This window comes from Thermobia domestica, chromosome 15 (assembly GCF_964235325.1).
Source record: "Thermobia domestica chromosome 15, izTheDome1.hap1.1, whole genome shotgun sequence".
Lineage (NCBI taxonomy): Eukaryota > Metazoa > Arthropoda > Insecta > Zygentoma > Lepismatidae > Thermobia > Thermobia domestica.
The window spans coordinates 190,185,876-190,257,964 of record NC_137468.1 but is presented as its reverse complement, the minus strand read 5'-3'; the positions used below and the strand labels follow the sequence as shown (position 1 = coordinate 190,257,964).

Here is a 72,089-nt window from a genome sequence, read left to right as displayed (position 1 = left end):
TTGGCCCAAAAAATGGTCGATTTACAGAAATTTAAGGACCTATATATCGGGAACTGTAAGTCATAGAGAGATCATATTGGTGTTGATTAATATCTAAAAGGATGGTAAACATTTTGCTACCAAATAGTAACTGATGGCCACTGTCCAACTGGCCACTGGTTTGGCCAATGGCCAGCTGGCCAGTGGCCACCAATTGATATCAGTACCAGAATGTTTACCTTCCTCTTAAGTATTGACTAACATACAATATCATCTCTCTTTGACTTCTCGTTCCCGTGATATTGGCCAAAGATAGCCAATTTACGAACCATAAGCTGTAGACAGATGATATTGATGTTGATCAATACTAAGAGGGTGGTAAATATTTTGGTACCAAATAGTAACCGGTGGCCCTTGGTTAACTGTCTACTGGCCAACTTGCCACCGTTTCTCAGATATTGTCGAGAAAAGTTCGAATTTCTAGATATTTAAGCAGTCATATCTCCAGAACTGTAAGTCATAGAGAGATGATATTTTGCTAATTTTTGCGAGAAAGAGAAGAAGGTGCGGATAAAAAGACCTACTTTTACTTCTAGGAACAATTATAGTTATACTTCCCACTCTATCCCACTCTATATCTCCATTCTTCTTAAGTTCGTTCTGGCAATACTCTTGGAGCATTCTCAACTGGTTTGTAATGTAAAAGCTACAAAAAATTACCAGGTAGAATAGTTTGAACCTAGTCATTTGGTCGGAAACGGTTGAGTAAATGGAAAACTCGGTGAACACGTATCCCATCATTTTCAAGAGCACACTTTTTTAGGTAAAAAAGTTTGTCCCAAGGTTCCCCGCAGCGTCCCAGACGGGGTCCAACTCAAAAGTTGCGGGTTAAGTAGCACATCGTTTGAAAGCTGTTGTAAAATGAAGGAAAATGGAGCAGGTCTCAACTCTCTACGACAACCCTTTGCAAAATGGCGGCGGGTCAAAATGTAAACAAAAACTTAATCGAAAAGTCCACGGACACCCCTATTAATCGAGTTGAGTTGAGTTGATTTTAGTTTAGCGTCCCGTTCAGCAGCGAGGCTATATGAGACGTGGACCTACTGATTAACGTGGAATCCGAACCACATGAGCTCCCGCCGGGAATCGAACCCGGGTCTCCCACGCCAAAGGCGAGTACGCTAACCGCTTAGCCACGAAGGAGCTCCCCCTATAAATCGAAAATGATGAGACAAATGTTAAAACAGGAAAGGACGTGTGGCATTACGAGATCGAGCTAAAGAGAATTTCACAGTGAATATCAAGCTCAAGCTCGAATTAGTGAGAATCTTGACTAGTGTGATCTTCATTGAGATTAGCGAACGCGAGCTCCAATGAGGATAGAGAGCATGAGCCCGAGTGAGTCACGGTTGCAAAATTACCAATTTTACTTCTTTCTTTCTTTTCTTTTTTTTTTTCCTACTCGAATGCGTAAGGTTTATGAACAGCAGAAGTGCTTGCTAGAAAGACCTTATTTAGCATGTGCTTGAATTATCCATAGGAACTGCTTAAATATCTAATGTAACTTCAATTCACATTTTAACAATTCAGGTTGTAATTAAAACCTTGAATACTGAGCAGATGAGCACGCAGAATTTTTTGTTGGAGTGTATTTCTAATACGCAGTTAATTCTTCGTAAACAAATACAACTATATACTATATAGTATATCGTATCTGAAGCGGCTTGAGTTGGATTCAATGAAGTGCGACTGATGAGACCAAATATCAAAATTTCACAAGGCGTGACCAAAGCTCACACCTCAAAACCCAGAAAAAAAGATTGCCCAATCAACTAACCGTTGTCTTGTCCAAGTCAGTTGCTTCTTGTCATTCTGAAATTTCCTGCAAGTTAATCAGAATGTTGAAAATTTCCTACATTTTAAATTTATTTACGTATTATGTACTGATCAGTCAGAACATTATGACTACCAACTTACTATCGATATAAACTCGTCCAGGCGATATCTTTGTCACCTGCCTACGAATGCCTGCTAGTCAGTCACACGTACGGGGCCGCGGTTGCTCAGTGGTAGATTTTTCACCCTGATGCTAGGGGTCTCGGGTTCAAACCCTGCTCCCGCCAAGTGAACTTTGTGGTGGACAAAAACCGTGTGCGTGGGTTTTCTCGGGGTTCTCCCGTTTCCTCCCACTCTCTTCATTCCACCATTTCATTCATCTCTCATCATCACCGTCTCCTTTACCCTAACCGGCATAACCATGGGACGTAAAACTCAAAAATTTGATTTCATTTCATTTTCAGTCACACGTACGGTGCATGTAGTATCAGTGAAAGTGCTGGCCGTGTGTAGAATGGGGAAGGCGCGCGATCTATCTGAGTTTGACCGAGAGCAGGTTGTATGGCCCCCGGTGACTCGGCAGGAGCATTTCGGAAACTGTAAGACTTGTCAGGTGTTCGAGGAGTGCTGTGATGAGTGTCTTCAACAAGTGGCGAAACCAAGGGGAAACGACGTCCAAACGTCGAGGAGTTGGGCGCCCCCACATCATTACAGATGTCGGACGTCATAGGCTGGGCAGACTGGTAAAACAAGACAGGAAGCGAACTGTGGCAGAACTAACATCATACTTTATTACTGGGCAAAGTACAAGTGTGTCTGAACACACAGTGCACCGAACGCCCCTAACGATGGGCCTCCAATGCCCATGTCCTATCTATGTGCGAATGTTAACACCACGACATCGGCAACTACAACTGAAAGGAACACATGACCATCGTCATTAAACCTTAGCACAGGGGCAGAGCGTTGCATTGTCTGATGAAACCCGATACCTTCTTCATTATGACGATGGGAGGGTGTGAATCCGTCGTGTTCCAAGGGAAAAGCTCCTTGACACCTGTACTGCGGGACGGAGACAAACTGGCGGCGGCTTAATTATGCTCCGGGGAACATTCACGTGAGCATCCATGTGTCTAGTAGAGCTCGAGCAAGGCACCATCACGGCCAAGGCGTATCGCACACTGCTTGCATACTACGTACATCCCTTCATGACGACCATGTTTCCCAACGGTAGTGGCATTTTTCGAAAAGATAATGCACCATATCACAAGGCCAGGATTGTGATGAAGTGGTTCGAGGAACACAGGGGCAAGTTCCAAGTGATGTGCTGGCCGCCCAACTCGCCGGATATGAACCTAATCGAACACTGACGGGATGTGGTGACTTCAGAGCACATCGCTCCCCTCCCCAGAATTTACGGGAATTAGGTGACCTGGGGGATCGAGGGGCCCGGGCTCCTCAAAGCTCATATGGGCCCCCGTATTGTATTTATGAATATACAATATTTGGCATAATTTGAATGCAATTTGTATTAAAATCACCATATATATGCCTTCTGCATCTGAATGCCCCCCCCCCAAACTTACAGAAAAATCGGCACCCTTGCCTGTGTATACCAACCAATCTTCTCCAGTGGCCTTTCAAGGATAATTGCGTCCATGCCAAGACGCGTCGCCATTGTTATCCGTGCCAAAGGTGGACACACTGACAATAAGGTAGGTAGTCATAATATTCTGGCTGATGTGTGCGTATATTTTAACTCATATATTTTGTCTCGACTCGAATTTCGAGACGTCTCGTCTCGAATTCGAGTCGAGTCAAGACAGAAACTGTCGAGTCGAGACAGAAACATATTTTCGAGTCGAGACAACATTTTCTCGAGTCGAGCCGAGACAAGCTTAAATCTCGACTCGACTCGACTCGTGGCATCCCTAGTAAGGGCAGTGCCTATGTAGCATACGCATAACATATGCTCCGTACAGATTTCTATAGTAACCAAGAGGATACCGTATATTTGTTCAATATACCGCTGTCCGGAGAACGGATTTTTCTCTGTGTACGCATAATTATATGGAAAATTTTACACTTTTTCCCCCTTTACATTGGTCTACTTACCTTGATTTGGAACTTTCAAATTTCATCCTTTTTTACACTGAAAAGTATCGATAATTGAACAAGGAAATATTTATACTATGATAATTTAATTGAAATTCATCGTAATTTGGCACATGACAAACATCAGTGTGGTAATTGAAGGGGAAGGAAGGAAATTCCCATTCACCTCTGAACATTCTACAGGAACCAGTTCCCTTTCGCTTTCTAGATGGCATCAAACCTTCATGTGTAATTACAAAAATAAATTTATAAACAAATAAGAAATTATCAGTTTATCAGGCTTTAATTGATAATTTATTCACAAGATTCCCTATCAAAGGCGTGGTAGATGAAGTTTCTGTTCTATAAGGGTCGACATTGCCAACTGACATGGTCGATATGGATAAGGTGTTGTATGGTGATAGAGAGATGATACTTCTTGCTGAGTATTTCAAACCTGACCAAGAAAAATCGTTATCAAACTTAAGTCTAACAAGTAGATTGTCGATGAGAAGTTGCAGAAATTGGGTAGAAGTATTATCAATTTCCACGACAGAGTGCAAACGGGTATTTCCCCTTATGAATTTACAGATGACTGACATTAGAAATAGGCTAAGTGTTCAAATATTGTCTAACTTGTTGCTCATCAATGTTAATGGTCTACCGCTAGACAAGCTCAAAGTAGACGAGCTAGTTATTTCTTGGCTGAAGGATGGACATCATTCCGCTGCAGATGATTTACCACGAAAAAGTTACCAAGAGGAAATAAACCCGATTTCAGATTTGTTTTAAGGTGGAAAATTACGAGTTATGGAAAATGTATACTTGTATTACTAATGGCTTATTTGTGTTATTCAACTTTGTACCTAATTTTCAGTAAGTCTCTTCTTTGCTTTAGGTAAACTACTTTGAATAAATATTGATAATAATTGCAATTATGCATATTTGTTGCTCCCAATCGGACCCCGCGCCTAAGGGGGCCCCGCGTTAGAGTAGTCTACTCTGCTGTCCAGTCTAATCTCCTCTCCAGTGCCATTTTAACAGAATATTAGGCCCAAAGCAAAGAAGTGTGTTGTAGTCCCCATGACTAAATTTTGCTCTTAATACATGTCATTCTACTCGCGAGGCCTCCAGTCAAGTGACTATGATACCGTTAAGATGGTTCTGCTACTCTCGGTTGTCAAGTACACACAATAGCATATTACTATACAGGTATATCCATGGACTCCACAAGGGAGGGTATGACCTCTCCCTAAGAAGTAAATGAATAGTTTGTATTAAGTTCCTTGCATAAGCAAATATTTTCTGAATTTAATGCTGCAGTAGTTTCTTTAGTTTTTTTTATGTTTACAACTTCTGTTGTAAAAATAGATATTATGTTCAGGGAGTATCCCAGACAACACGTACGTGTACGACACATGTGCACTTTCCATGCATAAGCCGTACATTTGCACATGTGCATTTGTGTGGATGATGAACACATACATAACCCGTGCTTAAGCCGTACACGTGAATTTGCGTGGATGAAGCACACATACATAACCCGTGTATGTGCACATGTGCATTTACGTGGGTTATGCACACGTACATAACCTGTGATTAAGTCGTGCATGTGCACATGTGCATATGCATGGATAAAGTACACATTTACCTAACCCATGCCTAAGCCGTTACATACACATGTGCATTTGCGTGGATGAAGCACAAGTACAGAACACGTGCTTAATGCCGCTATGTGCACATGTGCATTTGCATGGATGAAGTACACATTTATATAACCCGTGCTGTAGCCGTTATATACACATGTGCATTTGTGTGGATGCAGCGCACGCACGTAACCCGTGCTTAAGCCGTTATGTACACATGTGCATTTGCGTGGATGCAGCGCATGTACGGAACCCGTACTTAAGCCGTTATGTGCACATATGCATTTGCATGGATGAAGCACATATTTATATAACCCGTGCTTAAGCCGTTATGTACACATGTGCTTTTGCGAGGATGCAGCGCATGGGAATAACCCATGCTTGAGCAGTGGATGTGCACATGTGCATTTGCTTGGATGAAGCACATTTAAATTACCGGTGCTTAAGCCGTTATGTACACATGTGCATTTGCGTGGATACAGCGCACGTAAGGAACCCGCCCTTAAGCCGTTATGTGCACATGTGCATTTGCATGGATGAAGCACATATTTATATAACCCGTGCTGTAGCCGTTATGTACACATGTGCTTTTGCGAGGATGCAGCGCATGGGAATAACCCATGCTTGAGCAGTGGATGTGCACATGTGCATTTGCTTGGATGAAGCACATTTAAATTACCGGTGCTTAAGCCGTTGTGTGCACATGGGTATTTGCACGGCTACTGCACGTGTGTATGAGACGTCCATGATACCGTGCAAGTGTATACTTTTATTTTCATTCTTTTACTCTCATTTTCATCAACAGAAAGTAACCTCCATTTTTAGTAGGTGTCGTTTTTCCTCTAGGCGGTATTATAGAGACTTTTCGACGAATAACAGCTGAATGATTGTAAAAACTCCATAACGTCCACTGAGCTAGGATACAATATCAACAGGTGGCAGCATTGTACTGATGTAACTACTGTCAGACAGTTCGTAGGTTTACAAAATTATTTTCGTGACCGATTACTGTAGAATATGTTGCGTTATTTGTTACTTGGCAAACATATCAAAGATACTGCCTAAAGCGTTGCTCGTTGCAAATAATAAACTCCAAAACTAAAATTCTCACTGACAATTAGTAGTTACTTGTTATACACTTTGAAGGTGATGTCTTCGCAGTTATAGATTGTGTTACTGCGTAAAACACCAAATATATAAACTTCTTTTTTCCGTTGCATCTCGAATTTGCTTTTACATCACCTCTGTACTACGAGGAAATCACCTGTGCGCTACATGCAAGTCATCTGGGTACTGTTTCAAATCACCTCTATCGTACATGTAAATCATCTGGGTACTGCGTGTAAATCATCTCTGTCCTACATGTAAATCATCTGGGTACTGCGTGTAAATCACCTGTGTGTTACGTGTAAATAATCTCTGTCCTACATGTAAATCACCTGGTTACTGCGTGTAAATCACCTGTGTGCTACATGTAAATCGCCTATGTGCTACGTGTAAATCACCGCTGTCTTACATGTAAATCACCTGTGAACTACATTTAAATCGAATACGTGCTACTTGTAAATCACCTGCGCGGTAGATGTAAATCACTTGTGCAGGACGTGTACGTTGCACATGTTCTGTGCACGTGAAGATGTTGAATAGGACCTGGCATGTATATGTGCATCACATGTACAGGCGTGCATTTATACAGATGATGCACATGTTGCATCCGTGCAATTGTACATGTACTATACGGATACTGTACGTGCATTGTGCTGTCTGGGATCCTGCACACCCGAACACCCCTAACACTCCCTAAATTTTCTCACATACATCCCGGGGCGTAAAAATATTATTTTCTTTGATTTTGTGTAAAAATGTATACCATTATTCTGGGTGCACACCCTCTTCTATTTTGAACACCCACTAAGTAAAAGTTCCTGGCGTTTTTACTGATTACGTCATGTGATACTACCGAGATGGTATCAAATAACTGGCCTCAGTGCGACTTCTTTGCATATCCTTTCTCTTATAGCTATATTAAAAATGCAAAACCATAGAACAAACTTTGCTCTCTCCTGCAAAAAATCTTGTGGATTTTTTTAAAATGAAGTCAGTATACTAGTGCTATGAAGAATGTATACTAGTGCTTACTGGATTGGTGGCTGCTTATGAAGGTTTGTCTTCTAACTCGAAGAATCCAATGGAAAATATGTCATTCATCTGCTATCGGTCTCTTAAGTTTGTAATCATCTCATCACCATTTCATTTTGTCGGCAGTCGATGTCGATTTGAAGGTGATTATACCTTTCATAAGTAGCTACCTACGATGTTCTCACTAGCGTACATTAGGTTTTCCTCACTTGAATTCTTTTCAAAAAGACACAGCTGTTTAGAAATCTTTGAACCAACTAACTCATATCAATGTGCATTTCATTATGTCTTACAAATATACATTTATGGAAACATAGACTTCGCCATTGTATTTTCCGTAAAATTCTAGCACAATTTGATATATTTCATGATCCCTTTCCTATTTATATAACTCGAGCGAGATACAAAATGATCGACTTCAAGATGGCTGACATGATAAGCACACCCTCAAATAGATATCTGTTTCCTCCCGTGTCGGTTAATCTGTTATTGTTTTTCTTCCCTTTACCCGTTTTACAAATAAAATGAAATTTTCAAATTAAAGCACATTGTTATGTCTTATTATGATCAATCAGGTTTTCGATACTGCGATATGGACAGAAGCATTTTAAATTTTGCTTGCGCTCGTTTCTTGATATTCTATATTTCTCTTCCAAGTTGATCAAAAAAACTAGATTTCGACATCGATAAGTTTACTTGTAAGAAAAGAAAACAATGAAATACTGATACGGAACCTTCTTGGAAAAATTGCGAGGCTCAAGGGTGAAATATGTATTTTAAACTTCATTCGCCGTCTGTATTTCCATTTTACTTAAAAAAAAAAAAAAAAAAAAAGTAGCTGCTATAAGCAATGAACAGGGTGAGAATTTTCACCAGAATATTTTGCAGACAAAAAAACTTTATAAAGGGAAATGAGCATAACCACTAGGCCACAAAGCAGCGGGGAGAGCGCAATATATATATATATATATACTATGTGATCAAAAATATCCTGACACCCCCCAAACATACGTTTTTCATATTAGGTGCATTGTGCTGCCACCTATTGCCAGGAACTCATTAGCAGCGATCTCAGTAGTCATTAGACACCGTGACAAATCAGAATCGGGCGCTCTGCGGAACTCACGGACTTCGAACGTGGTTAGGTCATTGGGTGTCACTTGTGTCAGAAGTCTACGCGAGATCTCCACACTCCTAAACATCCCTAGGTCCACTGTGTCTGATGTGATAGTGAAGTGGAAACGCGAAGGGACACGTACGGCATTAAAGCGTACAGGCCGACATCGTCTACTGACTGACAGAGACCGCCGACAGTTGAAGAGGGTCGTAAAGTGTAATAGGCAGTCATCTATCCAGGCCATCACACAGGAATTCAAACTGCATCACTATCCACTCCAAGTACTATGACGTTTAAGCGTAAGGTGAGAAAACTTGGATTTCATGGTCGAGCGGCTGCTCATGAGCCACACATGACACAGGTTAATGCCAAACGACGCCTCGCTTGGTGTAAGGAGCTTAAATATTGGACGATTGAACGGTGGAAAAACGTTGTGTGGAGTGACGAATCACGGTACACAATGTGGCGATCGGATGGCAGGGTGTGGGTATGGCGAATGCTCAGTGAACGTCATCTGTCAGCGTGTAGTGCCAACAGTAAAATTCGCAGGTGGTGGTGTTATGGTGTGGTCGTGTTTTTCTTGGAGGGGGCTTGCACATCGTTTTGTTTTGTGTGGCACTCTCACAGCGCAGGTCTACATTGATGTTTTAAGCATCTTCTTGCTTCCCACTGTTGAAGAGCAATTCGGGGATGGCGATTGCATCTTCCAACACAATCGAGCACCTGTTCATACTGCACGGCCTGTAACGGAGTTGTTATACGATCATAACACCCCTGTAATGGACTGGCCTGCACAGAGTCCTGACTTGAATCCTATAGAACACCTTTCGGATGTTTGGGAACGCCGACTTCGTGCCAGGCCTCACCGACCTACATCGATACCTCTCCTCAGTTCAGCACTCTATGAAGAATGGGTTGCCATTCCCCAAGAAACCTTCCAGCACCTGATTCAAAGTATGCCTGCGAGAGTGGAAGCTATCATCAAGGCTATGAGTGGACCAACACCATATTGCATTCCAGCAGTACCGATGGAGGGCGCCACGAACTTGTAAATTATTTGAGCCAGGTGTCCGGATACAATTGATCACATAGTATATATATGTATGTATCTATGTAGGTTCTACAGACCTTGGTGAAAATTAGTTGTAAACGTGAGGCCCCGCACCACCTAAGGCCGGCCCTGCCACCTGCTAACTCCTTGTCCACAGTAATATGGAAATATGAGATCATCATCATTTCTATTATCATTGAGTTGCACAATATGTGAGTTTACACACAGTACATCAAGCAGAGTGGTTGCTACAACCTAGAAAGTAGTTAACAGATTTCTTGTTTACAACAAGCAACCTATAATACATGAGAAAAAACTTCAATCAATAAACCCACATATATTAGGCCAACATTTATTAATTAATTAGATACAGGAGTAAGAGTGCTGTACAAGCAGATGACTTAGAAGATACCATATACGAGTAGATAGCTACATGAATAACTAGATCGTGATGTACTCTTATCATCCTTTTTCTTTCTTATAGTAGAAGCAGTTAGCTTAGAAGAATCATTAGTAAATACATTCATCCGTACATAATTTCATCATCCGAGCAGTGGTAGTTACTAGATCGTTATATCTTTCTTGCAGTAGGAGCACTTGGCTTGGAAGAACACAACATTACTAAATAGATCCATCTGTATATAGATTTTATCATCCCAGGAGTCGTAGTAACTAGATCCTGATTTCTTCTTTCTTGCAGTAGGAGCAGTTGGCTTGGAAGAACACAACACTACTAAATAGATACATCTGTATATAGCTTTCATCACCCCAGCAGTGATAGTATCTAGATCGTGATTTTTTTCTTGCAGTAGGAGCACTTGGCTTCGAAGAACACAACATTAGTAAATAGATCCATCTATATATAGATTTCATCATCCCAGCAGTGGCAGTAACTAGATCCTGCTTGCAGTAGGAGCACTTGGCTTGGAAGAACACAACATTAGTAAATAGATCCATCTGTATATAGCTTTCATCACCCCAGCAGTGATAGTATCTAGATCGTGATTTTTTTCTTGCAGTAGGAGCACTTGGCTTCGAAGAACACAACATTAGTAAATAGATCCATCTATATATAGATTTCATCATCCCAGCAGTGGCAGTAACTAGATCCTGCTTGCAGTAGGAGCACTTGGCTTGGAAGAACACAACATTAGTAAATAGATCCATCTGTATATAGCTTTCATCACCCCAGCAGTGATAGTATCTAGATCGTGATTTCTTCTTGCAGGTAGGAGCACTTGGCTTGGAAGAACACAACATTAGTAAATAGATCCATCTGTATATAGATTTCATCATCCAACAGTGGTAGAACTAGATCTGATTACTTCTTTCTTGCAGTAGGAGCAATTGGCTTGGAAGAACACAACATTACTAAATAGATCCATCTGTATATAGCTTTCATCTACCCCAGCAGTGATAGTATCTAGATCGTGATTTCTTCTTGCAGTAGGAGCAATTGGCTTGGAAGAACACAACACTACTAAATAGATCCATCTGTATATAGCTTTCATCTACCCCAGCAGTGATAGTATCTAGATCGTGATTTCTTCTTGCAGGTAGGAGCACTTGGCTTGGAAGAACACAACATTAGTAAATAGAACCATCTGTATATAGATTTCATCATCCCAGCAGTGGCAGTAACTAGATCCTGCTTGCAGTAGGAGCACTTGGCTTGGAAGAACACAATATAAGTAAATAGATCCATCTGTATATAGCTTTCATCACCCCAGCAGTGATAGTATCTAGATCGTGATTTCTTCTTGCAGTAGGAGCACTTGGCTTGGAAGAACACAACATTAGTAAATAGATCCATCTGTATATAGATTTCATCATCCAACAGTGGTAGAACTAGATCTGATTACTTCTTTCTTGCAGTAGGAGCAATTGGCTTGGAAGAACACAACATTACTAAATAGATCCATCTGTATATAGCTTTCATCTACCCCAGCAGTGATAGTATCTAGATCGTGATTTCTTCTTGCAGTAGGAGCACTTGGCTTGGAAGAACACAACATTAGTAAATAGATCCATATGTATATAGATTTCATCATCCAACAGTGGTAGAACTAGATCTGATTACTTCTTTCTTGCAGTAGGAGCAATTGGCTTGGAAGAACACAACATTACTAAATAGATCCATCTGTATATAGCTTTCATCTACCCCAGCAGTGATAGTATCTAGATCGTGATTTCTTCTTGCAGGTAGGAGCACTTGGCTTGGAAGAACACAACATTAGTAAATAGAACCATCTGTATATAGCTTTCATCTACCCCAGCAGTGATAGTATCTAGATCGTGATTTCTTCTTGCAGTAGGAGCACTTGGCTTGGAAGAACACAACATTAGTAAATAGATCCATCTGTATATAGATTTCATCATCCAACAGTGGTAGAACTAGATCTGAATACTTCTTTCTTGCAGTAGGAGCAATTGGCTTGGAAGAACACAACATTACTAAATAGATCCATCTGTATATAGCTTTCATCTACCCCAGCAGTGATAGTATCTAGATCGTGATTTCTTCTTGCAGTAGGAGCAATTGGCTTGGAAGAACACAACACTACTAAATAGATCCATCTGTATATAGCTTTCATCTACCCCAGCAGTGATAGTATCTAGATCGTGATTTCTTCTTGCAGGTAGGAGCACTTGGCTTGGAAGAACACAACATTAGTAAATAGAACCATCTGTATATAGATTTCATCATCCCAGCAGTGGCAGTATCTAGATCCTGCTTGCAGTAGGAGCACTTGGCTTGGAAGAACACAATATAAGTAAATAGATCCATCTGTATATAGCTTTCATCACCCCAGCAGTGATAGTATCTAGATCGTGATTTCTTCTTGCAGTAGGAGCACTTGGCTTGGAAGAACACAACATTAGTAAATAGATCCATCTGTATATAGATTTCATCATCCAACAGTGGTAGAACTAGATCTGATTACTTCTTTCTTGCAGTAGGAGCAATTGGCTTGGAAGAACACAATATTACTAAATAGATCCATCTGTATATAGCTTTCATCTACCCCAGCAGTGATAGTATCTAGATCGTGATTTCTTCTTGCAGTAGGAGCACTTGGCTTGGAAGAACACAACATTAGTAAATAGATCCATCTGTATATAGATTTCATCATCCAACAGTGGTAGAACTAGATCTGATTACTTCTTTCTTGCAGTAGTAGCAATTGGCTTGGAAGAACACAACATTACTAAATAGATCCATCTGTATATAGCTTTCATCTACCCCAGCAGTGATAGTATCTAGATCGTGATTTTTTTCTTGCAGTAGGAGCACTTGGCTTGGAAGAACACAACATTACTAAATAGATCCATCTATATATAGCTTTCATCACCCCAGCAGTGATAGTATCTAGATCGTGATTTTTTTTCTTGCAGTAAGAGCACTTGGCTTGGAAGAACACAACATTAGTAAATAGAACCATCTGTATATAGCTTTCATCTACCCCAGCAGTGATAGTATCCAGATCGTGATTTCTTCTTGCAGTAGGAGCACTTGGCTTGGAAGAACACAACATTAGTAAATAGATCCATCTGTATATAGATTTCATCATCCAACAGTGGTAGAACTAGATCTGATTACTTCTTTCTTGCAGTAGGAGCAATTGGCTTGGAAGAACACAACATTACTAAATAGATCCATCTGTATATAGCTTTCATCTACCCCAGCAGTGATAGTATCTAGATCGTGATTTCTTCTTGCAGTAGGAGCAATTGGCTTGGAAGAACACAACATTACTAAATAGATCCATCTGTATATAGCTTTCATCTACCCCAGCAGTGATAGTATCTAGATCGTGATTTCTTGTTGCAGTAGTAGCAATTGGCTTGGAAGAACACAACATTACTAAATAGATCCATCTGTATATAGCTTTCATCTACCCCAGCAGTGATAGTATCTAGATCGTGATTTCTTCTTGCAGGTAGGAGCACTTGGCTTGGAAGAACACAACATTAGTAAATAGAACCATCTGTATATAGATTTCATCATCCCTGCAGTGGCAGTAACTAGATCCTGCTTGCAGTAGGAGCACTTGGCTTGGAAGAACACAATATCAGTAAATAGATCCATCTGTATATAGCTTTCATCACCCCAGCAGTGATAGTATCTAGATCGTGATTTCTTCTTGCAGTAGGAGCACCTGGCTTGGAAGAACACAACATTAGTAAATAGATCCATCTGTATATAGATTTCATCATCCAACAGTGGTAGAACTAGATCTGATTACTTCTTTCTTGCAGTAGGAGCAATTGGCTTGGAAGAACACAACATTACTAAATAGATCCATCTGTATATAGCTTTCATCTACCCCAGCAGTGATAGTATCTAGATCGTGATTTTTTTCTTGCAGTAGGAGCACTTGGCTTGGAAGAACACAACATTACTAAATAGATCCATTTGTATATTGCTTTCATCACCCCAGCAGTGATAGTATCTAGATCGTGATTTTTTTTCTTGCAGTAAGAGCACTTGGCTTGGAAGAACACAACATTAGTAAATAGATCCATCTGTATATAGCTTTCATCACCCCAGCAGCGATAGTACCTAGATCGTGATTTTTTCTTGCAGTAGGCGCACTTGACTTGGAAGAACACAACATTAGTAAATAGAACCATCTGTATATAGATTTCATCATCCCAGCATTGGCAGTAACTAGATCCTGCTTGCTGTAGGAGCACTTGGCTTGGAAGAACACAACATTAGTAAATAGATCCGTCTGTATATAGCTTTCATCATCCCAGCAGTGGCAGTAACTAGATCCTGCTTGCTGTAGGAGCACTTGGCTTGGAAGAACACAACATTGGTAAATAGATCCATCTGTATATAGATTTCATCACCACAGCAGTGATAGTAACTAGATCGTGATGTTTTTCTTGCAGTAGGAGCAATTGGCTTGGAAGAATACAACATTAGTAAATAGATCCATCTATATATAGATTTCATCATCCCAGCATTGGCAGTAACTAGATCCAGCTTGCAGTAGGAGCACTTGGCTTGGAAGAACACAACATTGGTAAATAGATCCATCTGTATATAGATTTCATCATCCCGGCAGTGATAGTAACTAGATCCTGATTTCTTCTCTCTTGCAGAAGGAGCAATTGGCTTGGAAGAACACAACATTAGTAAATAGAACCATCTGTATATAGATTTCATCATCCCAGCATTGGCAGTAACTAGATCCTGCTTGCTGTAGGAGCACTTGGCTTGGAAGAACACAATATTAGTAAATAGATTCATCTGTATATAGCTTTCATCACCCCAGCAGCGATAGTACCTAGATCGTGATTTTTTCTTGCAGTAGGCGCACTTGGCTTGGAAGAACACAACATTAGTAAATAGAACCATCTGTATATAGATTTCATCATCCCAGCATTGGCAGTAACTAGATCCTGCTTGCTGTAGGAGCACTTGGCTTGGAAGAACACAACATTAGTAAATAGATCCGTCTGTATATAGCTTTCATCATCCCAGCAGTGGCAGTAACTAGAACCTGCTTGCAGTAAGAACACTTGGCTTGGAAGAACACAACATTAGTAAATAGATCCATCTGTATATAGATTTCATCACCCCAGCAGTGATAGTAACTAGATCGTGATGTTTTTCTTGCAGTAGGAGGAATTGGCTTGGAAGAACACAACATTAGTAAATAGATCCATCTGTATATAGATTTCATCATCCCAGCATTGGCAGTAACTAGATCCAGCTTGCAGTAGGAGCACTTGGGTTGGAAGAACACAACATTGGTAAATAGATCCATATGTATATAGATTTCATCATCCCGGCAGTGATAGTAACTAGATCCTGATTTCTTCTCTCTTGCAGAAGGAGCAATTGGCTTGGAAGAACACAACATTAGTAAATAGATCCATCTGTATATAGATTTCATCATCCCAGCATTGGCAGTAACTAGATCCTGCTTGCAGTAGGAGCACTTGGCTTGGAAGAACACATCATTAGTAAATAGATCCATCCATCCATACATTTCATCATTCCAGCAGTGGTAGTTGCTAGATCGTGATTTTTGTTTCTTTCTTGCAGTAGGAGCACTTGGATTGTAAGAACGCATAATTAGTTAATGGATCCATCCATACATAGATTTCAAAATCCTGGCAGTGATAGTAACTAGATCGTGATTTCTTGTTTCTTGCAGTAGGAGCACTTAGTTTGGCAGAACACAACATTGGTAAATAGATCCATCGCTATACAGCTCTCATCACCCCAGCAGTGATAGTAACTACATCCTGATTTCTTCTTTCCTGTAGTAGGAACACTTGGTTTGGAAGAACACAACATTAGTAAATAGATCTATCTGTATATAGTTTTCATCATCCCAGGAGTGGCAGTAACTAGATCGTGATTTTTTTCTTGCAGTAAGAGCACTTGGCTTGGAAGAACACAACATTAGTAAATAGATTCATCTGTATATAGATTTCATCATCCCAGCATTGGCAGTAACTAGATCCTGCTTGCAGTAGGAGCACTTGGTTTGGAAGAACACAACATTAGTAAATAGATCCATCTGTATATAGCTTTCATCATTCCAGGAGTGGCTGTAACTAGATCGTGATTGTTTTCTTGCAGTAGATGCTGTTGGCTTGGAAGAACATATAATTAGTAAATGGATCTATACATACATAAATTTCATCATCCCATGACTGATAGTAACTAGATCCTGATTTCTTCTTTCCTGCAGTATGAGCAGTTAGCTTAGAAGAACACATCATTAGTAAATAGATCCATCCATCCATACATTTCATCACCCCAACAGTGGTAGTTACTAGATCGTGATTTTTGTTTCTTTCTTCCAGTAGGAGCAGTTGGATTGTAAGAACGCATAATTAGTTAATGGATCCATCCATACATAGATTTCAAAATCCTAGCAGCGATAGTAACTAGATGGTGATTTTTTTTTCAGTAGGAGCAGTTGGGTTGGGAGAACACATCATTAGTAAATGGATCTATTCATAGATAGATTTCAAAATCCCAGCAGTGGTAGTTACTAGATCGTGATTTTTTTCTTGCAGTAAGAGCACTTGGCTTGGAAGAACACAACATTAGTAAATAGATCCATCTGTATATAGATTTCATCATCCCAGGAGTCGTAGTAGCTAGATCCTGATTTCTTCTTTCTTGCAGTAGGAGCAGTTGGATTGTAAGAACGCATAATTAGTTAATGGATCCATCCATACATAAATTTCAAAATCTCAGAAGTGGTAGTAAGTAGATCGTGATGTTGCTTTTTTTTCTTTCTTGTAATAGGAGCATTAGGTTTGTAAGAGCACTTTTAAATGGTTGCATTCATCGATTCTGTTGTGGTTCCGTTAAGTTGTTGTTACTAAGTGGTTGATTATGATGAGTTTCTTTTTTTTATGTTATGCATTAAAAGTAGGAGTAGCTGTACTTGAACATGACACGGTTCGTCGACGCTCTCGAGCTCCAAACAATTTTCATATAGGTAAAATTTCATGGAGAAATTTTGAATGATATGTTAAACGGCAGAACCAGCCTGTAGTCAACCGGTTATTAAAATCAAGGTTCGTATATACACTACAGGTTGCGCCAACCCAATCGTTGGATGTGTGACGTCACCGGGTAAGCAGACACGAGTATTTTCTTGGCTCAGTGATGCCAGTCTTTTAACAGCAAAATTCCCGTCCAAAGCCACAAAATTTCCCGATGTGATGCAAAATTTCCCGCTAACCTAAATAGATATAATTTTCATCTAGTAGTAAACAATTTTAAAAAACACCGCTTTAGACGGACTATGATGTACAATGGAATTCATTCTCGTAGTATAAAAAGGTATTATTTATAGTTATGCATGATAAGGTAAAAAACATTTTTTTTTAAAAAAATACTTTGTACACTTTTTTGTAACGAACACTATGTCGTTCTTTATGGTTTGGAAGAGAATGCTATGTTCAGGAAAGCCAGGATGAATTCAGTTGTTTTGGCCTAACGATTTTTCTGTTGCAGCACATTGCCTGTTCCGTCACCAAAAAAGCAGCGAAAAGCAGGGTATTTTGGAATTGCTTTACATTAACTTGATTTTTCAAGTCTTTTTGTATTTTTGAGATTCATTTGTATCACAAAAGAGCTCAGTGTTAAGGGTCTTACACCTAAAGCCCATTATACATCGTCAAACTTTTCCATCAAATATTGTATCAAACTTTTCTTTGACGATAATTTGGTCAAATAAGATGGGTAAAACTTTCGCACCTATTATAAACGATCAAATATAAAAGTCAATATCATTGCTCAGTTGTTTATATTCCTTGATTCAGTTGTTAGATCACATGAACGTATATGTAGTGTAGTGAGTTTTATGGTGGCATCTGCTGGTGTAACTATAATGAATAAGGTTGTAGAAATGAATGGAATGATTATTCACAGTTACTTCTGTCTCATTTCCCTCCTTTATTGCTGTTCCCAAATAAATCTTATTTTGATGGTTCCTTTCTTGTTCAGTAAATACGTATGAATCTACATTCTATTTATTAGTCCGATGCTTAAATTTCTTCTAATTCAGTTAATTTTCGAGTAACGTTTGTAAGTTTGGGGCACTGATTAAGAATAAATAGTTCGTCATAAAAATGTTTGGCTATTGTTTAGCTTTGGGGGGCCAGGTTTTTAATTGACTTTTTTTGCGATTTTCTATTAACATTCGGTTAGATTAGCTTAATAACATTTAATTCACACAGTATTGCCGAGCGAGCGTTAGCGAGTAAAGGCGGGTTAGAGTCTCGCAGGGCACATTGTTTTCAGTCTTCGATAGTGTTGGCTCCCCATTACTAAAGAGTTACCAAATGTTAGGTTTTACAGTTAAAATGATAGAGTACATATTGACGAGGGTTCTGTAGGATATTAAATTCCCGAGGAATTTTTCAGTCTAGGAAACTTATAATTTATATTTAAAAATGCGAAAATATTACGCACTCTAACCTATTTTGGTTTTATGCAACATCAAGTGTTTTTCGCTACCCTCATTTTGGCTCTCACCTTCAGCTATTGATGCCTCTGCCTCTTGCGAACAAAACTCTGTGCTAACTTGTGGGTCCCATGCTGTGCTCCTGCTCTGAATCGGTTAAGTATCATCCTCGCTTTTAATGGCCACCTATCGTAAGATTTTTTTTCAGTCTCTTTTTAAATGATATTCGTTCGATGCGTAATTACACCTTAGAGGTCTTCACTACTGCGTAATTAAACTACCGCTAATTTTAGAGTTTTTCTGTAATATCCTCAAAATAAATAAAAATACCCGAAAAGTAGAAACGTAGTAAACTAAACAATACGATTTTGTGTGTGATACCGTTATCACAACTCATCTATCTGCTTTCGATTTGCAACTGTAGATAGATTTAACAGTTTTTGTGGGTTATGTAAATAGCGGCATACCAAAATCAGATAGGGAATTGTAGTAAAAGTATCACATGCACAATTGTATTATCTAGTTCACTACGTTTCTGCTTTTCGAATATTTTTATTAGTTTTGAAGATATTATAGAAAAACTAAAATTAGCGGTACTTTAATTTCGCTGAAGTGAAGACCCATAAAGAAAGTCCTCGTAAAGTGAATCTGCACTCGTGAATGCAACTTCTACAACGAGAAACAATTTTTAAGGCATTACGAATTAATTTCGTGAAGAAATAACTACATATAACAAGATAGCACATGATCGTTCCATACACTTCATATACAGGCATATTGTCAATCTGTACGCAATAATCTGAGCATGCGCCAAAGTAATAACATGCCAGAACGTCTTAAGAAATCTTTTAAATCAAGAAAAGTGAAAAAATGTTTGCTTTTTTTTTTTAAAAGAAAAAGTCACGGAATATTCTCAATCTACGCCAATTTTGGGAAGTCGCCTGTGGTATTTAGCCCTAATATTCTTTAATTTTATAGTTATACAAAACAGATTACTGCTAGTATGCATCAAAATAATGTCAATTGCTTTCCGTGTCCACATACTCAATTTTAGTGCCACTGCATAGCGATTTTCGTTTGTTTTCTTTGATATAATGTTGGATAGAAATAGAACAAGTTCTAATTTATAGCAGTTGTGTCAAATGTTGTAACCAATCCAAAAGTTGCATACAACTTGGTATCATAAATGTTCAAATTCCACTTTGATGAAATATTTGATACAATATATGATGGAATATTTGTTCGTCTATAGTGTATTTAAAGAAGTTGAGAATGTCTCCATTTCCCGTTTCCAGCCTATTTAAAAGAAAAATTCCCGCATTCCCGCCAGTGCTCAGAATTTCGCATTTTACGGGAAATTTCCCACAATCTGGCATTACTGGCTTGGCTGTGCTTACCTCATGACGTCACACGGTGTTCGGCATAGTTCGTAATCTCAGTTTGCGGCGCCCCCCTGATTAAAATTATATGGAATACTAGAATCAAAGTTTTATATGTAATAATCGCGGACGTCGTAGAAAAACGTTTAACATTATACTTCCAAATATTGTTGAAGAGATTTCTAATTTTTGCTCTGGTATTGTTACATTTTGTTGCTAGGAGAAAAAATATTTATGAAAGACTTAATAAATATCGAATGATTTACCCATATATTTAATGTCCCTTTAAGCAGAGAGGCTATATGAGACATGAACCTACTGATTAAAGTGGAATCCGAACCACATTGAACTCTCGTCGGGTTCGAACCCTTGCTTTCCACGCCAAAGGCACACACGGTAACCGCTTAACCACGAAGGAGCTCTTACTTGCTTGTGTTAATCATCCTTTAAACTATAGGTTGTAACCATGAACTTGAAATACAGATTCAATGTAGTTATCTGTATTTAGTGGCACATTGTGTCAAAAGTGCAAAATTTGATGTTCTGTTAAGGGTCTTCACTACAGCGAAATTAAACTACCGCTAATTTTAGAGTTTTTCTACAGTATCTTCAAAACAAATAAAAATATTCGAAAAGCAGAAACGTAGTAAACTAGACAATACGATTTTGCATGTGATACCGTTATTACAATTCATCTATCTGTTTTCGATTTGGAATTGAAGATAGATTTAGCATTTTTTGCGGGTTCTGTAAATAGCGGTATACCAAAAACAGATAGGTGAATTATGATGACGGTATCACATGAAAAATCGTATTGTCTAGTTCGCTACGTTTCTGCTTTTCCAATATTTTTATTTGTTTTGAAGATATTGCAGAAAAATTCTAAAATTAGCGGTAGTTTAATTTCGCTGTAGTGAAGATCCTTAACCCATTTGATAGCAGAAAATTAAAATGAAATGTATTTCTCAAAGTAGGGGAAATAAAACAATAACATTTTCCTGTAATCTACTTTATAGCTTAGCTAAATAAAATTATGCTGTACCTTGTTGATGTTAGAGGCAGCGTTGGTTCAGTGGTAGAGCGTTCACATAAGATGCGTGGCGTCCTTTGTTCGAATCTAGTTTGCGCCAAGTGGTCTTTATGGTGGCCAAACACTTTTTTTTTCTCTCGGGGCTGTTCCGCTTCCTCTCACTTTCTTCATTACACCATTTCATTCATTTCTCATCATCACCGTCTGCATTAGCCTACACTGGCATTAACGTGGGACGTAAAACTGAAATATTTTATTTCATTTTCTTGTTATATTATATATAGAAAGGAAATAATAATAATAATAATAATAATAATAATAATAATAATAATAATAATAATAATAATAATAGTAATAGTCATAATAGTAATAATAAAAGAGTCTATATTGACCTGTTAGGAAAAGTGCATAGTTTCAGATCTAAAACCGTGCAAAGAAAGAAAAAAAAAACGTATTTCAGCATATGTCAGCTGCACATTGTTCCAGTTCCGAAATTATGCAATTTTTTCTACCGGTCTATACGAACTTTTTTTCTCTCATTTTGATGTGAGGAACCATCTCTTACATTTGCACGCTCTAGTTCGTTAAAACTCTTTATATATGTATAAAACGGTGTTAGGAAAATTTATTTTTAAATGAAATATTTCAGTGGACGGGGGGGGGGGGGAGACATCTCAATTTGTACCTGAGAGATACTGGCCTCCATTATTTTTGGATTGGCAAGTGCGTCGGACTTTGAGATTTTGCACCCTCTTATAGTTCATTTGCAAGCCTACCGTGAAAATTTTAGGGGGCCAGTAAAGATTTAGAGGGGGGCCCGCCTCCCTAGACCCTATGGATACGGGCTTGTCACACTAATATGATGTAGACCTATCATTAATTTTTATGTCAATTATGTATTGTGGATCTCCAAATTTTTTTTTGGTGGCAACAAATCTTTCACGGAGCACATCATCAAATTTCGCGTGTGGAGATGCTATGTTTTCATACAAATATACAAATATCTCTTTAAGTATGTTACTTCATTAACAGATAATCATTTTTAAACATATTTTCTTCACCGATCTGTTACTCTAGTATAAAATTAATAAGTTGACACCAAATCAGTTGCAGACACTGCTCAACTTACTATCACATTTAGTCACGTCATTCTGTGTGGTGCTCTGGTTTTGTCAACCTAAGATCTCCCATTAAAACACGTTTTATACTGTAAATGAAATCTTAGTAGCAAATTTTTAAACTTCCAAAAGTAATTTAATTCCAGTTGCATATACTAGATGGTAAATACAAATATACACTAATTAAAATTAAAGTCCGTATATATATTATTGTTATATTAGTGCCGGACTGGCTACGTTGGCTACTTGGCGATTGCCAAGGGCCCGAGGCTCGAGGGGCCTCGCATGGATCACGAGGAGCAGGACCTATAGGAGTGAATTTTCGCGATCGCAAATACTTTCTTAAGTCTTCCTACCAAAAACGTTGCGAATCCTAAGTACGTCCTTCCGAAAGAAGTTTTATCAGGTCCTCCTTGCTCATATCAGTATGGCCCTGTGAGCCAGTAAAACTTCGTACTTACAAAGGCCTGTTCTAGTGCATAACTGCCCCTTGTGCTTATTCGCTTTCACCTGGTATTTCATGCGTATGCATATGCTGGTCAATATGATAGTTTGCAAATGACATGGAGAGAGCATAAGAGACCAAAGCCAGAACCTAACGAAAACCAGTGATAGCGAACCTGAGTCAGGGGCGGATCAAGGGGGTCGATCGTCCCCCCCAGAAGAGGAAACTTTCTTTTATTTTATATAAATAAAATCCATCCCAGAGTTTGGAGCTCTTTTAAAAGTAGCTCTAACTTCTAAGTAGCAGTATTACAACCCACCGCCCCCAGAAATCCGTACTGGATCCGCCCCCTGACCTGAGTCTGAAAGCGGAAATGAGTCCGACAAACAGAGTGTGAAAAAAAAAATGAAAATGTGAACAAGCAAAAGTACTATCATGTAAATTTTCTCTTCTGTTTCAGTTTTCGCAATAGAATGATTTGTTTAGTAATTTGTGCACTGCTTTCAAATTTCTTTTTACCCTACCATGTAGTCAAGTCACATATGAGAGGTCATTTTCTAAATTGAAAATTGTTAAAATTAGACTTAAGATCTACGATAAGTCAAAACCATTTGTCTCCTTTACGTTTTATGTTCACAGAAAGAGTAAAGGCGGATTTTCATGCTCGCGTTAGAACGGAAGCATCACATGTAGCGTATTCATCGTAAATTATTTTCTTTTTCATACATCCGTGCGTGTATTGCGCCAAATTACTACTCGCTAGCTACTGCGCATGCGTAAAATAGAAAGTTTGCGACTTTAGTTTGTGATAATGGATTCCCGAAGGAGAGCTATCGTTTTAGCTGGAATATATTTCAAAACGCCGCCGTCAGAAGTATGTTAGGAAAATGTGGTGGGTTCACCCCATTTTCCAGCTTCGACGAGAATACGGAATATACAGGAACCTTTTCTTTGAATTAAAATCCGATCCGGATAAATTTTATAAAACAAATAAAAATATTTATAAATCATACTAAAGCATGTTTCAAATTACATTGCTTTTATTTTATATAGGGATTGATAATTTGTACATACCAGTTATTGTATGGACTATCTATTGTTCCCGGTAATACAACTAATTAATTACACAAATATAAAAGTACTAACCATCGATACCAATATTTTCAGCAATTTGGTGGCATGTTTTTGTTCTTAATACTGAATCCTTGTATTTCGGATACTTAAGGTTGTCCAAATTTTGTTTTCTCTTACTTGTTCTACGAGCAGTTCTTCAAACGTTGTTCTTACCTCCGCCATGTTAGTCAGTGAATACAATAGTGTACGCGCGCTACTTCCGTCAGAATTGAACAAATTTCTACTCTGACGCGAGTGTAGCGCGCCATCTCCGATGCGTGATTTCATTGGCTGTTTAGCACAATCGCTCGCAACTCACGGAGGTAAAGGACACATGAAAATCCGCCTTTACTCCAGAATGTAGATAAAGAAAAAGTAATTGATTTGATTGCCTCATCAAGTGAAAAACTGTCAAAGTAACTGAAGTAACTTCACGATTACATTTGATTGTATTATTGTAACCTCTTTTAGCGATTTGTTTTATACTAGGTCTACATATTTAGTCAATACAGAAAATATGACATGATTTTATTACTTATGCAACTGACTGTTAAGTTATATATATGTGGGATTTTAATTACCGGCGCCAAGAGCCCTCAACTTAGCTAGTCCGACACTATATAGATTGTAGAATTGGTTTTGCCTATATCTATCTTTACGAGTTGTTGAAAACAAGAACATTCTTATTTGTTCTAAATATTGCATCGAATTCATGTACTGACGAGTTGTATACCATTTTGTACAAATGTACATGCAACATGGTCCAGAGAATGATTAATAAACCTAATCTAATCTAATCTAAACATTTTATAAACTTCTGTCCTGGCGTTTTATTATTATTTTTTTAAAAAAAAATTCTTCCTACCCCGAAAAATAAAAGTAGTTTAGTCAAGAATGAAAATTTAAGTTTTCAATTTTCTCGGAAACGGCTCGAACGATTTTGTTCACATTTCGTAAATTAATGTTCCTCTAGCAACCCTGTAATATGGTAGAAGTTTTTCTGAAGTCCACAAGGCATCGTTTTTTCTTGTGGAAAGCTTCTCCCGAGCGATTTTCTGAAACAAGACTCAGGCGATGTCTCTGGCATGTAAACTTTGGAGGTAGGGACATCAAAGAAAGTGATTTAAATTGTACTACCTAGCCCAACCTGTTTACAATCTTCGATTGCATTTGTGGCCTTTCTGCTTACCTTCACGGAACCCCTGAGATATATAAAGAACTCTGTTATAATCGTTTCACAGCCTGAATATTACATTCCAAATACATATTATTATTATTTACTATTCTGTCGTTAGTAAATAAATTAAATTAGAATAAAATATTGAATATTTTGTAATTCAAAATATTGGGGGTATGCGCCCCCCTCGTCCCCCCACAAGAGACGCCTGAGAACGATATTGTTCATATTTCATTAATAGATGTCTTATTAATAACCTAACAATGTGGCATAACTCATTTATCGTCAAAGAATTCACTGTGGGAGTTTTTTTTTTTCAAGTTATTAATTGGCTACTGCTCATATTGCTTCTCATCTGAAAAGCACTGTGTAGTGAACTTATATATGGATCTGTATTCACAATCTGAATCAAAATGGCGACTAAAGTCCGTGCAGTTTTACTATACGGATCCATAGTATAAGTAGTAGTAATAGTACAGGTAGTAGTAGGGGTAGAAGTAGCATTAGGAGTAGAAACGGGTTCTGTTGTCGACATAAAATGGGCGAATTAAAGACTTCTCCAAATTTTTTCGTACATTTTAGAATCTGTGGATCCGTATAGTAAAACTGCACCCTAAAGTCTTATTTTAAAAAAGAAAACACTTAGAAAAAGATACCGGTATTGACACGAAGGAAATTTATACTTAATTTGAGTGAAGTTGCACATTAAACGAAGAATGTAGTATTTGTTTAACCTATATGATGAATGGTTTCTGGTTTCTTTCATTGGTAATGACAGTAAACTGTCTGTTGATGTCTGTGATTTCAAATTAAAAGAAGAAGAAAATGGAAACGAAAGCGCTGTTCTGTCAAAAATGTCTGCGAAGCGAATGGTGAAGTGGACGTGGCTTGAATTTTTTCTATTTATTTTGTTTGTAACAAATGTTAGAGGTTGGGATAATGATGAACTTGAAATATTTGATCTTGTGGAAGAAGTAAATGCAAATTTTTATGAAGTACTGGGAGTGCGACAGGTAATCCTTGATGTCCATATACTGCTGATGTTGATATAGTATTAATGGTCAGAAGCAGATTTAAACTAGTAGGTAAAATGTATTGTAAATAAGGAACTTTATGTACAATGTTCTGTTCATACATTTCATGGATGTGAACGCGTCTGTCTGTAAGTATAATTATATGGAGAGAGCTACGAAATTAATCGTAAATTCAATGCAAATTTTTATTTCGATCGTTCCGGTGGTCAAGTTTAGGAGCACTACATAATACAGAATTTACGTAAAGGGATACTTCTTACTATTGCACTACGTAGAAAATTTGTGGTATTTCATGTAGAAGTGATAATAGAACACAGAAGAAACTCAGATCAGGGGGTTCTCATGTATACTATTACCGTATTTTTGTTTACAAAAGTATTGTTACTAGTGTAAAATCATTAGAAGTGCTTTACCATTGTTAAAACAAGTGAGTGTGTATGAAAGATAACGGATGGCATTTTGTATCTCCCCCAAATCCAACGACGACTTTGGATCCGGTACTGTGACTTATAGTGAGCCCTTGTAAACGACCTCCTTTATGCGTATACCCACCATCTTATGGATGTACTCCCTTGCTGCCACTCGCACCCCCTGCAGCGTTCCTGTCCTGACTCGCTTAGATAGCATTCGTGCTTTTTTGTTGCCACATAGAAGTAAAAAAGTTTGTAAACAGAACTCTGCAGCCTAGCTGTTGCGTACCTAATCGTAGATTTCCCCATTCCCTTCTCCGCGACGATTATGGTTTGCAGTGTTGCAATCTGCAGGGAGCGGAATGGTCTGAGGATTTTCTACGACATTTGAGTGTAAATGCTGTATATTGACTGTGCCAGTTCGTAGCAATGAAAAAATAATAAAAATAGAGAAATTTTCCTTTCAGAAGACGTGAAGGGATCGCCCCGTCGGAAAGCGTCACTGCTTACAGTGTATCCATGAGGTAGTCTGCACGGGTCCGGCCCGTGAATTAATAATATGAAGCCCGACCCAAGTTAGAAATATGTTTTAGCATTTAGGCCCGACCCCATGTGATAATCAAATGAGCCCGAAATAAGCCCGAATTACATAAACTTAACAATTAAGGCAAAATTGTATTTTTTATTTGCAACAATTAGATGTTTAATTTTGCAGTTTAAAAGCTTTCATGATTCAGAGACAACAAGGAAATAAAGGTTATCCTTTACATTTAGTTAACTATGAATTCTCTTAAAAAAAAAGTCATTATATAAATTCTCAGATAGTATAAAATGACATTGTCTTGAAGAAAAAACCAAGACACGTTGTTCCCAATGCTCTTGTTCCTTTAATTCAGTCTAAGAGGCAGTATTTTCACTCAGACAAGCTAAGCATATTTATTTCTGTTACTTTCAGTTTTTTTCTCTATTACACAGCTTTTCTCTCAATTGCACAGTGATTTTAAGTGTGGGCATCTTAAGTTACAAATTTAGGTGTGCGTTAAAAGTTCTCCAGAAAATATCGTTGTATTATGCCCGAAAAGGTCCCGAGAAATATGATTGTTTATTTAAAAATTTACGACCCGGGCCCGGCCCTAGGCCCGAGCTCGTGCAGACCTCTACCAAGAGGTTGCTTACCTACTAAAAAAAGTAAGATTCGGACTTTAAACATTTTAGCAGGTGATATTTGTTGTAACATAAGTTTGCTGAGTTAATATCACTGGAACTTTCAAAGCCAGACTAGTGGATGGAAGAGTAGTGGGGAGGATGGCGGAATACGAACTGCTCCGCAGCGATCTGCGCATCTTGGTTTGAAAAAAACCATATGCCATATTCATGGATCATATGCGCAATAAACTTGTCGAGTTATAGTACAAGTTGCTTCGTGTTTTGTGCAGTGTAGTTTTTATGCCATATGTCTACAGCATTTATACTGCCATATAGAGATGCAAGGGCTCGGAAAAAACCCGGCTTTTTTGAAAATTTTGCTTTAAATTGATAAAGCAGTCTCTGTTTCGCTTCTCTACAACACAAAAACTCATTTAATTAGTGGTTGATGCAGATAACAATGTGAAACCTCAAAAACAAACCATGCATTTCAAAAAGGTTTTTTTTTTTTTAATTTTTAACATCTTTACATTATGAATTCCAAAGGATGAACCAATATATGTAATAATTTTTAACCTCATATACAATAAGTACTTTGTTTAAAAGAAAAATGATACACAAGTAACTAGCAACATTGTATGTAGTGTTTTTACTTCAAAATATCACATATCCTTTCTTTGAAACAAAACTTAAGTAAAACATGGGAGAAATCTGCACATCAAGAGCTTCGTTTCGGGTGTTCTGTATATTTTTGATTTTTTTTTCAGTTAAGTTTTAACTTTCATATACATTGTATGAATATTTCGAACAAATTTTTCATTGATTAATCGCATACGTAATGATCTATTACCACCTATCAGGTGCTTCGGATCTTCAAAATCGGTAAAGCAACAAATTCTGTAATGCACTGACTGTTCCTTAAGCTTGTTCACAATCGGGAAAAATATCGATTTTTTTGTTCATGGATCATATGCGCAATAAACTGTTCATCTGAGCGTGTGGTTTTCTAGGCTTTGGAATACATAACCACTATCACGGTTTACTCAGTCCTGAAGATTTCTGAATTTTTAACAAGAGAAATTCACCATATCGTTGTGAAACTTACATATATATATATATATATATATATATATATATATATATATATATATATATATATATATATATATATATATATATATATATATATATATAAACTATGGAATATATTTAAGAAGAGTGGAAAGAATCAATCACTGTTCCAATTCACAAGAAAGGCGACAAAACTGATTGTAATAATTATCGAGGCATTTCTCTTAACATTCTATTAATAAGATTCATCCCATACGCAGATAAAATTATCAGTGGAGATTGGAGATTATTAGAGTGGATTTAGGCGAAATCGATTAACTATCGACCAGATATTTGCCATTCGACAAATACTCGAAAAGAAATGGGAATATATTACCCAGTACATCAACTGTTTATTGATTTTAGGTAGGCTTAAGACTCGGTTAGGAGGAAAACATTGTACAACATTCTTACAGAATTTGGAATACCGCAAAAGCTAGTTCGATTAATTAAAATATGTTTAAATGAATCCCAGAGTAAAGTCCGAGTAGAAAAATGCGAGCTTCCACGTCGAGATTGGCCTGAAGGAGATGCATTATTGCCATTATTATTCAGTTTTGTTCCGGAGTACGCTATAAGAAAAATCAAAGATAGCAACCAGGGCCTAGAGCTGAATGGTATTCACCAGGTTATGATGTATGCTGATGATGTAAATCTGATAGGAGAACAAACGAAAGAAATGCAGAGGTCTTATAAAACGCTTGCAGGAACATGGGTTTAGAAGTAAATGCAGAGAAAACTAAATACAAGGAAGTTCACCAGGATCGTAATACGGCAAATTATGAATGTGTTAAAATATCAATTAATACTTTCGACAAAGTGGATACTTTCAAATATCTAGGATCAATATTAACAGACCAAAATCATATCCACGAAGAAATTAAATTTCGACTGAAATCAGGAAATTCTTGTTATTATTCAGTTCAAAATATTTTGTCGTCGCGAATTCTGTCAAGGAATTTGAAGCTTAAAATATATAAAACGATAATCATGCCTGTTGTTCTGTATGGTTGCGAAAGATGGTTGCTTACTCGGAAGGAAGAACATAGATAGAAAGTATCTGAGAACAAGATCTTGAGACGAATATTCGGATCTAAGAGAAACAGGAATGGGCAATGGCGAAAATTTCATAACGAGGAACTACATAATTTATACGGTTTACCAAACATTGTTAGGGTCATCAAGTCTAGGAGGCTCAGGTGGACAGGTCATGTAGCCAGGATGGAAGAAGGTAGGAACGCTTTCAAAGTTTTAACTGGAAATCCAATCGAAAAATGACCATTAGGAAAACCTAGACGCAGATGGGAGGACAATATTAAGATGGATCTCGCAGAAATAGGAATACAGAGTAGAAGCTGGATCGAATTGGATAAGGACAGAAGTCAGTGGAGAGCTTTTGTGGACACACACACGGAGAATACATTTAATTTTAGCACAACTTCACAACAAACATGAGTGAGCGGTTAGCTTTTGCGCTTCTATCGGGAAGTCCCGAGATTCAACCCCGCACGCGACCATTCCGACAAAAGTTTTTCTTAATTCTATCTGTGAATGTAGATATAGTGCTTGTACTGTGAGTCCTGGCAGACTTGCTTTCTTATTGTTTTTAAATCGTTATTAGTACGAATCATTAGCAGTGATGGATTTGCGAAGGATGAGGATGTCTTTCGGATTGAAGCCTGTACCCCGAAATTACGGAATTTCTAAGACAATTTAATATTAGTTTTGCTTTTATTCATAAACTTCAATCTGTCCTCAAATAAAAAATTAGGGATTTATGGAAAAACTAAACATTAATAAGAAACTCCCCCTCACAAAATACTTTTATAAATCCGCCACTGATTATCAGTATAAAATGTCTTGAAGGTTGTATCCGGAAGATTATTGCTAAACCATTGCACAGCTAGAGTATAACGGAAATGTGGAAGTACGCTCTGAATGACATCTAACTGATATATTGAAATACATAAGTTTAAGTTATGTGCTGAAAGTTAGAGTACTAAGCTCTAAGAAATGAAACACGGATGACTAAAAAGAATTGATCTAGAGAAGAAAAAATGTCGATAATTCAGAAGTTAAAATCAAGTTAAATAGCTTCTAAAATTGCCCTCAAATACTACGTACTTTATTTTTACTTTAATTCATAAACCATGGGCTCCATCCATCATGATGGTGAATTCCGGAGCGAAATATGGCATTTAGGTCATGAAATTTTATTTAACTTTAGAGTGTACTATAAGAAAGCTATTTAAATAGAAAAAACATGAAAAAAAATTAAAAATTCTCGTTTTCCCAAAATAGCCGGCTTTTTTATGTCCTAAAAACCATCGATTCAAAAAAGCCGGCTTTTTTGCATCTCTACTGTCATATGCCATATGTCTACACTGTGAGCCAGAGTTACTACCAAGTGATTTCGGGGAGAAACTAAATAGTACCCAAAGATAACTCTTAGATATTATTTTCCACCGCTGAAATATTTCTGCACAGTAGTGTTATTAGTATAAAACCCTAAGTGCTATAGAAACTCGTATCACTGCGAAAACCCATGTGCTGTCGTAAGTTTTGGCATTACTCGAGCAGACGCTACTACCAATTTTTACAGATTTCTTACAAATTTTTATTAGGTTAGATTTCGTTGCGTTCTTACATCCATTATAAACGTACAAACCGAAAATTCCCGTTGTCTATTTCTACCCAATTTCCATTCCTGTATTCTGCCGCGAGCTCAGCTGAACGAAATAAGCAAAAGAACAAACTCATTGAATCGAATAATCAAATGAAATTACCAAAATAAGAAATTGACTCTGGTCGTCTCTCTAGATTTCATAATCGGGGGCGCGGTGGCTTAGTGGTAGAGCGTTCACCTCCAGTGCTTGGTGTCCCGGGTTCGATCCCAGCCCCCGCCAAGTGAACTTTGTGGTGGACACACACCGTGTGCGTGGGTTTCCTCGGGTTTTCCCGTTTCCTCCCACTTTCTTCATTCCACCATTTCATTCATTACACATTATCACCGTCTCCTTTAGCCTAACCGGCATAACCATGGGACATGAAACGAAAAGATTTCATTTCATATCATTTTATTTCTTGATTTTCCTTCTATATCTGTTATTATTATTATTATTATTATTATTATTATTATTATTATTATTATTATTATTAAAGTTGTTTCCACTTTCAATGATAATGATCTTATTTCTGACAAAGACAAGAGTAGCTTTCACACCAGAACTCTGATAACTAAATAAATGGAATAGGTGTTCGAGAATTGAGTTCTTGTACAGTATTTGACAACCATCAAGCAATTTGTGCTGGGATTTATTTGACCACTTGCTTTAGCAGTGTCCATCTAACCTTAAACTAATGCGACCTAAACATAATTTAGAAATGCAATATTCAAATAGAAGGTCAGCTTAGTAAATTTAACTACCATGTTTGAAGTATGTTTCCAATAAGAAATATGTAATTTAAATAATATACTTATGAGAGATATTGCCGGCCCGTGCAAATGCACGTGCTGCATATATAGTAGAGCCAGCCCTGCATATTATATATATCTAGTCGACAAATTATTTATATATGATATTTAGAAAAATACTAATAGGCAAATTAGTATTAGTTTTTACCTTTAGACAAGTCATTTGCATTTTATACTGTACGTGATATTATTTTCGTACTTATTGAAGGAATGCTTTCACGAAGAAACATTTTCATTTCTACTTTTATTTCTTAGTTGATATTGATGAAACACCGCTGAAACGCGAACTGTTAGTAGGTATGCTACTCATATATTGCAAAATATTTGTATCGTATTAGTATCTAGTGTTTAATTTATGTTGCATTTTACGGTAATTACATCTACATAAAAATAACTCATACTTAAATGGACGTAAGAAACTTTACAAATCACTGTTTGAAAAAAAAAATGAAATTTAGAAAAAAAAGGGGAAGCAATGTTTTTTCCTTTTAAAAAACGTACATTTCTGAAGAAACACGAACTTTTTTTTTCTATTTACAATACTCATAGAAGAAAATTGATACGCTCATTTCAATTAACAATAAAGAGGTAGAGAGTTGCGCAAATTAACAGGTTTTACTGTTATTTTGAGAAGTTACCACGTTTGCTGAGTTGCTCGATGTAAATATGAATTTATTTATTTTCTTTTAATAGGTTCGTTAGGAATTGAGCCTTTAGCTGAATTTATTCTATTATCTGATTTGTTACATTTGTATGCTCAGAATATAATAGTGATACACTCTTTAACTTGAACTAATCTCTGTAGTTGTGTAAAGGTGGTTTGTTTTTGTTCTTCCTTAGGACGCTGATGCAGGAGAAATCAAGAAAGCGTATCGAAGATTGTCGCTGATACTTCATCCTGATAAGAACGATGCCCCAGATGCAGAGATCAAGTTTCGTCAGGTAATTTAACTTGTGCTTCTATTATAAAATTAACTAACATGCTGATGCTTGGAGTGTGGTAGGTGGAAGATCTAGGTCAGGGAGGTTCCTTAAGTAAGTCCCGAAAGGTCTTTCTCAATGTTTTGTGTACTAATATGAGAATATAATGCATTTTATTATTCTGTTATCGCACATTTCAATCTCTAATGGTCCGGAGATCTTCGTCTGGGTTTATTGTTTCTAAGAAAACTCGAGCTGAAACTTACGATCACATACTTTAATATTCTTTTTGGACTAGCAAGTTGTAAGATTTCTAGGTCTTGTTCTGAATTTGGGGAAATTAAGAGTTGATTCAGTGATTAAAATAATAGATATGTTCCCACGAAACAACCATTTTTATCAAGTAAGCTTTCAATGTTTGTGTCAGTGTTACTAATGCCCAGGTCAGTCTAAACTTCTGTAATATGTAGAGAATTACCTGTGCGGAAACTTGAGGTAAATTTAGATGCCCATAAATCAATTTCTCTGTTAATTTTTTATTTTTACTTGTATCATTACTTTCTGTCCAATAGTTAATATGATCTCATTGTTTGTCGAAAGTGCCATCATCCAGATAGAGTAACACAGGGTGTCTATTGACCTGGAAAACCTGAAAAAAGCCTGGAATTGAACAAGAAACCTGGATTTTTCTCAAACTTACCTTTTTCACTGCATATAACGAAAAATCCTCACTTTTTAAAGACATTTGTGAGCATGTTGATGGCGACCACGGGGATACCTGAGCTGAGCTGAGCTCTGTCACTGCTTCCTCTTGCTTGTTACAGACGTTTTTACTTTTTTTATTTATTTTATTTTATTTATTTATTTATGTATTTATTTATTTATTTTTTGCTTCCTGTGGCCGAGTTCTCCTAGACCTAGAAAGTCTTTAGGTAGAATTTCTATCCATATTTTATGTGGCAGTTCGAAAATATTTTTTGCTACACTACAAATCTAGAAATCAGAGAAAAATTTTGGAAAAGAAAATTTTACGTGGAGGTAAGGGACTATTCAGGGAAAATGGTACTTAAACTGGAAATCAAGAAAAATTGGGGATTTTTGCTCAGGAACTTTTTTTGTAACGTTTTGCCTATTTGTTAAGATAAGCCGATAATGGAAACAGGAGAGGGATATTATCAAGGGATATGAATCGCTCGTTAATTAAAGGTGAGAACTCTGGTGATAGCTTTTTTCACTAACTGCACTTTTTTCTCAGCTGCCTTCCTGGTAAGGGATATTAACAGTAAGAACTTTTCTTTGCTTTGAAAAATGGACCTGGAAAATATTATAAATAGACCTGGAAAAAGCTTAGAATCTAAAATTAAACATCTAGTAGACACCCTGTAATAGAATAATAACACGAATTGAGATATAAATAAATAAAAGAAAAAAAAAGTTATGTTCATATTTCACATTAGGGCATGTACAATAAAAATTAAAAGCACGACGTTTATTCTGATTTTTAGTTTTTTCAGAATTACACTGTACTCTTCTTACATTCATAAACGTCAGATTAGGTTTAGCAAGTTAGGGAATTCAACCCTACGCATTAGGCAAGAAGTGAGGTTTTATTATGGAGTTAAGTATAAGATGCGTGTATTAACGTATTAGATGGGGTATGGTTTTATATCGTCTTTTCATTTTGAGGATTTTCTTGACTTTGTTTGAATGAGCGTCCTTAAAACTTAACACATATTAAAATTTGAAGAACGTAACTTTGTAGAATCTAGAAATGGTGAAGAGTTTTGGAAATGTTATTCAGAGTTTAGTAGCATTATTTGATTCTCTGTGAATGAGGATGCAAATAGTATACTCAATATCTTACCTAGGGGCCGCGGTGGCTCAGTGGTAGAGCGTTAATCTCTGGTGCATGGGGTCGCTGGTTCGATCCCAGCTCGCGCCAGATGAACTTTGTGGTGGACAAACTCCGTGTACGTGGGTTTTCTCGGGGTTCTCCCATTTCCTCCCAGTTTCTTCATTCCACTATTTGACTCATTTCTCATCATCGCCGTCTCCTTTAATCTAGCCGACATAATCGTGGGACGTAAAACTTAAAGATTTCATTTCAATATCTTACCACTTTCATTTGATTATAATTTCGGAAGTTTTAGAACGCTGGTATGACATTTCGTATAGGGTCAGTGAGGGTAAGTATGAGACACTGCCTATGGATTGTAATTATGAGCCACCTCTCACTGGTGTTCAACCACTGTAGGAGAAATACAAATTTAAGAGCACAGGCATTTAGTAACATCCTTCACAATGCTCTGTCTGCATTTTTAAGTTTCAGTTTACAGAAGTTTGGATGTACCAATTTCTTTAACAAACTCATTCAAAAAAGAAAAAAAAAAGTTTTGAAATTTTAAATCCTATCATTAACTTTTATATCTATTCGTGCAGTAATATCACTGTTGTAAAACTTATGGGTGTTGGTGGAAGTCTGGAAGGTCAGTAGTTATAGGTTAAGTTGAATTTGTCCTTTGGGCTTTTGTTTCAGTTACGCCATTTATTTGTTATATCTCATTTTGTGTATATGGAGGGTAATTGTGAGACACATGCTACATTAATGTATTTTAGAAATAACTGAAACCTGTCTCTGTATCCTAATATGTTGAAGTTTTGAAAAAACTGTATTTGCAGTTTAGGTAGTCCTATAATATTGTTTCGTAGCAACTTTGAAAATTGTAGACCTACATTATTTTGTTGAAAATAGGAGTACCCTAAGTTGTTTTTTAGTGGACAGCCTGGAACTTTGTTTCATAAAGTTGTCTAAATTTGTTTCATAAGCCTGTTTAGAAACCTGAAAGTATCTAATATAGGCTATTAGCCTATAGGCCTATTATAGTCAACTAGAAAGAGTTAGCAGAACATCAGTAGGTATTTCCACTTTATTTCTTAGTTATTTTCTTGTAACTTAACCAAATATTTGTATATCTTTACGTAATAAACACAAAATAACAAAGACTTCTTTGTTTCACAATAAGACTCATTCGTACCTCAATATCACATACAGAAAGCTGGGGCAACAGATGTCTCATAATTACCCTTTTGGAGGGAAATTATGAGACAGCACAAGTTTGACATTTACTCATGACAGGAAATTTGTTGCCAGCAAATTGTTACTTTATTGGAAAAGTTGTGAAATTTGTCTCATAATTACCCTCACTGACCCTACTATTATTTTAGAAAAGTGTGATGGTAAAGGTTTCATTTGAATAACTCTTAAAACATAGCAATCCATTTAAAACAATTCGTGTTGCTAGTTTATTGAAAATATTAAATTGAGGTGTTTTGCTTTTAATGTGAAGTATAATACCTGGCTTAGTGCTTGCTTTAATGCTGTGCCCAAACGAAGTTCTACTTTCAGCGTTCAACGACTTTTCTTCATTTCATCATCTTCCAACTTGGTTAGGAGCATCCAGCAACATTATTCAATGAAATTTGTCCCTTTCAGGCGTAAACTAATAAGTCAGTCCATGAAGACATTCAGCACCACCTTCCCTTGCGATTAGTGACCTGTGGTGCTTCTACTGCTTGCTTTGTGATCATCTTTGGGTCATATTGATATACCCAGGATTTATTCATATTAATTATCTTGAGAAAAAGTTCTGATGTGCGCTGCAGAGCTGAAACATTTGTACAGAAGCCGTCTCTAGTGCTGAACTTGGAATAGCGTCAGCGAGCGTGGGACTCAGGGAAAGGAGACTTCGTCATGTGCAGCTCGTTATATAGTATGCTAAATTCTGACCCCTTAATAATGGTGATGTTTCCCTCCCTTACGAAAGTAGCAGTGGTAATAGAATGATCTGCGAACACAAGATTCAGCTTCTTCGCATTTTCAGGTTGCTCCGAGAGAGAAGGCCGCGCACTGCGTTCCTGTTGAAGACTTGCTTCACCACAATGAAACTTTCTAGGCCACTTTATTACCATATAATCCTTAAGCTAAGCTGATCTTAAACTTGAGCTGGCTCAACGGGCTGTACAATCTTTGTTTTCTAGTTTTCTGGCAGTATGTAGCAGAACCACTATGCACGAATGTGTACCGATCAGCTAGCTTAAGGATCAAATTCTTCCCTGCAATGCAAATCTCAGGGTTGACAAAAACCATGGTTTTTATTGACAGAAACCAAAAAAACACTTTTTTTTTGTTTAAACCAGGTTTTGGTTTAAATAATTTACTCTATGTATTTATATTAGATATGAACAGAAATGAGTTTTTTTCGTCTTGGTGTTATTATGCAACAACAAGGTTATGCTGGAAGGGGTCACATAAGCTTAAAGCGGAATCCAAACCGCTTCTCGACTTATATCCAAGAGAAATTGTCCATTTGGATACGAACATTACACAAATCCGATTGCCGACTCACTCACGAAGGACTCCTGATAAAAATACGTTGTACTGATCTTTACATAGGCCTACTTGTTAATATAATTGTCAAGAGTCATTTCAGAAGGACAACAAGTAAAAACATACCAGAATTATATATAAATCGGGAAACTCGCGCCTGAGCCATTGGGAAAATCCTGTTATTACTTTAAATGTATTTGTATGTAAAATTTTAAGGTCGACGTATCATAATCACTACGCTAAAACTGAGGTATTAAATTACAAGTTTGGTATGTAGATATCATTCAATAAAATTAAAGTCAAATCCAAGTTGATGTTGGAAGCTACGTAGGCAATTCATAAATTTTTCCAATTTCTACCAATATATTTAAACAACCTTGCTTCTTTATAAAACAACAGTCATTGATTCAATAGAAATATATAATTTGTTTTCATTTCGTATGTTTAGGCTTAACATCCTTATGAAATACCAAGGTTACCACGGAGAAGACTTTCGTTTAAAGGGACACCTCGAATCGCTACTTGGTTTACATTTGAAAGATGGGTTGTGGTTCGATCGAGAATTGAACACGGGATCCCTTGATTAAAAGGTGAAAAGTAGATAAACGTAATGCGGATGGTTTGATATGTGGAAACGTCACCATGAAGTTCACACGATTTAAAGCATTTTTCGTTTTTTTTTTTTTTTTTTTTTTTTTTTTGATTAAACCAGTTGGTTTTTTTGTAAAAACCAGCTGGTTTAAACCAGCCAACCCTGGCAAATCTTGATACAAGCTTTCGAATAGAAAGAAGCAATTATTACTTTATGAATGTTCCTCGTATAATATGATTGTTCTATATATACTCATACATTGCAAAAGGTTTCTTCTGAAAGCACGTAGAGTAGAGCATTGTGTATATTAATCAATCCAAAATTCACCCAGTTTCTGTCTATTCCGGTGAAGATCGTAACGAAAACAGGACTTTACGTGATTCAATATTAGCCGCGAGGTTGGCTTTTGTAAACCAAGGTTAAAAATCCAACTGGAAAAAAATGAAATATTTAAGTTTTACGTTCCACGTTTATGCCGGTTAGGCTAAAGGAGACGGTGATGATGAGAAATGAGTGAAATGGTGGAATGAAGAAAGTGGGAGGAAACGGGAATACACCGAGAAAACCCACGAGCACGGTGTTTGTCCACCACAAAGTCCACACGGCGCGAGCTGGTATCGAACCAAGGACCCTAAACACCGGAGGTGAACGCTCTACCACTGAGCCACCGTGCCCCCCAAACTGAAAATACTTTAAAATGCTGCTTCTGCTCCACATCTGAACAAAATATATTTCGCTAAAATCGGCCCCTACTTCAGTAAAACAGTAACTCCGACCCTTTTAAGTAATAGTAATGTTTATTAAGATTTTAAATTCTAGGGGGTCCGGATTTCATATGTTTCTAGAGTGCCTTAAATACTAGTGCTTATACCCCTCTCACCTTCAAGAAAAGCACCCATTTACCATGCTATAACTGGAGAGATTATGTAAGTTACAGTTTTTTAACCCATTTTAAACTTTTAAAAGCTTCTGATGAGGTAAGTGTGCTCGAAAACATCTTCATAATCATTGCGGTGAGTATGAAGCATTTCTTGTTTTGCTATTATTTGTTCAACATTTATTGAACTTGTTTCTATTTTGCAGTTGGTTGCTATCTATGAGGTCCTTCGTGATAGTGCCAAGAGAGCCCGCTATGACGCTGTGTTGGAGAATGGATTGCCTGATTGGCGACAGCCTGTATACTATTATCGACGCGTTCGAAAGATGGGGCTATTCGAGATGACAGTTATTTTATTCCCCATTATTACCATTGGGCAGTATATTGTGTCTTGGGCGTCGTACTGGGAGAAAAAGTATACAGTAGTAAGTAGTGTTTAAACATTTTAAATTGTTAATAGAGAAAGTTAAATATTTACAAAAGCATCGAAAGAACAATTCTAAAATAGACTCTTCAGCAATAATTTTCCGCTTCCTTCAGTGCATATATTTTTTTAAAAAATTCCGTTGCTTTAAGTACTACATTACTGATAATTTTATTTCACTGTAGAAATAGTAATTATGATTTCAAAAGTAATTCTTTGAAAATTCCGTGCTTTTAACTTCTATATTTTATGAACTGTGAATGGACTACTTGCAGAAATAATGAATATGAACAAAAACACCAGAGGTGCAAAAAGTGCAGCCAAGTTCGTCAGCCTCAAAAATTGTTGAGATGAGGATGGATGAGCCAAGTTCCTTGGCCACTGCATCTGAAAGGAACACTGGAACTTGGCGCGAGGTGTCTAACATATTCGAATACATTAAGATGTCTGTTCCTAGTTTCACGGCCGGGACATTTCAGCCATAAGGCTAGTGGTGGCCCCCAAATCCACCACGCTCACAAACACCATCCCTAAGGCTCGTTAACATCATTTACTTTGACACTTCGTGGAGGAATATAAGTTTTCCTTGTCTGGGTTTCGAACCACCAACCTTGCTGCAGTATACCGTATATGTGCCGGTTGATGGTGGTTCCAAACTCACCACACCCACTACCACTATCCCTAAGGTTCCTTAACATCATTTTCCTTGACACCTAGCGCCAAGTTCCAGTGTTCCTTTCAGATGCAGTGGCCAAGGAACTTGGCTCATCCATCCTCATCTCAACACTTTTTGAGGCTGACGAACTTGGCTGCACTTTTTGCACCTCTGGTGTTTTTGTTCATATTTCACTTCTTTTTGTAGTTCACCATGTGAATATCGTATATTGGGATTCTCAATTGTAACATATTGCTGGATTTAAATTTAAAATTGTACATTTTTAGAGGAGTCATAATGTGTCACATACAACTTTAGTTCCCAAGGACTCTCCCACCGGGAATCGAACCCAAGACCCTGTACAAGAAAGGCGCACATGCTAGCCACTAGAACAGCGGGGAGGATTTATTCTATTAAATATCTGTCAGAGCGTTATGTCCAAACGAGATTCCAATTCATTTACCCGAACTACAAAATCACGATCGCTAACATCTCATTTTTCATTACCTAAATACGAAGAGTATCAACAGGGCCCAAAACCCTTGATGCTGAATCCTCGCTGCTACATCACTAGACATAGCTGGTGTTTCAATATACTTAGTTGTTCTCTACCTTTTCACGTTGCGAAATTACGGAGTTCATTACATGACGCGCATGTTGCGCAGTTTCACACTGACTCGGGTTTTCCTTCCAATGATATACACCTTTCAAATAGCTTGTAAACTTAATAATATTTGCCACCAACATATCCTAACTGTATATAAAACTACATGAACTGACATAAATTAAAGGGGTGCTTCCGGTTGACGTGGAAAGTTGAAATGATGAAGAGAGATGAAGAATTTTCTTATGCTATTTAAATGTTTTTTTTTTTTTTTTTACATATAATCTCATGTTTTAGGAACTTGGAATTGGAATAAAAAATTGAAATTCGGTACGCTTGTACGTTTTCATTAGTATTACCTAAGTAAATCAGTAAAAATAAACTATTACAACTTTAGAGTGGTTTTATGGGGAACTGAAAAATCTTTCCCATGGTACGTATTTATATGGGACACCTTTTACACCCCAAAATTATACGGCACTTCCTGTAGGGCTACAATGATTAAATTTGATATGATTGTAGTTTTTCGGAACTAACCGACAGGAAAATTGCCAAAAGTGAATATTTTTAATTTTAGGGAGTCTAAAGGGGAGATGAAGAAATTCCCATGCTCTTTAAATAGGCCTTTTTTTTTTTTTTTTGATTTATAATCTCATATTTTAGGTACTTGAAATTGGAATACAAGCGTGAAATTCGGCATGCTTCAACGTTTTCGTTAGTATTTCCTAAGTAAGTCAGTAAAAATGAAAATTTCCAAATTTAGAGTGGTTTTATGGGGTACAGCAAAACCTTTTCCATGTTATTTATATTGGACGTCTTCTACACCCCAAAATGTTTAGGCACTTCCGGCAGGGTTAGAATGATGAAATTTGGCACGGTTGTAGCCTCCCGGGACTAACCAACAGGAAAATTGCTAAAATTGAATATTTTTAATTTTTAAGGAGTCTAAAGGGAGATGAAGAAATCACCATGTTATTTAAATAGGTGTTTTCCTGGAATACAAAATCTTATCTTTTAGATAGTTGAAATAGGAAAAGAAACTTGAAATTCGGGAATTGTAAGCTTAAGAGATGTGAGGAAGTAGGCTGAGCAAAGGCGAGAGTGTGGGGGCCAACCCCCGGAGGGCAAAATCAGGAAATATGAAGAGCAAAGGCACGAAATTCACTGTTGATGAAAAGGCTGATACGTAAGAGATTCTCACACTGTTCACAGATAGAGACATGAAGTATCAAGAACATTTTTACGTAACGACTGTGGTAACTATAATATAACTCTGGTACCAATATATTTACGAAATTGGTTACATTTTGTTGTTAGTCTCACATAAATTCGAACAATTGGATTTCTCATTTCTTCGAAAACTTCATTAATTTTAAACATTCTCACCTCTACATTATCTTACTTATCAAATTAATTTCAATATCTATTTAATACCAATGACTGCAATAAAGGAAAAATATTCACCGAAAAACGACAAAATATTGGCTTTCCTTGTCTGGGTTTCCAACCACGAAATTTACGGCAGTATGTACGTGTCTTAGCCCACGTTTTTAAAAGTTAACTGATTCACAGAACGTGCCTCATTAACTTGCTTAACTATTTATTACTAGCTTTCACTTATTTTACTCGCACACTGAGAAAAACTGTATGTGGCGTATGTAAAAACGTTGGTTACATGTATAAATTCTATAGTTCTTGGACTTAACGTACACTAAACGTATAACTGAAAAAGTATATTTGAACGTACTTTCCGTATAAGTGTTCCGAATAAACGTACTTTCTACACGAACGAAAAAACTGTATGTAGGCGGTCAGGATCTCACATAGAGATGGCCGTATGTAACTTATAGCTGACGTACGTAATGTACGGAAGACTGTTAGATGTCAGACATCCTGCAACGACCCCGTATATTTGTACACTATACCGCTATCCGGATAACGGATTTTTCTCAGTGACCTTAGCTCATTTTTCTATTAACCTAGAACGACAGGGACACGAACACAGAAACATCCCAAAGGCTCTTCCACCGGGAATCGAACCCAGGACCCCATACAACAAAGGCGCACGTGGTAGCCAATAGACCAGCGAGGAGGGCACCAACTCGACCACTCAGACGATTGACAACATTATCACTATGCACATGATGTGTTCAATAACGGAATCGTTCCCGATTTCTGATTGTAAGGACAGTCTTTTTTCCTAATGAAAAAATGTCCATAGCAAATTCCTCAAATTTCATTTTCAAGCCGTTATAGTGTACCTTTATGGAGAGTTTCGCATCTTTGTCTCATTAAGAAGTACCTAATGGCTATGGACAGTTTTTCGCCCATAAAAATTCCCATAGTACATTCCTTAAATTTGGAACCTTTACTTACACAGGTCATTACATAAGGTAGGTAACATTATGCAGAGTTTCAAATCTCTATCTCGTTTGGAAGCACTTAATCAATGATGAGTGAGTAAATGAACTGATCTCTGTTTGAGTAAGGACAATTTTTTGCCCATAGAAAATTCCATAGCACATTCCTTAAATTTCGGATAGTTTTCATATTCAAGCCATTATAAGCTACCTTCGTGTAGACATTCACATCTTCATCTCATCGGGAAGTACCTAATGGCTACGGACAACTTTTAGTCTATAAGAAAATTTCCCATAGCACATTCGTCACATTTCGGACTTTTTCCATACTCAGGTCATTATAAGATACCTTTATGCAGAGTTTCACGACTTATCTTATTGGAAATACAAAATTAACGTGATGAGCGAGTGAGTGAATCGATTTCTGCTTGAGTAAGGACGTTTTTACCCATAAAATTTTTCCATAGCACTTCCTTAAATTTCGGACATTTTCCATACTCAAATCATTAAAAGGTACCTTTATGCAGAGATTTATTCTTCTATCTCATTGGGAAGTACCTAATTAATGCTATGAATGAGTCAATCAGTGAGTGAACCGATTTCTGCTTGGCTAAGGACAGTTTTCACCCATAAAAGAATCCTTTAGTACATTACTTAAATTTCAGACCTTTACCATACTCAAGTCATTATAAGGTACCAATATACAGACTTTTACGTCAATATTTCATAAACAAGTACTTAATCAATGTGACGAGTGAATGAATCAACCGATATCTGCTTGGCTAAAAATAGTTTCTCACCCATAAAAAAATTCCCATTACAAATTCCTCACATTTAAGACTTTTTTCACACTCAAGTCATTATAAGGTACCTTTATGCAGAGTTCCACGTCTCTATCTCATTGGAAACTAGGAAATCAATGTGATGAGTGAATGAATGAACCGATTTCTACTTTGCTAAGGACAGTTTACATCCATGCAAAATTTCCCACAGCACATTCCTCACATTACGGTCCTTTTTCACACTCAAGTCATTATAAGGCACCTTTGTGCACAGCTTCACGTCATTATCTCATTGGAAACTAACAAATCAATGTGATGAGTGACTGAATGAACCATGCTTTGCTAAGGACATTTTTTCGCCCATGAAAAATTTCCAATAGCACATTCCTCACATTTCCGAATTTTTTCACACTTAAGCCATTATAAGGTACCTTTATGAAGAATTTCACGTTTATATCTAATTGGGAAGTACCTAATCAGTTTGAGTGAGAGGTCGAACATATTTATGTTTGACTAAGGACAGTTTCTCGCAAATAAAAAATTCCCATAGCACATTAATCACATTTCGGACTTTTTCTGTACTCTAGTCATTATAGGGTGCTTTTATGCAAAGTTTCACGTCTATACCTCATTGGGAAGTACCTAATCAATTTGATGATTGAGAGAATGAAACGATTTCTACTTGGCTAAGAACAGTTTTCCGCCAATAAAAAAATTCTCATACCACATGACACACATTTCCGAATTTTTCTATGCTCAAGTCATTATAGGGTACCTCTATGCAAAGTTTCATGTTTCTATCTCATTGGGAAGTATTTAATCCATTTGATGAGGGAGAGAATGAACCGGTTTGTGTTTGACTAAGGACAGTTTTCGCCTAAAAAAAATTCCCATAGCACATTCCTCAAATTTCGGACTTTTTCCATATTCAAGTCATTATAATGTGCCTTTATGCAGAGTTTCACGTCTCTATCCCATTGGGAAGTACCTAATTAACTTGATAAGTGAGTGAGTGAAACGATTTCTTGAATGGCTAAGGACATTTTTTGCCTATAAAAACTTTCCCATTGTGCATTCCTTAAATTTCGGACTTTTTCATACTCAAGTCATTGTAAGGTACGATTGTGCAGAGTTTCACGTCTCTGTCTCATTAGGAAGAAGTACCTAATCAATTTGATGAGTGAGTGAGTGAAACTATTTTTTTCCTGGCTAAGGACAGTTTCTTGCCCATAAAAAATTTGCCATAGCACATTCCTCAAATTTCGGACTTTTTCCATACTCAAGTCGTTATAGGGTACATTTATGCAAAGTTTCACGTTTCTATCTCATTGGGAAGTACCTAATCAATTTGACGAGTGAGTGAGTGAAACGATTTTTTTCCTGGCTAAGGACAGTTTTTTGCCTATAAAAATTTCCCATAGTACATTCCTCAGATTTCGGACTTTTTTTTATACTCGAGTCGTTATGAGGTACCTTTATGCAAAGTTTTACTTTTCTATCTCATTGGGAAGTACCTAATCAATTTGTTGAGCGAGTGAGTGAATCGATTTCTTGCTTGGCTAAGGACAGTTTTTTTGCCCATAAAATATTTCCCATAGTACATTCCTCAGATTTAGGACTTTTTCCATACTCAGGTCGTTATTGGGTACCTTTGTGTAAAGTTTCAAGTTTCTATCTCATTGGGAAGTACCTAATCAATTTGATGAGTGAGTGAGTGATACGATTTTTTTCCTGGCTAAGGACAGTTTTTTGTCCATAAAAAAATTTCCGTAGCACATTCCTCAGATTTAGGACTTTTTCCATACTCAAGTTGTTATAGGGTACATTTACGCAAAGTTTCACGTTTCTATCTCATTGGGAAGTACCTAATCAATTTGATGAGTGAGTGAGTAAAACAATATTTTTCCTGGCTAAGGACAGTTTTTTGCCCATAAAAAATTTCCCATAGTACATTCCTCAGATTTAGGACTTTTTCCATACTCAAGTCGTTATTGGGTACCTTTACGCAAAGTTTCACGTTTCTATCTCATTGGGAAGTACCTAATCAATTTGATGAGTGAGTGAGTAAAACGATATTTTTCCTGGTTAAGGACAGTATTTTGCCCATAAAAAATTTCCCATAGTACATTCCTCAGATTTCGGACTTTTTCCATACTCAAGTCGTTATAGGGTACCTTTACGCAAAGTTTCACGTTTCTATCTCATTGGAAAGTACCTAATCAATTTGATGAGTGAGTGAGTAAAACGATATTTTTCCTGGTTAAGGACAGTTTTTTGCCCATAAAAAATTTCCCATAGTACATTCCTCAGATTTCGGACTTTTTCCATACTCAAGTCGTTATTGGGTACCTTTACGCAAAGTTTCACGTTTCTATCTCATTGGGAAGTACCTAATCAATTTGATGAGTGAGTGAGTAAAACGATATTTTTCCTGGTTAAGGACAGTTTTTTGCCCATAAAAAATTTCCCATAGTACATTCCTCAGATTTCGGACTTTTTCCATACTCAAGTCGTTATAGGGTACCTTTATGCAAAATTTCACGTTTCTATCTCATTGGAAAGTACCTAATCAATTTGATGAGTGAGTCAGTGAGCCTGAAAACTGCATATTTTGGGGGTCCAGTACTCGAATATGGTTGAAGGTAGGAATGTGAGATTTGGCATATGAGTACATCTGTGGGATATCTCCGTACATTCTAAATTTCATGTTTCTACCCTGAATAGAATCGTTTTTACAAAGCCTCGAAATCGGCGATTTTACCCAAAACTCTTGTTCGTGTATAATATGCTTACGGCAGTGCAGGCCAGTTTTCATTTTCTTCCAGGAACTTGGCTGCCATGCACTGCCGTGCATGTTGATAGGATTTAATGTGATATTACTCTCAAATTCTCTTTGTTTTACATTAATTCTGCGTTCTCATTGCCCGTAGTTAGAATTGAAATTAAGAAATGTTGACATGTTACCTATCTGTACACACAGTACTTGAAATCTTTCCACAACACTTACGTCTTAGTAATAATCATTTTACTGTAACCCATTGCTGCAGAAATGTTGATTGGAATTGGTAGGTTAGTATTAATGCCGAAGACTGTATGATGTTACGAGATTTCTAACTGTGAAGTCGCCACTTCATTCCACATAAGTTATTCATGAATTGTTCTTTACTGTGTTCTCTTGTTGAAAGTATGTAGTTTCTATAGTTTTCTGAGCATAAATTGATTAAAAAAAAAGTCCACAAAATTTCCTTCTTAAAAGTGAAATAATATCTTTTTGTTTATGAATGTTGTTTGTATGCTTTACTGACTTCTGTTATTATTATTATTATTATTATTATTATTATGTCTGAAAGTATTTGAGAACAAGATCCTGAGACGAATATTCGGACCCAAGAGGAACGGGAATGGGGAATGGCGGAAACTTCATAATGAGGAACTACATAAGTTATATTTTTTACCCAACATTGTTAGGGTCGTCAAGTCTAGAAGGCTTAGGTGGGCGGGTCATGTAGCTAGAATGGAAGAAAGTAGAAACGCTTTCAAAGTCTTGACTGGAAGACCAATCGGAAGACGACCATTAGGAAGACCTAGGCGCAGATGGGAGGACAATATTAAGATGGATCTCGCAGAGATTGGAATACAAAGTAGAAACTGGATCCAATTGGCTAAGGATAGAAGTCAGTGGAGAGCTTTTGTGAACGCGGCATTGAACCTCCGGGTTCCATAGGCCATAGAGTTAGTTAGTTAGTTATTATTATTATGTATCCTATCAGTTCATTAAGCAATTTTAAATATTGTTTGTTCCCAAGTCTCGTGGATCGGGTGAAAAATGTGCCTACGTGAGTATAAAGTGCAACCTAGCGTTATCTGTAGATAAATACCATCAATATGCTTGAAATTTCATTAACTCATTCTGTGTAAAGTAATTTGTAGATTCTCTAGGACACATATTTAAATATAGAAAAGACCTCCTCTTGCATCCGGTGCTACTGTATCCAGGGTTGTTGGAATTTTTCCCACCTATATATATATATATATATATATATATATGGTAAAACCTATATAAAACAACACAATAATACGTCCCCCCCCAAATCTCCAAAAATTATATTCAAAACTTGAATTGAAATAATAAGCTTCATGTGATTATAATTACTTTGTTTTTTCTTACGTATACCTAGTTTCAGAATTGACTTAAAATATATATTTATCGCCTGAACAGAAGACCATTGAAAACAATGCGGACACGATGGTTCAGTGGTAGAGGGCTTACCTCTGGTGCGTGGGGTCCCTGGTTCGATACCGTCAAGCAAGTTTGTGGTGGACAACATCGTGCCCGTGGGTTTTTCTCGGGGACTTCCGTTTCCCCCACTTTCTCATTCCACCAATTCTTCCAGTATCATCCACTTGCTTCAATGATCGCCTCCCTTAGCAGCCTAAAGGTCATGCATAATCGTGGGACGTTCAACTGAAGAATTTTTATTTATTTATTTTTTTTTTTTACCATTGATGTTTGGAAATCATCTATCTATTAAAATGCTACAAAAGCTATAAAAACGGCTGAACTCCAACCTCTAACTCTGGATTTCACACCTTTGACTTACGGTTATTTGTGATTTCACGTTTAAAAAAGACAATATTTTAAAGTATGTGTACTTTAAATAAATTATTATTTAAATATATCTTTTTTTTATAAAGTTTATGTTTTAAAGCTATTGTTCAAACCCTTTGTATATTTTATAAGTCTTCTCCAAAATCAATGCAAATGAATTGTGCTGCCATCTTTGGAGTTCTTTTAAACTATATGTTTGTGGCCAATACTTTCGACAATGAGATCTCGGAAACTACAGGCTCTAGAAAGATCACGTTTTCACTGATCGATTGCAAATTTTGCATAGATTGTTCAGTTCTAATTGAATATTTAAAAAAATGCCCATTATTTCTTTATTACATTTGTACGGGTACACTGGAAGTGTTGAAATTAAAAAAAAAAAAAAAACTAAAGCATCATATCCTACGCATTATACATGCCAACATCACACTGTTGTATATGCGGGTTAAATATGTCTCGGGCGTTTGTTTCCTTATCAAATAATACTGAAAAAGGAAGGATAACCATTTTTCCAATCTAAGTTGAATCTTTATTTTTGGAGTGTTTGCCCAATGAACACCATATATAACTCACCTTATAATTAATTATGTATGTAATGTATTTGCTTATTACATACTGCATACAAGAAGGAAGAAAACACTGGTCATACATGACTTAGAAACTCCAACCGGAAGTAGGCTTAAATTTTGCGAACGGTGAAAGATATTGAGAAAAAATAATGGAAAAATACTCCCCTTTGTGATACTCCTTGCCGATTTATATATATATATATATATATATATATATATATATATATATATCAAAACGTCTTTAACTTTTGTCTGTAAAGGAACATGTACAGATGTTGTGAGAAATGGAAAGGAGATTTATGCTCATAATCGAATAATGGGCTGTGTAGAGACCGCAGGTTCAGCTAGTGCATAACAAATTGTGTTTGTACTCGATGAGATTTGCTGTAAGTGTTCAACTATAATCTGTTATGTAAAAATGAAAGGAATCTTGTTTATGATCGCATCACAGAGAAACGGTTAAACCGTTTGGAATCAATTTTTGAATGTAGTTATCAGGTATCTCGAACTAGGTTTCTAATCATATTACTTTGATTAAAATTCATATTCTATGGAAACGGAAGGTCACAGTCCATGCGAAAACTTGGGCATTTCACGATCCTCTCAAGTTAGGAAGATAAAACTTGGGAAGTAAACTCCCTATTAAAAACAAGTGAACCCACGTTCCAGCGGTTTTGAGAATTCCCATTTTAAGTGAGGAAAGAGGTTATTTTCTAAAATACGAATGTGATAATGTTGCTTGTCGTTCCTGATCTCATCACGGGGAAATGGTTAAGGAGTTTGAAATGAATTTTTGAACACTGTTAGTACCTACCTTGAGCTGGGTTTTTATTCATATTTGATTTAAGGGCACATCCGAGAGAAAAGCAGGGTGGAGTGAGTTTCAAAATTCATGAAAAAAAAAAAAAAATATCACGAGTCCGCCAAGCTAGGAAGATGAGACTGAGTGTATAAACTTTTCTCCTCGATGCTGAAAAGGGATATTGAACTTTAAAATGATCAACAACCATGTTGTTACAAACTTGTTACTATGACGGTCAGTTTGTTATGCGTGGGGCCGCGGTGGCCCAGTGGTAGAGCGTTCAGTTCTGGTGCATAGGGTCCTTGGTTCGATCCCAGCTCGGGCCAAGTAAGTTTTGCGGCGGACAAACACCATTTGCGTGGATTTTCTCCGGAGTTCTATCGTTTCCTCCCATTTTCTTCATTCCACCATTGCATTCATTTCTCATCATCACCTTTACCCTAGTCGGTATAACCGTCCGACGTAAAACTTAAAAAAAAATTTCATTTTTTTCTTGTGCGTGTGGAAATCGTGAAATATTCTAGGACCATTGTAAGGTCTTAACCAATTAACTTTGTGAAAGATGTGAATATCATGAAGCATTTCAGTGACGAATCCGTTCATGTTAATCAGAATTCACACACCATTGCTTTGTGGAGAGTTATTATTATAGCATGGGTACATAGCCAATTAAATAATTGTATTAAAGAAGGGGAACAAATATTGTGTTATTTTGTAACAGAACAAAAAAGTGTCTGACACATTTTTCGTACTTACTTTCGTATAGTTCCATTTTTACACTGTAGTGTAAATCGAGTTAATTCTATTGCTCTTATTATAATATTGTGTTGCGCATTCATAGAGATATGCGGTCATTTAAAACAACAGTGATTATGCCCCTTCGTTGCGTATATATTAAAGAATCACGGAAATAACCGTTATTATTTCATTCATATGGTAACCCTTTTCCTTATCAGGATCATGAAAGTAAGTAAATACGAGGCGTACTCAGAAAGTAACTTTCAAACGCGTCCCATAGCTAGGAAACCGCATGTTGCGCGAAGCGATAGCGTGCACTTAAGGGACTAAGGTTCTAGCATGGCGCATGCGCCAGCGGAACTTCCCTAATGCCTTCAGTAGCGTCGTGGCAGTGATTAAAGATGAACGTTCCTGTTCCAGCTCCCGCCGCGTGTGAAGTGCGAGCAGTGATAAAGTTTATGAATCCGCAGTGCATAGCGCCGATTGAAATCCATCACCAGAGCTAGCGACAGGAGCTGGAATAGGAACATCCATCTTCAACCACTGCCACGACGTTACTGAAGGCATTAGGAAAGTTTTTGCTGGCGCATGCGCCATGCTAGGACCTTACTCTTTCACGTGCATACAGTCGCTTCGCGCAGCATACGGTTTCCTAGCTATGATACGTGTCGGAAAGTTACTTTCTGGATGCACCTCGTATTTTACAGTATAATTTACGTAAGGCTTATTATTTCTGCTGGATTATTATTATTATTTTGTAATTGAAGAATATACTGTATAAAAATCACCACTTTCCTCTTTCTTATTAGCGAATTAATAAAACTTACATCAGTACTCTGAATTCTAGATCAAATTAGGGTAAAGATAGACGAAGTATAATAATGGAAATTTAATGTCTATAGTGTATAACAACAAACAAAATGTTGGTTTATTTACTTTTCTTTCTTCAGTAAATGAAATTATTTTAATTGCAGGAAACCAAAACACGTAAAAGAAAAACGAAAAAAGGCAAGTCAGAAACTGTGGTATGTCCAGAGGAAATTTTCGATATTACTCCTCCTAGGTAAGCTTTAACTTAATATGTATGGTGTTACTTCTAAACTTGATTTTTCTAGGGGCGCTGTGGCTCAGTGGTAGAGCGTTCACCTCTGGTGCTTGGGGTCCCTGGTTCGATGCCAGCTTGCGCCATGTGGACTTTGTGGAGGACAAACACCGTGCTCGTGGGTTTTCTCGGGGTTCTCCCTTTTCCTGCCACTTCCTTTATTCCACCATTTCATTCATTTCTCATCATCGCCGTCTCCTTTAGCCTAACCGGCATAAGCAAGGGACGTAAAACTCAAAGATTTCACTTTTTGATGTTTCTAGCTCGGATCCTGGCAGATTTTGCAAACAGGCAAATTTGTCTTATCTCCCACCAGTCCTGCCAGTTGCAGTGATTCACTGCACTGTCAATATATTGCTGTGAAACATAGTCATTAGTGCAGTTCGAAATCACGATGATCACTGAGATCTGGTGTAGCTCATTTGTTCTTTACATTGTGTATAAAGCTAAAACCTATTTTTTATTTTTATTTTCTAAAGTTATTACAGAAGAAAACTAATTTTAATATACCTAGATAGTACTGTTCATATGTAAAATTTCATCGTTTTGGGAATGATAGATCACGAGAACGAATCAAGCTGGAAATCGTGGTGATTCAGAATTCCATTTAGAACTGTTTTCTTCCTGAACGTGATCTTCAACATTGCTGCTCATAGTAGGGCAGGGTGTCTACTGATACTGGAAATATTGGAAATACTTGAATTATATTGGAATTTAATTTTGATACTGGAAAAATCATGAAACTGATAATTTGTTGATAATACTTTTTTGTAATTGTTATAATAGTCTTAGAAACAATTTTGTATCCATTGAAATTGTAAATTTTTCCAAAGCAGGAGTTCTATACATGTTGTAGTTAGACATTTAAAGCAATGTTGGGAGACCCTTTAAAAATGTTAAAAATTCATTGTATTTCAAAAAAATCAAGGTTAACTAAATTTATTAAAAATAAAATATTCTTTTGATGGTAAAACAGTTACAAACTTGAAATCATCATGAGTGTGATTCCTAAAGAACTTTAGAAAAATGATTGTATTAGGTACAGGAATTTTGCTGATAGTTATACTAAATATACTGGAACTATACTGGAATTTTGAAAGTGAAACTCAGTAGACACCCTGTAGGGGATATCGTAAAGTTTTAATTATCATAGTGAAAAAAAAAAAAAGGATAAGGGTTGTTGAAATTTGTAGTTGTTTACCTCTCTCTGTGTAGTCAGCATCCAGATTTACACATTTCACTCAGCGTTCCTTCACTTTACGAATACTGTCATTGTAGAAGTCTACACATTGTGGTTTAAACCACACTTTCATCTCATGAATGACGTCATCTATATTGTCAAAATGGCGATCATTTGGGGAAACAAGAATAAGTCATTGGGTGCGATGTCGGGAGAATAAGGCGGATGCTACAATACTTGGAAGCCGCACGCCCTTGCTTTGTCGACAGCTACTTGAGATGAATGAGCTGGTGCTTCTGAAAAGGTGTCAGCAAACGAGGAACCCAGTGCGCAGATATCTTAGGCATGTAAAGTTCGTCATAGATAATTTTCCACACACTACCACAACTGAGACCAGTCTCATTCATAATCGTTTGGATGGTTACTATACGTCTGTCTTCGAGGATTAAATACTTCACCTTCTTCACAGTGGTCGCATTGTCCGTCAGGGATGGAGTCGTCTGTGAGGACATATAAACAGTGTGGAATTTCCTTTTCCACTTTACAATGTGTCATAAGATGGACAATCATCGCCATACGCGTCCTTCATCTCGTCATGAATTTGTCTGGCATTATTACCCTTCAAATACAGGAACTTTATCATACTGCGAGCTTCAATCGAGCTTCAATTTTATCCATCTTGCACTTTGGTCATTTGACACACCCTGTTTAAAAAAAAAAAAAAAAAAAAAAAAAAAAAAAAAAAAAAAAAAAAAAAAAAAGCTAATTTCCTTAACATCATGCACATAAGAACCAAACATGACACTGACAAAATTTCGTCATCATATGTTAATAACTTCCTGGTGATAATTAAAACTTTACGATACCCCATCGTATATTGGAGTCAGACATAGAACGACTAAGGATAGTAACTGAACTAGTGTCCCCGTTCTGAAGTGTTCTTTGCATTGTTCTGCATAATTCTATATTCCTAATGTTAAATTGCTGTTTTTGGACGTATACCTGCTCTTAGGATGTATTGTGTAATAACGAGTGGAAAGACATTGAATAATATCGACGTATTTTATCCGTTAATGTATAGCATTTGCCAATACTTTTCTCATCCTTGGAAACAAAAGTGTGGACGCCCTGGATTAACTAAAAGGCATTTGCTGTTTGCTACGGATGTATGAGACTGTGAGGTAGTGTGACTGTACTTTACTATTTATTCAAGAGTGTCTTGTGTGTACACCATCGTTCAGAAAGTAATGCCTCCAAGCCCACTACTTGGCCAATAGTACTGCAAACATTCTGAACAGTTTATCATTAATGCACTGATGCTTAACCTATAGAGGGTCACTTGTTTCTGAGTCTATTAAACTGAAATGAATCTTTGAAGTTTTTTTTTTTCTTTGGTGCATTTTGCTGTTGCAAACTAGAAGAAATAATAAGAGGATGGCAAATGAAATTGGACTTTGAAAATAAGTTAGTCCGTTAAATTCCTAGCAACGAATAGAAATCTATCTTGGAACAAGAGACCTGTGTAGTTATTTCAGTGAGACGTGATTTAAAAAAAAAAAAAAAAAAAATCCATTTTCATCAATGTGTAAATTATTCATTGCAGCTTTGAAAAATTCAAGATTGCTAATAAAACTCCAAGTGACCAAAGCAGCAGTCAGTTGGAGTTTTATTAGAAGTGATATGGCAATATAGAGCAAAATAAGCTACATAAATTTTCTTGAAGTTGAAGCAGAGTCCCCATTCCACAAATGAACTTCGCAGCATGTTCATTTTTATGATATCTCCAAATGAAGAAACACATAGTTGTGTCTAAAACTCCGTGCTATTTTGCTTAACATCCTGTCTTTATTAATAATAGCAAATCGTTGCTCCTCCAATTTTGGCACCCAGTCGCCGCCACTGTATGTGATACGTCCATCATTCGTGTATACGTAGATCGTATTGTCTTTAATGTGCTAAGTGTTCTGCAAATGCTAAATATACACAATAATAATATAAAATAAATAAAATAAGGGATGGAAGCTGTTCAACAGAGTATGGTGTAACTTTTTACACTATAATGATCTGAATTATACATTTCTCATTAGGGAGATGAATCTCCGTTTGTTTTGTGGGAAATATTTTTCTCAGCATTTTAGGGTAATATAAGTAGATCAGACCACTTACCCGAACACCAGTCACAAACAGTGGATGAATACATGAGAAGCAAAATCAATTGAAAGAATATTATTGAAATACAAACTGTTCATTCGGAAAAATATACTTTCCTTGAAATTCCTTATCTAAACTAAGAATGTTAACGTTTGTACTTAATTACAATTTTTTCTGTCGTTTTTAGTTGTAGTAAAGTGATCTTGCTTTCAACATACACTAGGTGTACTTTTTCTTTTTTTTTATTAAACAAAAGCTTTTAGAGATCTTTTTTTAATTTTACAACAAAAGCCTTTTTCTGATTTCTCCAGTCATTCGGATTATCTAACTCATTAATCCAATTATCTGGATTATCAAATTATCAAGAACTCTTTAGCCAGTTATTCGGATTATCCAGTTATTTTAGTGATCACAAAGCCCCGTTACCCCCCTCGCGTGTCCACATATTCATAGATGGTCGCATTGTATTAATGTTGGAGCATGGCAGACGACAGCTGTGAAGTAGTGTGACTATACTTTACTATTCGTTCCAGAGTGTCTCTGTGTACTCCATCGTTTTCATAACAGTGTATGATTCTTCTCTATGTACGATATAAAATTCTCCTCAACATTGGTGGTGTGATGGCAGTAAATGTACGTCGAGTAGCATCCTTAAGTTCAACTGTCTCGTAACGTGTGGCAACTTTTTTGTTGTATGAATCCTCATAATACATTATCAGAAGATGACAGACAGGACTTCAAGGTGGCCACTCCAAAGGTGCAGGGAAATAGCAGGGAAATGGACAGAACCACGTCCAATCTATTTATCAGGAAATACCTTATTATTTGAAATATTTTCTAATGGCAGTAGCATAAGAGGCAGGTGCTCCATTCTGCTGGGACCATACACGACCGAGCAGTCCCCGATCTTGCAGATATGGAGTAAACCAATCACGTAACATGATAGATAACGCAAGGTGATTCACAGCACCGTTAAAGAAATATGGACCCACCAAGTGAGTTGCAGACATTGCGGCCCAGATCATGACATGTAGTGGTTTGTGTTCAAGTTCTTCATTTTTTTTAAACTCCAGAAATAAACGTTTCTTTTTTTTTTTTTTTTTTTTTCACTGCGATACATTGCACACTCATCTAAGAAAAACACTTTCCTCCTTGAAGGAAGGGTTGTGAAGACATCGAGCATTTGCCCACAAACTTGCTGACGTTTTTCGTATCACTATTACCCAATTCACTTACAAACGAAGGTTTAAATGTCTTAAAAACGAAATGTCTTTAACTGTTTTTGCGAACGTTCGACAGACACTGCAGCCTCCACACACGTTTCCAGTCGTGTTAGTGATGGTTCTGAGCGGGGCTTATCTTTTATGTAATCAGTTGCAAACTGCTTTTTCTCCCAATGTAAAATTTTTGGTTTTGGAGGGGAAGGTTTCTGAAACCTTAGAGTGGAATCATGCTGAATATATCTCATTGATTTCTCTGTATGGGGTCGTTCGTGAACCCACCTGCTTATTACGACCCTTTCTTCCATGGTGTAAGTGGACTCAGCCTTGATTTAGATGTATCTTAGCACCTGCAACCATAGAAAACAACAATTTATTAACATCTATGTAATGGGTTTATATGTATTTCAGCATCTACAACAATAAGAAACAACAATTCATTAACATCTATGTAATACATAGGGGGTAACGGGACTCTATGATCACTCTGTAGAACATAACTTATAAATCTAATTATCCAGATTATCTAGTTATCTAGAACTTATCAATCGAATTTTCTAGAACTCAATCCAATTTTCTAGTACTCATTAATCCAATTATCCGCATTATTTAGTTATCTAGAGCTCGTTGATTCAAAATTATATAGAACTCTTTAATCGGAATAAGTGGAGGACTGATTTCTCAATATGTGTACAGGCATTCGTTTAATTTTTACTGTAATGTTCTTTTTTATTTTTGTACTTTCAGTTTCTACAACACGTTGCCTTTCCAACTAATCTGGCTGGTTGGTGCATGTCCTTCGTGGTGTTACACTTTTCTGTGCGATTACTTGGAAGAACGAAAGAGAAGGAAAGAAGAGGAACTAGAGGAAGAAGAGGATGAGGATGAAGACGATGGTCAAAGGGAAAAGCGCGTGAGGCGTCGAAAAGTGTTTGAGTTTCCTGAGTTAGGTCCCAGTGCCAACGGAGGATGTTTCCTGGAAGCTGTCGATGCTCCGGAGAACGCGAATGAAAGATCTCAGGACTCCAAGGGGCCTTCTGTGGTGCCTCCCCCTGTGTCTGGGGGGCTGTGGACAGACGATGACCTAGCAGAACTTGTGCGACTTGTAAAGAAATATCCGGTGGGAACACTGCAACGGTGGGAGAAAGTAGCAGGTGCAATGAACCGCTCTGTGGCCGAAGTGACTTTCATGGCTCGGAAAGTGAAGGAAGATTGTTATCGTTTGAATAGTGCTTCGTCTCAGGATCGAACAGAAACTGAGGAAAACCCTGAAGAATATAAACCAAAGAAACTGAAAACTAAAGGTGGGAAACTGGGAAAAACTCTACAAAGTATGGAGAATGTTTCTGAGGAAGGTGCTAAAGAGAATAGTGAAAGTACAGAACATTTACAGTTACCTCGTGACACTTGGAGTCAGGCGCAGCAGAAAGCACTAGAACACGCACTAGCTCAGTTTCCAAAAGGTGTTCTTGATCGGTGGGATAGGATAGCCAATTGTGTTCCAGGGAAATCCAAGGTAAGATTTTTTGTTAGAGTAAATTAAGCAAAACTTAACATTGTCTCAGGTAATTTACCTCCCAAAATATCTGTTGATTAATTGAGTTTTTCACTCGATATCTAGCTCGCCGTTTCATAATGGTCCACAGATTTATGTCTGCTTTTTGTAAAGAAATTAACGTTGTTACTCACTGTGAACGTTCACACCATGTCGTGAAAGACACTGTAGGGAGTATCTACCTTTCATTTAAATGAAAAAATTACTGGCCGTAGCATATTTTATTACGTGTGCGGCTGTATTATGTACACTCATGTCCAAAATAATTGTCGCATATCTATAACTGCCTTATTGTAAGAATGTAATTTGATAATGATTTTGCAGGGTGCTTTTAATACTGATACTATGTGTATAATCGGGAATGTATATTTGTGGTAAATTTCATAGGAAAAGAATTATAAATACGAAAATTAGAATGAGTAAAACAAAATGTTGCAAAATGGACAAGAAAGTTTTCCTTTCGTTTTATTGTTCTTATTTATTGCTCTTTTAACATGAAATTTCCCACATAATGTCTTTGCCGATTATACACATACTAACATTATAAGAAATACCAGGCGAATTTGTTATCAAATTATATTCCTACAACAACTTATTTATAGACATGCGACAATAATTTTGGTCATGAGTGTACATATAATCATGTTTAGGTTGGAATCATATATAGATGTTGACACTACTAATACCAGTACGAGGATATGACATAGAACTACACCATAAAAAAAAAAAAAAAAAAAAAAAAAAAAAAAAGTGACCCAGAAAATTGGGTTCATGTACAAGACGGAATTTGGTTCAGACGAACAACTTTGTCAACGCAAGATTTACATAATGAGGAAGTTCAATATGTAAGTCAGACTATGTTTAGCACATAAAACGAATTCGCAGACAAAATTACATAATAATTCTTAATATTTTATAATAGATTTTTGACCTGAAATTATCTGAAGGAATCTTTTGCTTGTTTTGTTCATCATCTTTAAAAATTAAAGTTAAATTTGAAACCAAAGTACAAGAGAAATAAAAAGTTTATGACTGGTTGGTTACATTAGGTATAATTACTTTCAGTACGAACATACACCATATTTTTAACAAGGAAGAAGACCTTTTCTCTTTCTTTTTTTTCTTGTAAATATTAAGTAACTTCAGTTTGAGTCCGTTTTGGAAGAAACCTATCATTAAATATACCTAATATCATATCAATGAATGGGTAGTGTGTTACGTTTAAAAACGAAATACAGTTGAACCTTTTAATTAGGGTTTTTCTAATAACATACATCAGAGAATTATCGTGTCGTTGGCGTAATCAGAAGAAAAGAGAAAAAATAAGTCCAACGCCACGTTAATTTAAAAAGAAAAAGTTACGTCAATATCACAGTACTCCTGTCATGTATGCTGTTGGAAAAATTCCTAACTAAAGGGTTTAACTGTGTTTCATTTTTAAATGTGACACACTATCCAGTCATACTGATATTATATTTGGTGTATTTAATGGTAGATTTCTTTCAAAACCGATTCAAACTGAAGTTACACAATGTTTACAAGTAAAAAGAAAAAAGGGTTTCCTCCAACTTAAAAATATGTCGTACGTTCGAACTAGAAGTAACTACTGTATATTTAATTTAGAATTCAAAAACTTTCTTTTCATGTATAGATAACACTTTACTCACATATTGGAATTCCAGATCTGGTGAAACAGTCAGCTTTGCACATGTGTAAAGTCTAATGAACCAATTTGATAATCATTTTCATTTCCTTATTAACTTGGGTCACGAATCTCTGGATTAGTTTGACGCATCTTTACACACTACCCTATCCTGAGCTAAACGCTTAATTTGCTTGGGATTTTTCTTCCGCATGTCTTTTATTATTTGGTTTGTTTATTTTAGTCATAGTCTTATTTTCTTCCATCTGCTATTACTTCCATAGTCAATAGTAGTCTTTCTAAGTCTCAGACATTGTTTTTAGTAGATCTTGTTTTTAGAAACCGTTTCTAGTAAATATCTTTATTCTCTACTATTTTCGGCACTCATTCTCTCGATACTTATCTAACTTTGATCGTTCCTCAAAAGCACCTCAAAGGCTTCTATTCTTGTCATCTTTTTAAAGTTCATGACTTACACTAGGGATGCCAAAAATTTTCGGATCCGGATATCCCGGACCCAATGAGATCGGGATCTTGCCGGGTCCGGACCTAGATCCGGATCTCGGATCTGGATTCGAAATTCGAATCTCGAATCTGGGTCCTGATCTAGGATCTGGATCCGTAATTCGAATTTTGAATCTGGGTCCGAAATTCGGATCTGGATCCGAAATCCAAATCTCAGATCTTGATTCGTATCCAAACCTACATCTAAAACTGTGATAACAAACTTGAATATCTAAAATTTGTCAAAACTTTTTTCCAGATTCACTGATTTAGTAGGATACTATGCTTTTCAGTGCTTCCGTAATACCTTTTGCTGCCTTTATTCTTTATTTTAACCTTGCAGTATTTATATATTGCACTTTATGTGGTAGTGTCTTTAGTAAAATGCTTCCAAGTTTTGACTGCTTCCCATTTTAGCCAACTTAATCTGAAAGAACTGATATAAATGGTATCAAATTCTTCTGTTCAGCTCCTCTTTAAAACTTAATGTTATTTTCACATTGAAAACAATTATTTTATTTTTAGAAAATAAACTTCACTATTGTCTCACATGCGAATGAAAGATCTCTTATATAATGCCCTTCCAATGGCAGGAATACTAGACAGATCAAACATTGTTATTGTAGTTTCTGATTCACTGGAACTCCAACCATCAACAGATTTAATAATGAATGTCTTAACTTCGAAGATACAAGTTGGTACGCTACCTGCAGTCCCACAGACCTTCTTCGAAGGTACGCTAGTTTAGTTGGTGTGCCCATTTCTCAAAATGAACGTATTGTTTATAAGTTTCTTGTTATCACATTTACCCTTGATAACAGCCTTCGTCTTTTCAAAGTTGTCTTTAATTTTGGAACCGTCAGAAATTATAAGGAGCTAAGTTGGATGGTTAAGTAGAATCTAGTTCGTTTTCTCTTCTTTCTTTCTTTTTTTTCTTTCTTTTTCTTTTCTTTTCTTTTCTTTTCTTTTTTTTCTTTTTTTTTTTAACTCCTGACGTTGTCATTAATTTTCACACCAAAGTTTACATAGAGATGATGTTGGTTTCCCAGTAGTTTACTACCTAAATTATCGCTCTGTATTGGGTTGAGATTTATAGCCTATTGGCTAAAACGTGTACACATACATAATTATATTTAGAGATAAAATTTGGCTCATTTTGTATAATTTGTAAAACGTAATAAATAGTTATTACGTCTGAAATGTACTCTAATTGTATTAAACTGTTTAAATTGTATCTTGTTTTCTTCATCGGTAGCTCAGGGTAGCTCTTGTCACTTCTCAGAATGGCCAGATTTCGTATTTTCCCTGAATTTGATTTTGTTTCTGGTACTTTATTCGTTTTATTTTCCCCGTGAAACGATTTCTTTAGTTTATACAGAGTATCTATCGGTAACGAAAGTCACAAATGTCACGAAAAAGTTACGAAATCAGGAAACGGTCATGAAAGTCACGAAATTTAGCTTTTGGGTCACGATTTTTTTTTTTTTTTTTTAATTACAAATGTAAATACAGAATGGAAAATTTTCTTCTATAAAACGTGAAAATTTACCACGTCGAAGTGTCTCTGGTCGACTTTAGATGCTATCAAATCGCAAGCAAACCACGCTTCTATCGCATGGATGAAAATTCGGCCTAATTCGCACCCAAATTCGCTCTTGGGAGTGTTATGAAATTTTGTGATTTGGTAAAGAAAAGGCCACAAAAAAGTCACGAAATTTCATTTTGCAATGTTAGTAGACACCCTGATTTATATAAAAGAAATGATAGTGTTGCGTACTTGTATAATTAAGTAATTAGAAGAACTAATTTCTTATACCCACTTTTAACAACGCAACTCAATCATGTAATTAATCTATTCAAAGAAAAAGTGAAACAAGATACCTTTTATCTCCTGTCTAACAGGCACGTGAACGTTATGTTTAAGAAATACTTTGTTTTAGCATCTTAGCCTTTCTTTGTCAACACAGTCGGAATCATATCGCAGTTTCTATCTACTATGAACTAATAAAAGCAGAACTCCAAGTAATTATGAATTTTGATACGTCCTGCAAGGATTTTTTGAAGGTATAAAAATTATGTGGAACAGTTAAGGAATGCCCAGTCTTCATTTAAGTACAATCAAAGGCAATCATGATGTGTAATGTACCTAGTCTTATCGTAAAAACTGTCCCAACTTTTGAAGTTGACAGTACTTCCGCCTCTACAAGCGAACAGAGTCAAGAGCGGTATCGTGAAGCATGAGTCATTACTGGATGAGCTGAAGAAGTGTGAAAGTGTCTTTTGTAAGTGTTCAAGATCGGATAGGACAGTATGAAAATCACCAGGCGAGATTTTCAAAATGCTCCAGAAGCTGAAAATTAGTAAAACATTAGTTTCCTGCATTATCCAGTACTTTATTGAGACTGGAGCTATAAAATATCGCCCGTGACAAGGAAGATCACGCACAGTATGAACACCGGAACTTGTAAAAAGCAGTGACGGTACCTCGTCTGGAGCAATCCAGTAAGAAGACGGTCAGTTATGGCTCGTGAGCTAAAGCTATCGAAACTCTCTATGTCTTGCACGTTAAGCAGTGATCTGGGGCTCCATGCTTATAAACAACGCAAAGGACATCGCCTGACAAATGAACAGAAGCGCTAGAGGGTCCTAAAAGCAAAGGGCTTACTTAGGCGTTACGCAGCGAATGGGTACCGTCGAATTCTTTTCACTGATGAAAAGATTTTCAGTGTTGAGGGGACTCAATGCCTAAAATGACACGATATATGCCACATCCTCTAGAGAAGCTGATGAAAAGGCTCGAAGGATCCAGAGGGATCAGCATCCTGCCTCAGTCATGGTGTGGTGGGATGTGAGCTACAAGGCCACAACGGAGTTCCATTTTTTTAAAAAGGGAGTCAAAACGTCAGCCAAAGTGTACCAACAGACAGTGCTTGAGAGACTAGTCAAGAATCTTACCAACACCCTCTTTCGTAGACAACTGGAACGTCCAGCAGGACTCAGCCCCAGCACACAAGGCACGTACAACCCAGCAGTGACTGGAGGCAAATGTTCCAGACTTCATTTCCACTTCAGATTGGCTTTCTGCAAGTCCGAACGTAAACTCTTTGGACCACAAATTGTGGTCCAAGGTACAGAAGATGTCTTGCAAGAAGAGCCAACCTAATATTGAAAGTAAAGTGGTCTCTTCGGAAGGTAGCTGCTGATTTTCCAGTTGATGTATTGCGTAATGCAATTGATGAGTGGCCACAAAGGTGCATGCTAATGGTGGCCATTTTTGAATAATTGTTTGTGATTTTAATTCATAATGTATCCATATAACTCATGTTATTAGGATCAATTTGTGTCAGTATACTTAAAACTTTGGAACGGTATTCATGGTATGACTGGGTAAAAAGTTTAGCGTCCTTTTCAGCACCGAGGCTGTATAACACAAGGACCTGCACTTAACATAGGATCGGAACCACTTAATATTCCACCAGAAATTGTAATATATTTCTTGTGTTTAAGGTGTGATTATTTCTAACGAAACTGTCCTAGTTTTCAATTAAAATTGTTTTACGGTACTATATGTTTGGTATATTTAAATTCTGAATATTGCCTATCTTCTTTTTTTCTCCCTAAAGATCGTTAAATCATCTTTCTCTCTCAGAAAAATCAGGCAACGCTATCTTAGACCTTTCTTACTTGACGAGCTAAACAATGATTAGGTTAAATCTGTTTGTAATCACTTTGTTGTTTAATGATTGCTAAGAACTAACCGAATGCCCGTTCTTCGCTCGGGGAGAATAGTTTCATTTTGGACATAAAGAGTACCAAAACTGTCACTAATCAACTTAGGAACTCCAAAAACTATGCATTTGACACTAATAGCGGTCATTTCCCCTTTCTCCCCCTACTTCCGGTCTGAATTGGGATCTCGTATCGGTAGTGTCACCATTTGTCTCAGAGACCCCGAAAACTACGAATGCAACACTAATTTCGGTTATTTTCGATCACTTTTATATATATCTTCCCCTCCCTCAAGTTGCGCGGCTGAATTTAGATTTAAACGGCATCGGAAGTGTCACTGTTTGTCTCAATGACCCCGAAAACTATTTTTATTTCCTCCCTTCCCCTCCCCTAAGTTACACCGTCAAATTAAAACGATAAAAACAATCGTAGTCCCAAACCTCATCTATGTTGGAAATTTGATCGAGATCGGTCGGGTTGTTCAAGAGTTGTTAAGTCACAAACATAGTCACTTTCTATTTTATATATATAGATTTTAAACTTACCAGTGTTGAACTGAGCACGCGCGAGACGTACAAAATGTTCTGAGAAGTGACAAGAGTTAGCCTGAGAAGCGATGAAGGCGACAGTGATTTCTGAAACAATTTAATACAATTACAGTACAATGTAGACGCAGTAAGCTGTTATTAGTTTTTTTATAAATGAGGCGCTTCCGGTAGTAAGGGCAAACCCCATATCAAGTTTTTTCTCTAATTTAGCCATAATAATAATAATAATAATAATAGAAATTTCATGAACAATAATAATAACTAACTAATAAAAGAACGTTTTGTTGAATTCGCGCTTATCAAAAAAGTTTAAAATGAATTTTTCTCAAAACAAGCATTTGAGTTCTACCCGGAGTGCCTCAAATGTAGAAACATAATTATTAATGAGTGATTCTAACTCAATCATTATACAGAATGAGGAAAGAAAAATGTTAACATTAAATGGGGGTTTACTCACATGAAATATGAAATTACAAGGCAGGGATTTGATTACAGGGTTTCAATTTGACACCTATCCCGCTCAATGCGCTTATGGAGTCTGCCCATTGCTCATTGTATGGCCCTCTTGGCCATTTGGGCAGGGATAGCAGCGATGATCTGAGTGATGCGGTGCTTCAGGTCGTCCAAGTTACTGGATTTGCTGGAATAGACACGATCTTTGAGAATTGTATTTGTTCATACGACCGCTGATGTGGAATGTTGCTTCGTCAGAAAACATGAACAGAATGTCTGGCTCGATGCGCACCGTTTTCAAGATAATTTGTGCATCATTCACACGTGCTTGCTTGTCCACGTTTGTGAGATGCTGCACAATCTGCAAGTGGTATGGCTTCATTCCTAAATCACGGTGTAAAATTCTAACCACTGATCTTTGAGAAATGTTAGTCTCTAGAGAAAGTCTGCGGAAGGAGTTGGTTGGGCTGGCTACCATCGCTCCCTGGATGAGGATAATATTCTCTTCAGTTCGGACAAATCTCTTTCTGTCACTGTTTCCCTTGCAATCGTCTTGAGCGGACCCCGTCCGTACAAACTTCTCGTAGATCCTACCAAATATCAGGCGCGAAGGTGCATCGTGTCCGGTCCAGGCCGTGAATTTTTCTTGTACGATGCTTGGGGACTGGGAAACCTCTATCCAGGCAATTATTTTCCGTCGTTCCTCAATGGAATATCAACACCACATGGTTTAATCTGCAAAACAAAAACAATAAACAATAAGAACACCTATTTAATGTTAACATCTTTTTGCCTCATCCTGTACATTCGACACTGTGTGTCCTGTTTGGAAGTTAAATTATCGTTTCTCGTATACAGAGTGATTCTTTTAAAAATCACGGATTTCATTTGGGTCTAGAAATTTAAACTGATATCCGATTTTCATGCGGTTTGTGGCAAATGATCAAGTAAGGATGGGATATTTATGGGACTATGTTTACTGGTTAAATTCATCCGGGCTAATATCGACCACGCCTAAAAAAAAAAAAAAAAAAAAAAAAAAAAAAAAAAAAAAAACAGCAAATATTCACCAGTGTACCTTGCAATTGGAATGAGATTTCGGATTTTTGAAGCGAAATTGCAAAATACAAATTAAGTGTTAGCGGTAACACCAAAATTCCCATAATGAATAGCTACAGCCGATTTCTTGCGACAAACAACGGAGAGATTTCTTGGGCGACCTAAGGAATCGATAAATGACATTTTTTTACAAGATCTGCTTACAGGGTCCGATGCTTTCCTGTCTCACTCAGAAGCGATCCTCTTTCTTCCAATTTATTCACTAGCGACCGTAGGTATATTATGTTACTATCTGGGGCAAAACGTGAGGCAAATTTGTTTCTAAATGACCTTCGCGAAGCAACAACATATTCCGTTTACCAAACACTTTTAACGATAAACTTATGTTGCTCCAAAAAGTGCACTATTCCCATTGTGTCCTGATTATACTCACACAGTAGCACAGAATTGTACACCGCAATTCCCAATACAACGGCCCAGTTTCCTATTTCTTATTCTTATTGAGCTTGGCGAGGTTTCCATGTACGAAGAAAACTCAAATCTTCACACAGCACCGCACTGGATTCCAATTGTAAGGTACACTGGCGAATATTTGCGGTTTTTCTTGAGGCGTGGCCGATATTACCCTGGAATTACTGAATTTAAACCAGTAAACATGGTCCCACAAATCTCCCATCTTCCCTTGATCATTTGCCGCAAACCGCATTAAAATCGGACTTCTGTTAGAAATTCTAGACCCAAATGAAATCCGTGAGTTTTGAAAAAATCACCCTGTATTATATGTTGTTACTTCATAAGACAAATATTTTTACATGATTATATTTGTTTATTTATTTTCCTTTTTCATTTTAACAGGAAGAATGTATTTTGCGTTACAAAGAGTTGGTAGCGCTAGTGAAGAAGAAGAAAGAGAGTGAGCAGTCTTCCTCTTCCCCTCCGGCTTCCGTTCCTCCAGCAGAAGCCTCCAGCTCTTCTTGATCAACTGTTTTCCTATTGTCTACTCATTTCCTGTGATCAGACACCAGAATACTTTTGTTTGTACGGTCTCAGTGCGTGAGTTGTGCTTGGTATCAAGTGAAAATAAGAGAATACAATGCACAAAGTTGTACAGCCTGTTAGGTGAAGTTGTCGAATAGTTAATTTTAGTAAGATTATTGCAGTGTTTTCGGATTAATATCCATGGAATGATTTTGTTTTTTGTGCTTAATTGTTAAGTATGTCTGATACAGAGAAATTTGAACAAAATGTCAGTATGAAGGAACTTTTACAATTGTAAGACAAATATAATAATTATTTTATTTATTTAATTAAAAAAAATCAATGGGCAAGACAGATTGAGGCCACACAATTACCTCCATTATCTGTTTACCTCGTCGAAAAATTTTCATGTCTTTATTTTACCAATTCTAACTCTGCAAAGCTGATAATCTTTTGTTATAATAGAGGAAGACTTACTGATAAGCGAGCGTGCTAGATCGTAATGGCGATTCTGCTTATTTGTTATTCTTCTGTTTCACCAAGAAAATGGCCGTATTGAATATTAACACTTTGGGTGCTAGCCTCCGATATATAAATTGTGAATGAATTCCTAAATCTATTTGTTACTACTAGGCGCATTTAGAAAGTAGCTTACCCACGCGTCCCGTAGCTAGGAAACCTATGTTGCGCGAAGCGACTGTGTGCACATGAAAGAATAAGGTCCTAGCTTGGCGCATGCGTCAGTGGAATTTCCCTAGTGCTCTCAGTAACGTTGTGACAGTGGTTCCTATTCCAGCTCCCGCCGCGTTTGAAGTGCGAGCAGTGATAAAGTTATAGAATGCACAGGTCATAACTCCGATTGAAATTCATCGTCAGCTGTGCCAGGTCTATGAACCTAACGTCACAAGCAAGCAGTTCCCGCTCCTTATTGCACACCATTGTCATGGAGCGCCTGTTGTTGAAGAAGTCGTGTACCAGGTGGATACTGAAGCAACTGACTCCAGAACACAAAGCAAGGCGCATAGAGTCAGCACTGATTGTTTTGCAACGATTAAGCTGACGATGGATTTCAATCGGCGCTGTACCCTGTGCATTCAAAAACTTTATCACTGTTCGCACTTCACACGCAGCGGGAGCTGGAATATTAACGTCCATCTTTAACCACTGCCACGATGCTACTGAGAGCACTAGGGAAGTTTCGCTTGCGCATGTGCTAAGCTAGGATCTTACTCTCTCACGTGCACGCAGTCGCTTCACGCAAAATACGGTTTCCTAGCTATGGGACGCGTGGGAAACTTACTTTCTGGACGCGCCTCGTACTTCTTTAAAATATAGTTGTAACAACGGCAATGAAATTAGAATTATGTTAATCACAGATTCCTTCAATTTACAATCGCTGACTGGTTGCCTTAAAGCATAAATTAGAAAGTAACGTTATACTGCTTGCAAGTACAGTAGAGCGATGATTATCCGAGTTAACCTCGGATGATACAGACTTCCTGCAAAACGAAGAGGAGTACTGAAGTGAGTACTGAGGAGTACAGTGGTGAAGGCGTGAGATACAGTGTAATAACTAAATAGGCCTATATTAATTACTGTACAGTACATTCATTCGTTCAGACTCGAATAATCGTGACTCGTATAAATTTATAATAATCGTATAAATTTCTTAAGATTTTCTTAATACAAATAAAAAAATACCAAACGTAATATAACAACCAGGGAGATGCCTCACCCCGCTAGAAAATTTTCTTCGGGCACCCATGTCTCTGCTGTATTAGATTTTCCTCTTTAAGTTAATGTAACGTGATCAACTTTCTCACAATTTTAAGGCTGTATCACAATATGTAATCATATGTATTAAATAGTGTGCAGGTAGATAATGTCCAGATACTTACCATGACAAATTGGCAAATGCGCTAAGTTCTAAAATTATATGTAATTGCCGTTAAAAGTCTCATATGTTTCGAAGAACTTAATTCCAACTGAAGTATTGGGGCCAAAAATCTTGATAAATAAAAAATAAATTCCCTTACAACTTTTGAAATTGGCAGATCGAAATTGAAATGTTCGAATAAGTAGAGTGACTCATTTTGTGTTATTATGAGTTTTTCCTAAACGAGTGATTTTCTTCTATCCTGATTCAGCTGATACTTTGTTTCTCTCTGCAAAATCAGGTGAAAAACAGCATATTGAAGGAATGTAACAGACATATAACTTGAAATTATGCATTTTGTTGTTTTAAGGCCGTAGTTGAAACTTTGAGTAGCATGTAATACTGACGGGTAGTGTTTGTACTACTTGTTGATTTGTTTTCATTGGCGCAACTAAGTGAATGGCATTGAATTGGTTAGGAATGTAAGATTTGTCACTTTTTCATCATCATTATTGTTGTTGTTATTGCCACTATCGTATCTCTGTTTTCTGATGTATTTTCGTTAATTATACGATAATGCAAACAGTATATTTGTTAATATGTGTTTTAATTCTAAGTTATTTTATCAAATGTGCTGTACATAGGTTTTAAGGCTACAAGAAATATACACATGATTATTTTTATATAAAAGGTGATAAAATTTTGTTCTTATTTCATTCCCATCAGTAACGCAGATAAATGCTGACCTCTTCCTGAACAAAACCGAAAATTGAGCTCCTGAAGTATGCATAATGTATAGTGAGGTATGATCGAAAAAGGTTTACAGAGCATAAAACATTTGTGTTATTCACTGTAACTTAACGAAAATTTACTTGTACATTAATAACATGTCCGTCTTGGTGCTTTGAAGTAGGGATGGCCACATTTTTTTCGAAAAATGAATTTTTCAAAAACGAAAATTTTTTCGAAAAACGAAAAACTAAAATTTTTTCGAAAAACGAAAAGTTTTTCGAAAACGGAAAACGAAAACTGCCAAGAAACGGAAAACGGATAACTTTCGTAAAACAAACTAAATTCAATTTCATTTGTTGGTACTTCCAAACTACAGTATACTATGCATACGTATAGGAAGTCTTATAAAACGGCTATGTTCATCTGTCTGTCTATCCATCCGTTCGTCTGTCAGCTGGCATCAGAGCAAGAGCGGTTAGAAATAGCGAGAAGCATAGTTTTGCAACACGAATAGATTCATCTAATCCATTTGACTTTTATTTAATCCAGAAGTGTTAGAGATCTATCGCTTTCTGCTACATTGTTGATCACCACCAGGGACGTGTAGTGCATATTACCGTTGTTACCGGCGGTAACGGTAAAAATATGAAAGTTTTCGTTGTTTTCATATGTCTCTAAATTTCATCAACATGGAAAGATGTTTACATTTTTTTTTTTTTTTTTTTTTTTTTTTTTTTTTTTTTTTTTTTTTAGTTCGGATGGCCTATGCCGCATTTACACTCCCAGCGTGAAATAGGAACATACTTCATCATACCGTAGTCTGACTGTCCCAAATTGTGTTTGACAGTCTGACTCGTTTTCAATACGGAAAACTTGTTGCTCAAACATACGATGGAGCTTCGTTTATGGTTGGTAAGGTAGGGAGCAGCAGCCTCTTGTTAAACAAAGATATACAAAAGTCTATTTTTTCATTGTCATGCCCATAGGCTTAATTTAGTGTTAGAAAAGTCCGTTGACTATACAAAAGGGTGTAAGATTTTTTCTAAAACTATGTCGTGCTTCTTTATTCTCGAAGTCTTCAAAAAGAACAAATGCTTTGGACTTTGTAGTCACAGGCCGGTATCCAAGGGGGTTTAGGGGAGCCGGTCCCCGTAGATTTTTGCTACTCCCTCTAAAATTTTCACGGTAGGCTTGGAAATGAACTATAATATGGTAATGAACTATAATAAGGTTGGATGGACCCCCCTACATTTTGGCTGGCTACCGGCCTGTGTAGTGAACAAAAGTATCCCAACAGCCTCAAACACAAGGTGGAACTATAGAAGTAGGGTAAATAATGTGCTGTATAGCTTTAAAGATGAACTGTTAGGACTCTAAATCCATGACAAAAACATCGACGAATGAGATTCTCAAACCAGAGTTAGTGCAGCAAAATTCTACCAAACCCTTTAAAGTTTTGACTTCAATTTTTTACTTGAACTGTTTTATGTTATAGGATCAAGATAAGAAATCTTGTTTAATATCTTAGAGAAGGAAATTCATGATGTAAGTTTTTGCAGAAAAAAAAGATAACTTTCAAAAATATCTAAGATCATTGAGAGACGGTTTCGATTATATTTAGTAAATAATTGAAGAACCTGAAGAGCCACACTTTTCAAAAAGATCAAGGTAAATTAAGTGGGATTTGACTCCCCCCTAAAGATCGTTGCCAATGCCTATACTCTGAAATGATTGATACGCTAAAACAGGCCTGTCCATGAATTGGCTCCCGGAGCCAAAGCGTGAGCGTGTACGAGCGAAGATAAGAACAGGTGAGCACAGGTGCTGCTAGCTTCGCTTCTTCCACTGCATCCGATAAGTGTTGCCAACCACACATGATGGCAAAAAACCTATGGCCAAGCCTGGCAAGAAATTCGCACGATGATAAGCATTGAGCAGACGCAAGCGTGAAATATGCAGGTGTGCTCTCCCCCTCCCCATTTCGAAAGCAGTGACGCGAAAACACTGCAGGAAATAAAATTGGTACGTTTTTTGGTCGAGGAAGACGCATGATAGAGGTTACAGTTAGCGTTGAAGTAACTAACAAATGAACAAGAAAGAAAGAAAGAAAGAAACTAATATTAAACATGTCATCTTACAGACGTAAAAACGACTGCAAAAATCGGAAACAATCAGACCTTTTTAGCTTGCTTACACAATTCGTGACGTTGTATTACATTAGCATTCGGTCTGTAACTTGTCACTCGCTTCACGTTTGCTAAGTTGTAAACGCCTTTCGTTGCTAGATTGATAGCAGAACGACGGAGATTGAAAATAATAATAATAATAATAATACTTATTATTATTATTATTATTATTATTATTATTATTATTATTATTATTATTATTATTCGGACCAAAGAGGGATGAAAATGGGGATTGGAGGAAATTCATAACTAGGAATTGCATAGTTTATACCGCTCACCTAACATTATTAGGGTTATTAAGTGTAGAAGGCTCAGGTGGGCAGGCCATGTAGCCAGAATGGAAGAAATTAGAAACGCTTTCATAATTTTAACTGAAAACCCAATTGGAAGAAGACCACTAGGAAGACCTAGGCGTAGATGGGAAGACAATATTAAGATGGATCTTGCAGAAATAAGAGTACAGAGTAGAAACTGGATCCAGTTGGCTAAGGACATAAGTTACTGGAAATATTTTGTAAACGCGGCATTGAACCTTCGGGTTCCATAGACCATAGAGTTAGTTAGTTATTATTATCTAAAAGAAATGTTCAAATGTTGTTAAGAG

General features: G+C 36.9%; 1 protein-coding gene across 1 annotated transcript; it reads left to right on the top strand.

Moving 5' to 3' along the window:
• Positions 1–25,873: 25,873 nt before the first annotated feature.
• On the top strand, positions 25,874–69,257 carry LOC145671417 (dnaJ homolog subfamily C member 1). The gene is made up of 6 exons (XM_081740589.1): positions 25,874–26,088; positions 33,091–33,192; positions 39,234–39,452; positions 51,545–51,633; positions 56,971–57,739; positions 66,569–69,257. Exons 1-6 carry the CDS (start codon positions 25,930–25,932, stop codon positions 66,689–66,691), a joined length of 1,461 nt encoding a protein of 486 aa, XP_081596715.1. The 5' UTR covers positions 25,874–25,929; the 3' UTR covers positions 66,692–69,257.
• The last annotated feature ends 2,832 nt before the right edge of the window (positions 69,258–72,089 follow it).

Coding starts and splice junctions, on each gene's coding strand:
- LOC145671417 (XM_081740589.1), top strand. CDS start 25,930: ATGTCTGCGAAGCGAATGGTGAAGTGGACGTGGCTTGAATTTTTTCTA. Junction 39,453..51,544: donor GGGAGAAAAAGTATACAGTA/GTAAGTAGTGTT, acceptor TTTTAATTGCAG/GAAACCAAAACACGTAAAAG. Junction 57,740..66,568: donor GTGTTCCAGGGAAATCCAAG/GTAAGATTTTTT, acceptor TCATTTTAACAG/GAAGAATGTATTTTGCGTTA.